Source organism: Telopea speciosissima, chromosome 1, assembly GCF_018873765.1.
Source record: "Telopea speciosissima isolate NSW1024214 ecotype Mountain lineage chromosome 1, Tspe_v1, whole genome shotgun sequence".
NCBI classification, from domain to species: domain Eukaryota; kingdom Viridiplantae; phylum Streptophyta; class Magnoliopsida; order Proteales; family Proteaceae; genus Telopea; species Telopea speciosissima.
The window spans coordinates 57,834,516-57,906,604 of NC_057916.1; the positions used below are offsets into that span (position 1 = coordinate 57,834,516).

The 72,089-nt window shown below is 43.4% G+C and overlaps 1 protein-coding gene across 1 annotated transcript; it reads right to left on the bottom strand.

Annotated features, from left to right (window-relative positions):
• Nucleotides 1-22,565: 22,565 nt before the first annotated feature.
• Nucleotides 22,566-28,678, bottom strand: LOC122651645. The gene is made up of 8 exons (XM_043845129.1): nucleotides 27,121-28,678; nucleotides 26,618-26,967; nucleotides 26,405-26,506; nucleotides 25,779-26,191; nucleotides 23,779-23,848; nucleotides 23,618-23,671; nucleotides 22,700-23,197; nucleotides 22,566-22,616 (listed from the first exon to the last, which is right to left on the bottom strand). The coding sequence occupies exons 1-8, from the start codon at nucleotides 28,676-28,678 to the stop codon at nucleotides 22,566-22,568; spliced, it is 3,096 nt and encodes a 1,031-aa protein (XP_043701064.1).
• Nucleotides 28,679-72,089: the final 43,411 nt, after the last annotated feature.

Consider the following 72,089-nt stretch of genomic DNA (forward strand, 5'->3'; position numbering starts at 1 on the left):
GGCCTTGGAGGCAGCCTTCAGCTTGGCCTTTCTGGCCACCTTCTTCTTCCTCTCCTCTGCGAGCTCGGCCTTCAACCGAGTCGAGTCAAGTTGGGGGACATTACCGACCACTGCAAGAAAAGAAGGAAAGTAAGGCTACAAAAAAGATATAATAAAAAATCATAAGTACTTGAGCTCGGCTCAGATTTCCTACCTGGGGTCAGCCTCCACAATTGGAGGAACTCCTCATCCAGGAGTTGAAGAACGTCAAAGGGGGCATGCCGAAGGATCTGATCATATGAGACCTGCTCGTACTCATTCAGAGGCAACACCCGGTTGACATAACTTAATTTTATCTCCTTCCACTAGGTTCGGAAGGGACAGTTGGGGAAGCAAAGAAGAACCGAGGCTTCCAATGTTTGTTGGAGGTCGGAACTCTGCTCAGGTATTTGTAAGAGTTCAATTCCGAGCACTTTTAAGTTCGGCGGGTGAAATAGTACCACCCATTGTCCTTGTACCTCTTCAAATACAAGAGCCGAGAGAAGAGATTCACCCTTGCAGCCCGACCCATTCTGTTGAAAAAATGTGGAAGCCATACATCAGCAACCACACGTTCGGAGTCAGCTGACCCGGGGACAGGTGGAACCGATCCAAAATTTGGTCTACCAGGCCAAGCACAGGAAATCTGAAGCCGTACTTGAAGGAGATCTAGTATAAAGCCACTTTATCGGGCCTGATAAAGCAGGCCATCTCCCGAGGATGCAGGGCTCGGAGTTTGATGTCCTCGAGAATGGCATATGCCTCCCTCAACAGTTGGAGCTCAGCCTCGATGATCGTGCTCTCGACCGCATCGACACATCCTTTGGCAGGCTCTAGGACGCCCAAAGAAGAGTCGACTGAAATGACCTCATTGTCAGAAGATCTTTCTTCATCTGATTCTTCATCTTCTACCGAGGACGATCCCTTGCACTCAGCACAATCCTCAGAGATGGGCTGAGCCTGATGGCCGAACTCTTGGGGCAAAGAAGCTTCGGCACCATCGTTCGGACGGGATGCCACCACTTCGGGCTCTTCTGAGCCAGAGCCCAGAAGGTTAACTAGCGGAGATGAGGTGGAGAGCTCCCGGCTCGGGCTCACGATATCACGTACCCCAGCGAGAACTTCGCCTTTTGAGCCACTACCGATTGACGTTGTGGAGGGAAAGAAGACTTACTGGTTAGGTAAAGCTGGAGCAACGAGATGAGCACTTAAGGAGTTGAACATGAGAAGGCTGAGCGCTTAGAAGAGCCAATAATTCTGAGTTAGCTGAGCACTCTGAAGGTTTGAACAGGAACAAATGGAAGAATAACCTTCGCTATTTATATCCTCCGACTCGTAGAGATCCAACGGTAGAGGAAAATCCTAGGAGATCTAACGATCCAGATTAAGAGATGGTTTGAATTCCCGAGCGCCATCATTACACCGAGTGATGTGTCACTGATAGTGTTAATGTCAGAGTCCGTGCGATACGTCAAATCCCTGCTGAGATTAGACTCAGATTCGGCCTCGGAACAAAGTGATCAAAACACCGAAGACCTTACTCACCAAGGCCGAGCTGAGCCTTGATGAGTGGGGCCTGTGATGAGCCATAAAATCACCCTCCATTCAGAAGTTGACATGTGGACTGGTCCTAGGCGAACCCGAGAACTGAGCCGAGCAAGACCATGTGATTTTGCATACCAAAAGGGGGATCATTGCCCCACTCACCGAAGCAGCAGAGCACCAGGCCTAATACTGAGGTCACTGAGCACCGCACTGGGCCTACCATGATCGGCCATACGGCCGAGGACCACCGAGGATGATGCCTAACTGAGGTCAAGTATGGTTCTCATGGTTGCCATTGAACTCCATAACAAGCTTTGCTTAGCTCTGCCGAGCCTTCATCACGCGCTTCCAGACCAGTATAAAACACAAAAAGATGATGGTCAATCTCCTGAGTGTGAAGCAAAGGCCCAATGAGTCAATTTGAGCATTTGTCTCTCGTTTTAATAAGGAATCCTTAGACATCAAGGATTTGGATGAGGCTACGGTACACACGACGATGAGCAATGACCTCACAGACATGGACCGCATCAAGGACTTGGCCCGGAAGCCAACCAGGAACATAGCTGAACTCTTAGAGTGGTGCAATGAGTTTGTAAACATGGCGGAGGTGATCCAAGCAAGAAAAGTGAACAAGGGAAAGGCCGAGAAGAAAAGGTTGGCAGGTGACGATCGCAAAGATGAAAAGGGGACCAAGACTGACCACTAAGCCAAGAAGACAGACTGAGCCCGGAGTCCCAAATACACTCCCTTGAATACCTCGTAGAAGGAGATTCTAATGCAAATCCAAGATGATGGGTACATTCGTAGAGCATGGTCGATGCAAGCTGGGTCATCTCAGAACCCCAACAAATCCTATGAATTTCACAAAGACATCAACCACGATTTTGAAGATTGCTACCAGCTGAAAAGGGAGATTGAAGAGCTGATCAAGGCGGGACACCTGAAGTGGTATGTCAAAGGTAGCTGAGGAGAGCATGGAAGTCGGCAACCAAAAGACCACAATCGAAAGAAGGCCGAGCCGAAGTCGAATAGCCGAAGAGCTGAACACGAAGAAGGTAAAGCCCGAATCGAAAAGAAAGATGATGGAGAAGGACCGAGCAATGACAAAGGGGCGCCCATATACACTATCCTCGGAGGACCCGGACAAGAATCCACTCAGAAAGCCAAGGCTAATGCAAGGTTCGTCGGGGTCGCAAAGATGTCGAGCAAAAGACCGAAGTCTGAGACAACAATCTACTTCACCGAACCCAACCTTGAAGGTATAAGCTTACCCCATGATGATGCTTTGGTAGTACAGGTGGAGATCGTAAAGAGACCCATTCACCAGGTGTTGATAGACACTGGGTATCACTCGATGCATACCAAAAGTTTGGCTTCGACGACGATGTGCTCAAACTTGAAGGGACCTCCATACACTGGTTCTCCGGAGCTTCGGCCACCATCAAAGGATCGATCGAGTTACTAGTCACGCTCGGACATGCACCATGTCAAGCGATCGTCAAAGTCAAGTTCATGGTGGTGCGATCGATGGTGGCCTTCAATGTCATACTCGGCAGCCCGTCGCTCACCACCCTCCAAGCAATCATCTTATCGGTACATTTGAAGATGAAATTCCCAACAGAAAATGGGATCGGAGAAATCCGAGGTGACCAAAAGAAGGCTTAGGAATGTTACGTCACTTTCATCAAGAAAAATAAAGGAAATGCCCGAGGAATGTCCATGTACCTCAAGCACCTCCCTGAGGACCAACGGGATGAGCTCACTGAGAGGCATGGGAAGCCGGTGGAAGACCTCATCCCATTCTCCCTTAGTGATGAAGACCCTACCCGGACGGTACAACTCGGGTAGCTACTGAATGAGGAATGAAGGAATGGGCTAAACAATTTCTTGAAAATGAATGCTGACGTCTTCGCTTGGTCAGCCGCTGACATGCTTGGTATACCGGGGCACATACCCAAACACCTACTCCACATGGATCCAAGCCAAAAGCCGATCCAACAGAAGAGAAGAAATTATGCCCTCGACCGACAAACTGCGATCAAAGAAGAGGTGGAGAAGCTTCGACAATCAGGGTTCATCCGGGAAGAAAAATTCCCAACTTGGCTAGCTAACGTCGTCATGGTTCCCAAGCCAAATGGAAAATGGAGAATGTACGTTGACTACACCAACCTCAACAAGGCGTGCCTGAAAGATGAGTACCCGCTACCTCGGATTGACTTGTTGATAGATGCCACCGCTAGGCACGAGATGCTGAGCTTCATGGATGCGTACTTCGGATATAATCAAATCCTAGTGCATGAAGAGGATGAGACCTACACGGCCTTCTGAACTGATCAAATTTTTTTTTGCTATAAGGTCATGCCGTTCGGGTTGAAGAATGCCAGAGCAACGTACCAGCAGATGGTGAACCACATGTTCCGTGAACAGATTGGTAGAAACATGGAGGTCTATGTGGATGACATATTGGTGAAAAGCTTGAAGGCCGAGCACCACTTAGCTAACCTCGAAGAAGCCTTCGGAGTACTAAGGAAGAATCAAATGAAGCTGGCGCTTTTGGCGTAACCTCAGGAAAATTCCTGGGCTTTATGGTCTCCATTAGGGGCATTGAAGCTAACCCGGAAAAAATCAATGCCATCTAGGAGATGAGCTCTTCGAAGATGATCAGAGAAGTACAAAGGCTGAATGGAAGAGAAGCGGCGTTGGCACGGTTTATGTCAAGATTGGGTGATAAATGCCTACAGTTCTTCAAGACTTTGAAGAACATTCGGAGCCCAAAAGACTTTGTATGGACGGAGGAATGCCAACAAGCTTTAGAAGAGTTGAAGAAATACTTGGAGAACCCGCCTCTACTCTCCCGATCCAAGCCTAAAGAAGAGCTCTAAATCTACCTATCCGCAATGTCAAACCTGCCCTTGACTGGATGGAATTTTGATTGAAGGATAGGAACCCCTAACATGGCATCCAAGCACGTTGTGGAGTATCACTCCAGTGATTGAAATTAATGAAGAACCCCTAAGGATGCCCTCCTACATACCTGGCAGAAGATGGATTGCAAATCCTTGCAATTGCACTGTCCACAGCATAATATACTGCTTGGACTCCAGGTATTCTCTCTCCTCTCCATGAATGTGGGTCCCACACCTGAAAATAGGTGCAAAAGGCCTTGAGTGGCATGTGGGTGAAAGGCTCTAACCCTGGGTCAAACCCCTATGCAAGCCTAAAGAGAAACAACTTTGTTGTAATCTCTGGGCGATGCAGACATCACCCAGAGACATCGCCCAGAGTGGAAAAATGCATTATTTTATTATACAACTATGTGGGGACCACCCATATTGGACATGGGCACCCTCCATAGGTAGAAGGGAGCCTGGGGGACCACCTCATACCCTTGGATCCCTGTGGACCCCATCTGAGTGCCCAGAATGGCTGAGAATCAGTTTAAAAACACATTCTCAAAAGGGGCTTAAGTAGGCAAACAGGCTTAAGTAGGAGGCTGGTCTATAAATAGGGGGCCTTAGGCTCATTTTAGAGCTCTAGACACTGTTGGAATCGTAGAGAGAAGGGGAAGAAAGAAAAGAGAAAAAAGAGAAGGAGAAGAGGAAGAAAAGAGAAGGAGAAGAAGGGGAAGAGCTCACCTTGCATCAAATCTGCTCCAACATCCATTCTCAGCTCAGTTCAGGTATAAAACTGAACCTATACCTGTTGTTGTGATGCTGCTACTGTTCTTCTCCATGAATTTCTGGTATTCTTGAGGCCTTTCTGGCCATTGGCAGCCCAGAACAGCTGGGGGCTTCCATGAACTACCTCAGATCCAACATGCAACCATGATGCATGGAGGATTTGAGCTTTTTGACTATGTTTTGATGGCTTTTACATACCTGAGACGGAAACCCCAGCATGTGCCAGACTGCACTGCACTGTTACACTAAGAATAGGTAGTCTGGGCTCAGATCTGTGTGCCCTGGCTGCATGCATCCTAGAAATGAGTTGCAACAGCCTTAGATTACTGTATTACATGTGAAACAACCCATACATGCAGCCAAATCCATGGTCTGCAGCTAAAGCTATATTGGGTTACTATTGGCTGTCTGGGCAGCTCTTAGCAGCCAAGTGGTGGGCCCAGGTAAAAAGTCCATGGGGTCCAGTGCAAAGTACACCCCAGGGGGTCCATGATGACCTAACATGCATGGGGGGATGATCAGGGCACTGCCCATGGTGCAGAACCTAGGAATTGGAGCCTGTTCATGTGTTAAGCAGGCTCTGGGCGATGCAGACATCACCCTGAGACATCGCCTAGAGAATAAAAAGTGATAGTTTTGTTCATCTGCTTTGGGGACCTCCACGTATGGACTATATGCAGTGTAAGGTGGTGGTAAATGACCAAAATACCCCTCCTCACATCTGTCCATAAGAATGGATACCGTGGGTACCCAAGTGGGCCCCGCAGGGCTTGGAAACCCTGTCTGTGTTGGTCCTGCAGCACTGCTGAATTGGGATCAGTGTTGTAAGGCTATTGACTTTGAACCATGTACTGCAGGTGTAAATGACCATCCTGCCCCTAGACCACATTCTCCAGATGATGTACCGGGACGTAGGTCTAAAGCCCAGTGCAAGGCCCAGAGAATTCCAAGTGATGACCAATTGTACACCGAGTCAACCCAGTGAGCCTAGATCAACCCTAGGACATCCAAAAATAGTTTAGAATATTCAATAGCATATTTCTGATTTATACTTAGGGTTTGATCCCGCGCTCAAGGCCTATTGCCAGACTACAGCCGAAACTGAAACTATAACTGATTTCATAGAACCAGACCCAGGTGAGTGAAATGTTATCGTGTATGTATGTGTAACATAATTGTTATTATGGCAGCAATAAATTCTATAATTACAATGCTGTGTTACTTAATCAATTACAATTTCATAATTATTACACATCGTGTGATTGTTGATCAACTTTGTTTGAATATATCATGATGATTGTGATTGATTGACTAGATGCCGTAGTCGGCTTTGAAATGAGGCCTGTGGGAGCCCGTAGAATGGGATACGGTTGACACCACCTGACTCATATGATGCCATATAGACATGGGGCAAGAGATTCATCACCCATGCTATGCACCCTTGCCAACAGGGGTTAAGGTGTTGGATGCCTGTGAGGACTACCGTAAAACCTCAGGCGTTGATGCCGGGAAGCCTTGACAATATGCTAGGATGCCTCGAGCTATAAGCTGGGAAGGCTCGAGCTACATGCTTGGGAAGAACCCCCTTGGTGATTTATGGCTATAAGCCAAACAAAGTTGATCCTCGTGCTACATGCCGGGAAGCACCGAAATGGTGAATTTGATATTAGGTTAGTTACCTCACAAGTTAATCATAGAGGACTGGTCGAGCTGACCAAGGATTAGTGTACTGGAGCTGACTGGTCCTCTCCGACAACTCAATGGGTGTATCGCGGGAAAGGGTAACCAAGCCCACACCAGGGATACATGTATTGGGGATTGTAGTAGCACTAACATGCCTTAGCTGTATTGATAGGTGGCCAATAAATAATCTGGATGCATATGCATGCATGATGATATGTTTTACTCACGGGCTCAGTGGGGTGCACACTCTGTTGTATATGTTTTTCTATAGATGATTCTACAGGTGGATGCCGCTGTGGCATGGAGGCTCATTACGAGGAGAAGAGCTTTTGTGGTTATAATGATATTGGTATGGACCCCGACGGAGGTCATGCCGATGATGCGAGTGTTCTCAGTGGTTATTTATCATGACCCGTGAGGGGTGTTCGTGATGCTTCTTGTCTTAGCGACTCCTTTTTGATTTTGTCAGGAGTTTATCCCCATTCTTGTTCTTCATAGTTTTATTCTTTTCTTTTTGGGGTTGAGTTATCTCGCCCTATATATATTTACCTTGTTACCGCTTATGTATATGCCAGCTTTTACTGTTCAGTTTGTGGGTTGTAATGGGGAATGGAACAACTATACTAATGTATATATATCACAATCATTTCCTGTATCGCTACGCTTTCTCTTTCTTCTTATAATTATAGATTATCTGCAGCACTCTGATCTTACTTGTGGTAATGATATGGATGTGTGTGTCCGTGAATGTATTAACTGCTTCTAGATCCGTGGGATTTGGTGGATTGCCGTAATGCAATTTGGGTCACCTACCTAATCCTCCCAGGGGTGGTTTGGGGTATGACAGAGCTTAGTATCAGAGTGTGAGGCTCTTTCGACATTCACGGGATGCAGAATAGGAATAATAAGCTAACAATAATAAAACATGTTTTAAAGTAAAAGCTATAGGGGAGGTAGATGTAATTAAAAGGTAAATTTCATAATTACATTAACATGAAGATAGCTGTGGCCGAGCCACTACAAGAAGTTTGACTGAAAGTACTATTTTCAAATTTACATAAGCTAACAAAAAAAAAAGGGGGTACATACACCATGAACAAAAAAAAAAAAAAACTACATAAATCAACAAAAAAAAAAAAAAAAAAAAAGACAAAAATACAAAAAGTTACAACTACACCATGTCAGGTCAGACTAAATAGAAGCTGGTTGGGATGCTACTTTGTCGGAGGTAAGTCACCCGGTGGAGGCTGAGAGTAGCGCGAATCAACGTAGTGGAATGTGTCCCAAAAGTCCAGGCGACGCTCTACAGATCCCACTCTGCTCTCAAGGGACGAGAAGCCCCGATCCATCCTCGTAGATATGTCAGTGGGCTGGGTGCTAAGGCCCTGAAACTGAGACATCATCTGAGACCACCTGTAGGACTCTGACACATGTGAGCTGGTAGCACCGATCGCCTCATATGGGGGCAAATCAGTGAACTGTGCTCCAACCCCCTCCAAGTCGTCCTCCTCCTCTAATCCAACTCTCTGCTCCTCTCCCTGCTCCATCTGATCACCCTCTTCTGGATCACTCCCTGGCTCCCCTGGTACCTTCATCTTCAGGATCGAGGTCTTGTTGATGGGTAGAGACCTATCCCTCTCCATATACTCACCGCCCAAGGGAACATCAAAGTGTTTGAAGACCAAAGTTAGGAATTTCCCATATGGAAGGTTCCCATCAGAAGGGTATTGGGCGTGATACAACATGGCCTGAATTAGTAAATATAGGAGGTTTATAACTGGACCTCCCTTGCCCGCACCGAATAGGCAATAAGTAATATAGGCCCTCAACATAGAAATACTGCCTTTATTCCCGCCCTTCGGGTAAATGTTATACGAAATGCATCTACTAATGACCCGGGCACTGGGCTTATAGGCAGCCTCAGATTTAGGAGTCCCCTCTGAATCGGTCAATGCCTTGAAGACCCTCCTCCTAGTCTCCAAGGAAAACATGTCTGAAATGTCAATCCTGGGCTTATAATAGCACCTCTCGCCTATGTTAGGCAACCCAAGGATCCCTGCTAAGGTGGCAGTGGTAAGTCTAATATCCACTCCCTTAACCCTGCTCTCTAACCCAAACTCCTGTGGCCCAGATGGCACTAGGTTATAGTAAAATTAACGAACCAAGTTAGGGTAACATGGCTCGGTAGGTGACAACATAGAAGCCCAACCTAGGATATTGAACCTAGTATACAAGTTGTACTGATGGAAGTCATCCACTTGTACCATCCTCCCATTCACAATCTTAAGGGACCTAAATTTGTCCCAATCACGTGAGTGCTCGTACCTAGAAAATAGGAACCGATCAAAATCCGGCTCCTTTGATGAAGAATCCTCTCTCGGTGAGGAAGGTGGCATTGAGGAAGATGGGGAATGCTCGCTCTCGGACCGTAGCCTCTTGTGTGCTATGGATTTCCTCGCCGTTCTATAACTAGTAGACATGGAGCTGCAAAAAGGAAAGAATAGAGATAGTTAGGGCAAGAGAAATTGGTAAAATCCAAGCTAAGACAAGAATGACATGGAAAATGACCTAAATGAGAGAAAAAGGTTAAAGAATCTTACCCAAGATCGCGTAGGATCGCGGGGGACCCATGAAAATGGGTGGAATTGGTGTGGAAGAGGTCACACTAGGCTCCAAAGCTCTGCCCTAGGTGTTTAGAAAGCTGTAGAGGAAGAATGAAATGAAAATGAGAGATCTCAAATTGTTATAACTGGGCCCCAATTTTGTGGGCGATAGCACAGGGCGATGCATCTAACGCCCAGAGAATGGAATTTTTGCTGTCTCTGCAGGAAAACATGTGAATTTGTGAGTTTTACCTAGAAATGACTTAATAAACATAAAAATATAAATTTTACAAATGTATGGATATAAAGAAAATAATAAAATAATAATAACAAAATTTAAATTAAATTTAATTAAAATTACATCTATGACTAGATAAGGTAATGCTTGCGGGCTACCATGGTAAAACAAGAAGCATAGAGAATTTAGGAAATTTCTTTCCTTGTTTAAGATGAACAATGATGAACAACTATGTCTATGCTTATAAATTAGTAGAGTATACTTTAATATTTAATATTATGTGCCTATTGCCATGTGTGTATGAACCAAGGTGGAGTGATGCTATGCAAACTGGACATAGGTATTTAGGAATGTTGTAATATGTATTTATGAGATTTTAGAGCACGTAGACCTCACCCTACCCACCACCTAGGTCGACCAAGAATAGGATCTGATAGGTTGTCCAATCAAGTTGAACCCCCTAGATGCTAAGATGGCTCGAGCCAACCCATTTATTTTCTCCTGGTCATAAGTTATTTCTATAGCCATGTACTTAATTCTTTTAATTAAGTATCTATAGTGACTTGATATTTAGAACCTCTTCATGACAAGACCTTACTACCTCATTCAAGCCTGGAGACCCCAGCAACATGCGATATATTAGGCAACTGAGGAGAAGATTGATCAGGATACAAGAGCTACTGCCCCGTGCTGAGAACCGATTGGTTTTCTTCTTGGGACTTGCAGCTAATAGTGGACCGGAGGACCGAGTTATTTACCTATCCTTGGCTGATGAAGTTAGGAGTGACATAGAACACCTGCACGTGTTGAAATTTATGATTGGGAAGAGACTGGAACTACTTGCCTGTTAGGCACAGGTATAAAATTTTGAGAATTATTGTTAAAATTTCAAAATCATGATAACTTGACACAAAACAAATAAAAGTAAGAACTGAATGAATAAGCCAATAAAAACACACCTTGTTGGTATGACTACATGAATTCACTGGAACTATGGAATAGGTATATACATGTATTAACTAGGAATAATTTGTTGGCCTCGATAAGGAGTGTTGGATTATTGAACATGATGCTCCTTTCAAAAAAGCAACCATGGTCAACACAAGCAGTTCTCGAGGTGGTCGTTGAGGAAAACACCCTCACGTTATACCGGAGGTTGAACTGCCGAATGGAACTGAGGCCCAAAATTCTGAAGCATCGGCTGCTTCGTCAGGGGCACCAGCGGCTGGTCAGGCCACTGCTGCGGCACCTTAGCCGGGTATAGCAGCCGGAGAGGTGAATGCTTTCATGACTACTATGATGCGGACCATGCAGCAACAACAAGAACTACTGGGCCAAATGTCTACTCAATTTACGGCTATGATGCATGAATGTGCAGTACCACCTCCACCACCCAACCGGCCCGTAATTTTCCCACCACCTGTGCCTCAACACTTAGTGGAAAACTCTACCGCCAAGGTAATGGAGAGATTCAAGAAACTCCAACCACCCGTGTTTTCCAAGTTGAATTCTAAGGCCATGCAGCCGGAATGGTGGATTAGCGCCTTAGAGAAGGCATTTGATGTGCTCGAGTGTTTGGATGCGCAAAAGCTAATATGTGCGGGTTATCAGCTATAGAATGAGGCTGAAGCCTGGAGGAAGGTTACCAAGCCAAATCTTGAAGCCGCTCATCCGAATCCCACGTGGGAACAATTTAAAGAAGTCTTCTTCAAGAACTACTTCCCGAAGAGTTTTAGGGACAAGAAAGAAGCTGAGTTCTTTGCACTGGTACAAGGAACCAAGTCAGTGCTGGACTATCAACAATGATTTAAAAATCTGTTCCATTTCGCTCCAGAGCACCTGAAAGGGGAAGTCAATAAGACGAAGAAGTTTGAGAAGGGACTTAAACCTAAGATCGGGTCAGTTCTATCAATAAGGGACATTCGGGATTATGCTCAGATGGTCGACAAGGCGAAGACCATGGAGGATAGATTGAAGGAGAAAGAAAAAGAAAAGTCTACGACGTCGGCCGGGTTGGCAAAAGGCCAAATAATTTCTAGACTTTTGGATGGCCAAACAAGGTTTTTTGAGGAACAAGTTCAAGCCCCAATCCGACTCCGTACCATAAGCCAAATGTGGGTCAGAATCCTTTTCGCCCTACTTTCAATTGACCTGCCCAACCGACTATAAGTCAAGCGACAACAGCAGCTTTGCCAGCCCGACCAGCCATAAGCCAATTGAGCCAAGCCTTAACACCAGTTGTTCCACCTTATAAGTGTTACGTGTGCAATAAAGAAGGGCACATGGCCAGTTAATGCAGGCAGCATGGATACAACAATAACTCGCCAAATCAGCCCTACGCTAGACCTTTTCAGCCATGGGATAATCGGACGTGAGGAAAGGTGTTCGCATTAACTAATGAAGAAGCTGAGGCGAACCCCGATGTAATGACAGGTAAGTCCACTGAACACTACTAAGTTGTAGGGAATAACCAGTGTATACATGTAACCTAAACTATGTACAAACCCTAGGTACCCTGAGTGTCTCAACCATCCCTACACAAGTGCTATTTGACTCGGGCGCATCCCACTCTTTTGTTTCTGCTACCTTTGCGAGTAGGATGGAAGATCAACTGAGAGACATTGGGCATGATTTAGTAGTCAGCACACCGACGGGTAGTGTCTTGAGCTTGAAGGAAGTCTATGACCCCTGTCAGGTAGAAATTTGTGGCAGAAATTTGACTGCATGGCTAATAAAGTTCGATATGAAGGACTTCGACGTGATATTAGGCATGGATTGGCTATCCGCCTATGGAGCAAATGTCATGTGTGCGGAAAAAAAGATAGTATTCAAGTTGGAGGATGGGTCAGTTTTCACCTATCAAAGTAAACCAAAGAGGAAACCCAGAAGGATAACCCTATCCGCCCTCCAGGCGCGAAAATTGTTGGATGAAGGATGTCAAGGCTTTCTGGCCACGGTGATAGACACTGAGGCAAAGATAAAGCCCTTGGAGGAACTTGACGTCGTCAGAGAATTTCCTGATATTTTCCCAGAAGATCTGACCCAGCTACCGCCTGATCGTGAGACAGAATTCACGATTGATCTAATTCTTGGTGCAGCACTGGTATCCAAGGCACCATACCGTATGGCACCTATCGAGTTAAAGGAATTACAGGTCCAGCTACAAGACATACTGAAGAAAGGTTTTATATGACCCAGCGTGTCTCCCTGGGGAGCACCCATGCTATTTGTTAAGAAAAAAGATGGTAGTATGCGGCTGTGTATCGACTACCGCGAGCTAAATAAGCTAACCATCAAGAATCGATACCCGTTGCCGTGCATTGACGATTTATTTGACCAACTACAAGGAGCAAGAGTCTTCTCCAAGATTGATCTTAGGTCCGTATATCATCAATTGAAGATCAAGAGCAGCGATATTCACAAGACGGCGTTTAAAACTCGATACGGACATTATGAATTCCTGGTCTTATCGTTCGGGTTAACCAACGCCCCGATAGTGTTAATGGACATGATGAATAGAGTATTCCATGATGTGTTGGAAAAGTTCATCATCGTATTTATTGATGACATTCTGGTGTACTCCAAGAGTGAAGAAGAGCATGCTCGACACCTTACCTTCGTGTTGCAACAACTGCGGGAACACCAGTTATATGCCAAGTTCAAAAAATGTGAATTTTGGCTTCACCAAATTGGATTCCTGGGGCACATCGTCACCAAGGACGGCATTAAAGTGGACCCAGACAAGGTGAAAGCGGTTCTCGAGTGGGAGACTCCGAAGAATGCCACTGAGATCCGAAGTTTCTTAGGTTTAGATGAATATTACCGCTGATTCATTGAAAATTTCTCGAGCATCTCGGTGCCTATGACAAAGCTAACAAAGAAGGGCATCAAGTTTGAATGGAATGAGGCATGTGAGAAAAGTTTTCAAGAGTTAAGGAGTCGGTTGGTGACGGCTCCAGTTTTGACCATCCCGGATGGCACTGGAGGAATGGTGGTATACACTGACGCATCCAGAATGGGATTGGGTGGCATCTTAATGGAGAAGGATAAAGTGGTCGCCTATGCCTCAAGACAACTGAAGGAACACGAAAAGAACTACCCCACTCATGACTTAGAATTGGCAGCTGTAGTCTTCGCGTTAAAGATATGGTGACATTACCTATACGGTGAAAAGAGTGAAAACTTCAGCGATCACAAGAGTCTGAAATATTTCTTCACCCAGAAGGAGCTAAATATGATACAGAGGCGGTGGTTAGAACTGGTGAAGGATTATGACTGTGAGATCTAATACCACCCTAGCAAGGCCAACGTTGTAGCGGATGCATTAAGTAGAAAATCTCAGATAGCATCCCTCGCTTCCTTGGACGTGAGCGAGCAGTTGATAGAAGAAGCTCGAAAGTTTGATCTAGAACTCGTGATCGAAGGAATGGCTATACAATTAGCAACTATGGATTTACAGCCCTTGATACGAGAAGAGATAATTGCGAAGCAACCATTAGACCCCGAATTGGCCAAGATAATCTGGGAAGTACAGCAAGGAGTCCATAAGGACCCAGATTTTTCATTGGCCCATGATGGGGCATTAAACTTTCGAGACAAGTTGTGCGTGCCTGATGATTATGATATCCAAGACCGAATCCTTAAAGAGGCACATAACTCACCCTATTCAATCCACCCTGGAAGCACGAAGATGTACAAGGATCTGAAGAAGTACAACTGGTGGATTGGGATGAAGGAGACCATAGCAATATACGTGTCCAAATGCCTCACCTGCCAACAAATTAAAGCAGAGAGACATCGACTGTATGGATTATTGCAGCCGCTCCCTATACTTGAATGGAAGTGGGAAAGAATTACTATGGATTTTGTGACAAATCTGCCCAACACCAGGAAGGGAATGAATGCAATTTGGATGATTGTAGACGGACTGACGAAGGCAGCTCACTTCATACAAATCAAGATAAGTTATTCAATGGAGAAGCTTGCCCAACTGTATATAGAAAATATAGTCCGCTTGCACGGCGTACCTATCAGTATTGTATCTGATAGAGATCCTCGATTTACCTCAAGGTTTTGGAGAAGTTTACAAAAGGCAGTGGGATCTCAACTAAATCTTAGTATGGCTTTCCATCCGCAGGTGGATGGACAATCCGAAAGAACTATTCAGACTCTGGAAGACATGCTCAGAGCCTGTATCTTGGAAATGAATGACAGTTGGGATGCCCTCATACCTTTGGTGAAATTTGCATACAACAATAGTTACCATTCCACCACTAGCATGGCACCGTTTGAAGCTCTCTATGGTCGAAAGTGTAGGACCCTGTTATATTGGTACGAGGTTGGAGAACGGAAATATCTTGGGCCAGAGATGATACAAGCAACCTATGACAAGGTGGATATCATTAAAGAGAAAATCAAAGCGGCTCAATCAAGGCAGAAGAGCTATGCTGATAATCGAAGAAAGGATATTGAATTTAATATCGGAGAAAAGGTTTTCCTCCGGGTATCTCCAACAAAGGGATTGCTACGTTTTAACAAGAAGGGCAAGTTGAGCCCAAGATTCATTGGTCCTTATGAGATTCTCAACAGAGTGGGGCCCGTAGCATACCGACTGGCATTACCACCATCTTTGCAAGGTGTCCATGATGTTTTCCATATGTTAATGCTAAGAAAATATATCAACAACCCGACACATGTACTATCAACTGAACCTAAACAGTTGGACGTGTATATGACCTATGAAGAACAGCCTACAGAGATATTGGATAGGAAGGAACATAATCTTCATAACCGTATGGTCGCCTTTGTAAAGGTTTGATGGGGAAACAATCCCATAGAAGAGGCTTCGTGGGAACGTGAAGAAGAGATGAAAGAAAAGTATCCCCAACTCTTCGAACTACAAGGTAAGCAAATTTTGAGGATGAAATTTTTGAAGGTGGGGAGAAATTTCAAACCTGCCCCTGACTGGCTGGAATTTTGATTAAAGGACAAGAACCCTCGACATGGCATCTAAGCACACTGTGGAGTATCACCCCAGTAATTGAAATTAATGAAGAACCCCCAAGGATGTCCTCCTACATACCTGTCAGAAGATGGATTGCAGATCCTTGCAATTGCACTGCCCACAGCATAATATACTGCTTGGACTCCAGGTATTCTCTCTCCTCTCCATGAATGTGGGTCCCACACCTGAAAATAGGTGTAAAAGGCCTTGAGTGGCGTGTGGGTGCAAGGCCCTAACCCTAGGTCAAACCCCTGTGCAAGCCCAAAGAGAAACAACTTTGTTGTAATCTTTGGGCGATGCAGACATCACCCAGAGACATCACCCAAAGTGGAAAAATGCATTATTTTATTATACAGATATGTGGGGACCACCCATATTGGACATGGGCACCCTCCATAGGTAGAAGGGAGTCTGGGGGACCACCTCATACCCTTGGATCCCTGTGGACCCCATCTGAGTGCCTAGAATGGCTGAGAATCAGTTTAAAAACACATTCTCAAAAGGGGCTTAAGCAGGCAAACAGGCCTCAGTAGGAGGCTGGTCTATAAGTAGGGGGCCTTAGGCTCATTTTAGAGCTCTAGACACTGTTGGAATCATGGAGAGAAGAGGAAGAAAGAAAAGAGAAAAAAGAGAAGGAGAAGAGGTAGAAAAAAGGAGAAGAAGGGGAAGAGCTCACCTTGCATCAAATCTTCTCCAGCATCCATTCTCAGCTCAATTCAGGTGTAAAACTGAACCTATACCTGCTGTTGTGATGCTGCTACTGTTCTTCTCCATGAATCTCTGGTATTCTTGAAGCCTTTCTGGCCATTGGCAATACAGAACAACTGGGGGCTGCCACGAACTACCTCAGATCCAACATGCAACCAGGATGCATGGAGGATCTGAGCTTTTTGATTATGTTTTGATGGCTGTTACATGCCTGAGACCGAAACCCATGCCTGTGCTAGACTGTGCTGCACTGTTACACCAAGAACAGGTAGTCTGGGCTCAGATCTATGTGCCCTGGCTACATGCAGCCTAGCCATGAGTTGCAACAGCCTTAGATTACTGTATTACATGTGAAACAACCCTTGCATGCATCCAAATCCATGGTCTGCAGCTGAAGCTATACTGGGTTACTATTTACTATGCTGTCTGGGCAGCTCCTGGCAGCCAAGTGGCGGGCCCAGTGCAAAGCACACCCCAAGGGGTTCATGATGACCTAACATGCATGGGGGGATTATCAGGGCACTGCCCATGGTGTAGAACCTAGGAATTAGAGCCTGTTCACGTGTTAAGAAGGCTCTGGGCAATGCATTGGATGATGCAGACATCACCTAGAGACATCGCCCAGAGAATAAAAAGTGACAGTTTTGCTGATCTGCTTTGGGGACCTCCACGTATGGACTATATGCAGTGTAAGGAGGTGGTAAATGACCAAAATACCCCTCCTCACATCTATCCATAAGAATGGATACCTTGGGTACCCAAGTGGGCCCCGCAGGGCTTGGAAACCCTGTTTGTGTTGGTCCTGCAGCATTGTTGAATTGGGATCAGTGTTGTAGGGCTGTTATGACTTTGAACCATGTACTATAGGTATAAATGACCATTCTACCCCTAGACCACATTCTCCGGATGATGCACTGGGACATAGGCCTGAAGCCCAGTGCAAGGCCTAGAGAATTCCAAGTGATGACCAACTGTACACCGAGTCAACCTAATGAGCCTAGATCAAGCCTAGGACATCTAAAAATAGTTTGGAATATTCAATAACATAGTTTTGATTTATGCTTAGGGTTTGATCCCACGCTCGAGGCCTACTGCCAGACTGCAACCGGAATTGAAACTATAACTGATTTCATAGAACTAGACCTAGGTGAGTGAAATGTTATCGTGTATGTACATGTAACATAATTGTTATTATGCCAACAATAAATTCTATAATTACAATGCTGTGTTACTCAATCAATTACAATTTCATAATTATTACACATCGTGTGACTGTTGATCAACTCTGTTTGAATATATCATGATGATTGTGATTGATAGACTAGATGCCATAGTCGGTTTGGAAATGAGGCCTGTGGTAGCCCGTAGAATGGATACGGTTGACACCGCCTGACTCATACGGTGCCATACAGACATGGGGCTAGAGATTCATCACCCGTGCTACACACCCTTGCCAATAGGAGTTAAGGTGTTGGATGCCTGTGAGGACTACCGTAAAACCTTGGGTATTTACGTCGGGAAGCCTTGGTAATATACTGGGATGCCTTGAGCTATAAGCTGGGAAGCCTCGAGCTACATGCTTGGGAAGCACCGATAGGTGATTTACGGCTATAAGCCAAACAAAGTTGATCCTCATGCTACATGCTGGGAAGCATCAAAATGGTGAATTTGATATTAAGTAGGTTACCTCACAGGTTAATCACAGAGGGTTGGTCGGGCTGACAAATAATTAGTGTGCTGGAGCTGACTGGTCCTCTCTGACAACTCAATGGGTGTATCACGGGAAAGGATAACCAAGCCTACACCAGGGATACATGTATTGGGGATTGTAGTAGCACTAACCTGCCTTAGCTGTGTTGATAGGTGGCTAATAAATAATCTGGACTTACATATCATGTAGGATCATGTGGAATGTGGTTGCATATACATGCATGATGATATGTTTTACTCACGGGCTCAGTGGGGCTCACACTCTGTTGTATATGTTTTTCTATAGATGATTCTATAGGTGGATGCCACTGTGGCATGGAGCCTCATTATGAGGAGGAGAGCCCTTGTGGTTATAATGATATTGGTATGGACCCCGACGGAGGTCGTGCCGGTGATGTAAGCATTCTCAGTGGTTATTGATGATGACCCGTGAGGGGTGCTCGTGATGCTTCCTGTCTAGGGGACTCCTTTTTGATTTTGTCAGGAGTTTATCCCCGTTCTTGTTCTTGATAGTTTTCTTCTTTTCTTTTTGGGGTTGAGTTATCTCACCTTGTAAATATATATATTTACCTTGTTACCGCTTATGTATATGTCAGCTTTTACTGTTCAGTTTGTGGGTTGTAATGGGGAATGGAACAACTCTACTTATGTATATATATCACAATCATTTCCCATATCGTTACGCTTCTCTTTCTTCTTATAATTGTAGATTATCTGCAGCACTCTGATCTTACTTGTGGTAATGATATGGATGTGTCTGTCCGTGAATGTATTAACTACTTCTAGATCCATGGGATTTAGCGGATTACCGTTATGCAATTCGGGTCACCTACCTAATCCTCCTAGGGGGTGGTTTGGGGTGTAACACGCAACCCCAGTGGCGGTCAGTGCGGTGCTAATAAGGGAGGAGGGCCGAGCATAAAAGCCCATATACTATATCAGCCACGTTCTCGTTGATGCCGAGACGAGGTACTCCAAGTTTGAGAAAGTAGCGTTCACCCTTGTAACAGCCGCTAGAAAGCTGAGGCCATATTTTCAAGCTCATGCAATTATGGTGTTAACTGATCAACCCCTCAAGAAGATATTACATAAGCCGAATGTATCGGGTTGGTTGATCGCATGGGCGGTGGAGCTTAGGGAGTACGATATAAGCTATCTCCTGAGGACAGCGATGAAGGGGCAAGCTTTGGCCGACTTCATCGTCGAATGAACCATACCTGACACCCAAGGTCAAGGCGATGAGCCAACGAATGAGGCCGAGGTTGAAGCCGAAGCCGAGCAGTCGTGGATCATGAATATAGATGGCGCGAGCAACTCCGCCGGTAGTGGAGTGGGACTAATCTCAGTTAGCCCCGAGGGGTTTCGCATTTAATACGCTTTAAGATTCAAATTCCCAGCCTCCAACAATGAGGCTAAGTATGAAGCCCTCCTAGCTGGACTCCGAGTCAGCAAGGCCATAGGCATCAATCGACTAAAGGCGTGAAGTGACTCACAGCTCATGGTCAACCAAGTAAATAGAGAATACGATACCAAAGATGAAAGAATGATGGCCTACTTGAGCCGAGCCCGAGCACTGTTCTCTGAGCTCGAGCATTTTGAGATGGCCCGAGTACCAAGAGAAGAGAATGCTGTGGCCAACTCCCTATCAAGACTGGCTGACGCCGACTTCGCCAATCTGAGCCGATCAGTGTACATAGAAATTCTAGAAAAACCCTCCTTGTAAGAAGAAAGCGTCGTACATATTGAGGAAGATGGGCCAACCTGGATGGACCCGATCATCAACTATCTAGAAAATAATCAACTCCCAGAGAACCGAGATGAGGCAACAAAGGTCAAGATCCGGGCCGCAAAGTACGCGGGATGGGGTCTTATACAAGAGAGCTATCTCGGCTCCCCTTTCTCCGATGTCTCAGGCCGAAAGGGGCTGAGTACTCCATGGTGGAAGTGTATGAAGGAATATGCGGGAGCCTTATGGGAGGCCGACCACTGGCAGATAAAATACTTCGACAAGGATTCTATTGGCCGAGAATGCAAGAAGAGGCCATGAAATATGTGAAGACATGCGAAAAGTGTCAACTATTCGCACCTATTCTGAGCCGACCCGCAATGAAGCTAACCCCGATGCTGAGCCCAATACCGTTCGCCATATGGGGGATGGATATTCTTGGAGATTTTGTCCTGGCTTCCGAAAACCAGAAATACTTGGTTGTAGCCATCGACCACTTCACTAAGTGGGTCGAGGCCGAGCCCTTGGCCACCATCACTAGGAAAGATATGGAGAAGTTTTTTTGAGACAAAATCATCTATCGATTTGGGCTACCCAAAGTGCTCATCATAGATAACGGTACATAATTCAATACCCCAAACTTCCAAGAATTTTGCAAGAACTTCTACATAGACTTCCGCCCGGTAGCAGTAGCTCACCCAAAAGCAAATGAACAAGTAAAAGGGTCCAACCAAACACTACTAGCGGGGATCAAGAGGAGATTGGACGAAGCAAAAGGAAAATGGGTGAAAGAGCAATCGAGCGTGCTTTGGGCGTATTGGACTACCGTAAGAACGCCAATCGGAGAAACCCCGTTTCAACTAGCATACGGAACCGAAGCGCTCACCCCCATAGAGGTCAAAGCCTTGTCATAGAAAGTGCTTAACTTCGATGAGAAAACTTATGAAGATGGACTAAGAGCAAATCTTGACTTCCTCGATGAAGTAAGAGAGAATGCTTTGCTTCGGAATACCGCCTACCAGCAAAAGACGACAAGATACTACAACTTGAGGGTGAAGGAAAGACACTTTTGCCAAGGAGACCTCATCCTCAGAAAAGCAAGCGCATCTCTGCCAAGGCAACAATGAAAGCTAGCACCAATTGGGAGGGACCGTACATAGTCTCCAAGCAAATTTGCCCAGGAACGTATTGCTTGCAGACTCCGGGGGGCAAGAAGATACCAAGACCATAGAACTCCGAGAACTTGAATAAATTTTTTCAATAAAAGTGACAAATATTTTTTGGCTCAGCTCAAACTTTGTCTTTTTTGTTACGCCCTCAGCCTCACCCTTGGTTTTCATGTTCAGTTCAGAAGTTTGTGGGAAGTTTGAATACTCAACATCAATAAAATGAGATTCTTCTTCACTCCCAAGTTTGTTTCTAGCCTACCACATACTAAGTCATAAGACCGATCCTCATAGATTGGCCGAAGCCGAAGACCGACCCTCATAAGTCGGCAACCAAGTCAAAAGACCAATCCTCATAGATTGGCAGACTCCGAAGACTGACCCTCATAGGTCGGCAACAAAGTCATATGACCAGCCCTCATAGGGGGGACCCTTAAGACTAGCCCTCATGGGTTAACTACATCCCAATGCATCGAGCGTGGCAACCAAGCCAAATACCCGGTCAAACGTTCCTATACTAAAGCCAAGCACGGTGACCGAGCTTGCCAACGGCTAAGGTTAAAAGAAAATTAACTATGGCATTAAGCTCAGTTGGGAGATCAGGCTCAGTACAATATTCCTATGCTAAGGCCAGGCACGACGACCTAGTCGACGTCTAAGTTTAAAAAGAAATAAATTTTCTAAGGCATGGAGCTCGGCTGAGCAAGCAGACAGGGTACTCGGTCTTGGCGCTCGGATGCAAGAATAGTATTGTCAAACCGTTAAAAAAGAAACGATCGAACGCATACACTTAGATAAAATTGGTCAGAAAAAGGATCATTTCATTAACTAAAGCCGAGAACTCGGCATAGTACAATTACAAAAAGCCAATGGCTCGGTACAGTCAAAAAAAAATTTGTTCCTAAGACCCCGAGTATGGGGTATGTACATCATCATCAAAAGAGAAAGCTTCAGAGGATAGGTGCGTCCTTTGGGTCCTCGGCAGGGGGTTCTTTTGGGTCCTCGACGGCGGCAATCAACTGTGCCATGGGGTCAACTTTGGTAGAGACCACCTGAAGAGCCTCGACCCCATCCTCCTCTCCCAGGTCCTCGACCATGGTGGCCACGTCATCATCGAACTGGGATAGGTTCAGATCAGGGTAGGCGGCCCTCAGCTCGGCCCTCATCGTAACCGGCCGCATAGGAAGGCTTCCACAAGCTGTGGTACACCTCTTCGAAGTCCTTCAACTGAAGGTACTCCCCCACGGCCTCGGTCCGAGCATTGGCCAGGTCGGCCTTGGCTTTCTTTGTCACCTGATCGAGCTCGACCTTCAAGGCCTGCACCTCCTTCTCGGAGTGAACTTGGAGGGAGTCCATCTCGGCACGGAGGGCCTCATGGCCAGCCTCAACCTTCTTTCTCTCCCCTCCTCTTCTCGGTGCACCTGGATGGCCTTCCTGACCTCCTTCCCCACCACCGTTACCTGGGCCTCGAGAGAGGCATTGTCCTAGACCACCGACTCGAGCCAAAGAGCAGCCTCAACAGCCTTAGAGAAACCCTATGACAAGGGACCAAAGCAGACGTCAGAATGTCAAGCACGGAAAAATAAAACAAATAATCGCATAAGGGAGAAGAACTCACCATAGCCATGTCTTGAAATAGCATGGAAAAGATCTCGGTGTCGCTCAGGTCCGAAAGCATAGCCTTGTCGATGGGAAGATAGCCGGCATCAAGCCACTCCCGAGCATGAGCGGACGAGGTCAGAGCTAAGTCTCCCTGAAAGAGATGCCACACAGGTCGGATCAGAAGGTTGCTAGAGGAGGCCCTCCCCAGGACCAAGCCGGCCATGCCCGAACCCGAGGACACCCCCGGGGGATTGGTGCCCTTAACGTTGAAGGACAGCTTGGGGCGTTTGTCTTTCTTCGGTGGGCTCAAATCTTCCTTTTCTTTCCTCTTCAGCTCCTTCTTCGATGGGCTCAGATCGCCCTTATTCTTCTCAGCTTCAAGGTCGACTATGGTGTCCATAGGGCTTGGCACGGCCAACGCCTTGCCCTTTCTGGCCTTGGAGGTAGCCTTTGCCTTGGCCTTCTTGGCCGCCTTCTTCTTCCTCTCCTCTGCGAGCTCGACCTTCAACCGAGCCTAGTCAAGTTGGGGGACATTGCTGACCACTGCAAGAAAAGAAGGAAAGTAAGGCTACAAAAAAGATATAATAAAAAATCATAAGTACTTGAGCTCGGCTCGGATTTCCTACCTGGGGTTAGCCTCCACAATTAGAGGAACTCCTCATCTAGGAGCTAAAGAACGTGAAAGGGGGCATGCCAAAGGATCTGATCGTACAAGACCTACTTGTACTCATTCATAGGCAACTCTCGGTTGACATAATATAATTTTATCTCCTTTCACTTGGTTTGGAAGGGACAGTTGGGGATGGAAGCATAGAAGAACCGAGGCTTTCAGTGTTTGTTGGAGGTCGGTACTCGACTAAGGTATTTGTAAAAGTTCAATTCCAAGCACTTTTGCATTCGGCAGTTGAAATAGTACTGCTTGTTATCCTTGTACCTCTTCAAATACCAAAGCTGAGAGAAGAGATTCACGCTCGCGGCCCGACCCATTCTGTTCAAAAAGATGTGGAAGCCATATATCAGCAACCACGCATTCGGAGTCAGCTGACTCGGGGACAGGTGGAAGTGATCCAAAATTTGGTCCACCAGGCCGAGCACAGGAAATCTGAAGCCATACTTGAAGGCGATCTCGTACAGAGCTACTTCACCGGGCTTGATAGGCCATCTCCTGAGGACATAGGGCTCAGAGTTTGATGTCCTCAGGAATGGTGTATGCCTCCCTCAACAGTTAGAGCTCGACCTCGGTGACCGTGCTCTCGACTATGTCGACACTTCCTTCATCAGAAGATCTTTCTTCATCTGATTCTTTGTCTTTTGCCAAGGACGATCCTGTGCGCTCATCACGGTCCTCGGAGATGGGCTGAGCCTGATGGCCAGACTCTTAGGGCAAAGGAGCTTCAGCACCGTCGTTCGAATGGGACGCCACCACTTCGGGCTCGCCTGAGCCCTAGCCCAGAAGATCAACTAGGGGAGATAAGGTGGAGATCTCCTGGCTCGAGCTCACGATATCACGCACCCCAGCGAGAACTTCGCCTTCCGAGCTACTACCAACTGACATTGTAGAGGGAAAGAAGACTTACTGGTTAGGCGAAGCTGGAGCAACGAGCTGAGCACTTGAGCTGAACATGAGAAGGCCGAGCGCTTAGAAGAGCTGAGAATTCTGAGTTAGCCAAGCACTCTGAAGGTTTGAATAGGAACAAATGGAAGAATAACCTTCACTATTTATAGTCTCCGACTTGTCGAGATCCAACGACCGAGGAAAATCCTAGGAAATCTAACGGTTTAGATCAAGAGAAGATTCGAATTCTCGAGAGCCATCATTATGCTGAGTGACATGTCACTGACAGCATTAATGTCGGAGTCCGTGCGACACATCAAATCCTTGTAGAGATCGGACTCAGATTCGGCCTCGGAACAAAGTGATCAAAACGCCGAAGACCTTACTCACCATGGCCGAGCTGAGTTGAGCCTTGATGAGTGGGGGGCCTATGATGAACCATAAAATCACCCTCCATTCAGAAGTTGACACGTGGACTGGTCCAGGCCAAACCCGCGAACTGAGCCGAGCAAGACCATGTGATACCGCGCACCGAAAGGGGGATCATCGCCCCACTCACCGAAGCGGTCGAGCACGAGGCCTAATACTAAGGTCATCAAGCACTGCGTTGGGCCTACTATGATCGGCCATATGGCCGAGGACCACCGAGGACGATGCCTGACCAAGCTCAAGTATAGTCTGTCAAGCCTATGGGCTTACCGAGTCGAATGTCACACAAAGGCTCAACGCACCAGCCATCCATGCAGTCCACAAAGCTGAGCATCAAGGGCACTGCCGTCCGAGGCCGAGGCCCCTCCAGAGGTGGTAACTACGACTCCCCACAATCATGGGGCCACATCATCGTATCCCGATAATCATAGGATACGAATCAGACCGCAATCCTGGAATCGCATCACGCTCCAATGAGGACTCTTACCTTATTAAGAGTCCTACTCCAAGAATAACTCGCATTTCCACTCCACATGGAAGAGCCCAACCCAAAAAAGGACTCTTGCCCAATAAGGACTCATCTCCGCCGCTTCAACCTCATCCTATAAATACCCAGGTATGGAGCTCAAATGCTCATCTCACTTTCACTAAGTTGAAACGTTGTTGCACTGGAGACCTGACTTAGGCATCGGAGAGTCCTTGGCCGGAGCCACACCGGCTCTCTTGTGCTCATTCGGTTTTTGCAGGCTCATCCTTGGGCAGACCGATTGACGGAGGTTTCCACATGCAACACTATGCATGCTAGGCCTTATGGAATAATACGAACATTTTTTTTTTTGCTAGAAGTTAGCAATGTGTATATTAACTAATAAATGGATACAAAATACAAAAACTAGAGGGATCCCCAATATTAATATCAGGGCACCACCAAAGCCTCTTAACTATGGCTTTCAATGAACAAAACCAATCCTAACATTAGGAACCTAGGGGTCCATCTGGTGGTCTTTATGAGAACCGAAACCTGCTCCTTTCAAGAATATCCATCTCTATCTCCAATCTTGCATAGTTTGGGGCTTCCTCCCACCGTTGGGAGACATTAGTAGAGGCATACCTTTTTACTAGAATATCTGCAACAGCATTTGCTTCTTTGTAACTATGTGTTATTGTCCACCTTATATCCTTTAGGTATCCAGCAACCTCCAGCCATGATTGTTTGAACAACCACAGTATTTTACTGCTTCTTATGGATGTAACCACCGCTTGTGCATCACTCTCAATCCACAGCCTCTGAATGCCTTTCTCCTTGGCCATTTTAACTCCAAGAAAGAAAGTCAAAATTTCAGCAATAAAATTTGTAGACACCCCTAGGAATTGAGCAAAGCTTCCTTTTGGTTCTCCTTCGTAGTTTCGTAGGATCCCTACTGCACTTGAATTCCCTGGATTCCCTATAGAGTAACCATCAATGTTTAACTTCATCCAATGTTCATCAGGCTTTCTCCACTGTACTTCCCTGATCCTTCTATCCTACGCATTTGGTAGAGAAGCACCTATATGACAAGCTAGAACCAGATCCTACATAGACTTTATTGAGATCTTCATTAGTGTAGAGGCATCTCTAAGATCTAAAATCACCCGCCGTAAGACTGTAGCTGATCTATTACAGCTCCCATCAAACTGCCTCTTATTTCTTTCATTCCATATATGATAAGAAACCAAGATGAAACCCGCAAGCCATACCTTGGGTATAGCGCTAGAACCAGCTTTCTCCTTCCACCAAACGATAAACTCATGCATGGATTCCTTTGCTAGCCATGTTCTTTGAAACAAACATAGGAACCCCTGCCACAGTTTCAAGGAAAAAGAGCACTCAAGGAAGATGTGTTTTTGAGACTCAATTGCTTTCAAACATAAATTGCAGCGTGAGGCTAAAGGGATGCCCTTCTGAACAACCGTTTCATCAGTTGGCAGCTTTTGCTGCATCAGCCGCCAACCAAGCATTGAATGTCGGGGTTGTAGGTAAGAAGCCCATACCACTTCATGCCAAGCAATCTGGTTTTCAGATCTTCTAAGACCTTCCCACGTTAATTTGACAGTGAAATCCCCTTGCTTTGTTAAGGTCCAGACTCTTGTGTCCTCCTCCAAGATTGTAGGAAACGGAATGGAAGAGGCTAGGTTTATGATCTGTTGGAGCACCGGGGAGTCTACCACTAGGAAATTCCACTTTGAATTTGAGATGAAACTAGCCAGTGGTGAGTGAAAGGCTTTTAACCAATTCTCCCACCCCTGTAGCTCAGGATGTTCTGCAATTATTTCACCATTAAGCCATCGATCATGTCAAAAATCTATAGCCGATCCCTCCCCCACCACCTAAGCTTCTTGATTAGAAACAAAGTCCCACATCTTCCTAATCCCAAGCCAAATCGAAGAAAAGTTGATCTGATGCTTTAATTTACCCTTAGAAGTAAATCTTGCTCGAAGGAAATTACTAATAAGGGACTGCTCAACCTTAATGGCCCAACAGAGCTTACAAAGCAGAGCCTTATTAACCTCCCTTAATTTCTTGATTCCCAGGCCACCTTCTTCATAAGGCTTGCATACCCACTCCCATCTCACTGTAATTCCTTTAGAAACATCTGAGTCTCCGCACCAAATAAAATTCCTCATCCATCTTTCCATTAAAGTAATTAAAGAAGTAGGCCACCAATAGACTGAGAAGGTATGGATTGGCATGCTAGACGGCACAGACTTGACTAGTTGGACTCTCCCTGCCATAGAAATAAGTTTTCCTTTCCATCCCGCCAATCTAGCTTTGAATTTATCCATCAACGTCGAGATAGCGTCCTTCTTGACCCTTCCTTTAAAAATTTCAATCCCTAGATATCTGGTAGGGAAACTGCTCTTCGGAAAACCAACAATGTCCTTAATCTTCCCCCTCCTAATAGCACTTACATTGCACAAGAACATTTTGCTCTTATGAATGTTTATACACTGCCCCGAGTACTCATGATATTCTTCCAAAAATTTCTTTAGGCTTCGAACAGAGCGGGTACCTGCTTTAACAAACAGGAAAACATCATCAGCAAATAGTAAGTGGGTGGGAACCACTACCCCTCGTGGACCTGGGAGTGGGGAAATTTTCCTTTCTTCCTTTAACTTTGTGAATCCCCTGCATAATGCTTCTTCCGCTATAATAAATAGCAGAGGTGCCAACGGATCTCCTTGCCTAAGTCCCCTCTCAACCCCAAAGAAACCCACCGGCCCTCCATTCAACAAAATTGAGAGCTTGGCCGAAGAAAGGAGCTGATGGATCATATTTACCCATGAGACACAAAACCCAAACTTTCTCATAACATCAAACATAAATTCCCACTCCATTGTGTCATAAGCTTTTTGGATGTCCAGTTTGAGACCCATCCCTCCTCCGTAAGACTTTACATGCATCATATTTTTTAGCTCAGACGCCGCACAAATATTGGAAAAAATCACCTTCCCCTTCTGGAACGCCCCTTGCTCGTCAGAAATCAGCTTAGGCAGGAACCCCGATAATCTGGTGGCTAAAATTTTTGGGATCAACTTATACAGAAAATTCCCCAGGCAGATAGGACGAAACTTGTCTAGGGTAACAGGTTCATCCACTTTAGGGATTAAGGTGATGAAATTATTATTTACTCCCTTCGTGATAATGCCCTCACGAAAAAAACTCATAATAGCCCTACACACATCTCTCTCGATGATCTTCCAACAATGTTTGAAAAAAGCCCTAGGGAAACCATTAGGCCCAGGGGCACTATCAGGATCCAAATAAAAAACTACAGCCTTTATCTCCTCCCTGCTAGGGATAGCAGTAAGGAAAATATTGTCTTCTTCTGAAATCACAGGGGGGATGGCCGATAAAACCCCAAGGCACGCAACAGAGGGACCTCGCTTATGAAACTCTTCATAAAAATCTGTAACAAAACTACTGATCTGGATGTTTTCAGTGAGAATAGTTCCATCAGGCTTCTTCAACATTCTAATGAGGCTCTTTGAGCGTCTAATTTTTGTAGCAAGGTGGAAGAATTTAGTATTGCGATCACCACAAGTTAGGTACCTGGCCCTGGATTTCTCCACCCAAAAATTCTCCTATAGAGTAATAGCTGAGACATACTCCTTCTTGGCCTGTTCTTCACACTGGACTAAGAACTCCGAGCAGCCCACAGACTCCATAACTTCTTGAGCATCTTCTAAAGCAACTCTTGTTCTCTCCACCTCCTCATTCATATTGGGGAACGCTGCCCTAGACCAAGCTCTAAGCACCCCTTTAACTCTTTTAAGCTTTTGAACCACCACATAGAAGGGAGAACCCAAAACATACTCAGCCCATGACCTTTCCACCACAAACATAAAATCATTGTGCTCCAGCCAAAACCGTTGCATTCTAAAGGGGTAATTCAAAGGCTTAGGCACCGCATCCTAGGTCACCACAATGGGAGAGTAATCCGAAACTGAATGAGGCAGAACACGCTGGAAAGACTCACTGAAAACATCTAACCATGCTGCATTACAGAAACTTCTATCCGAAAATGCTGCCGCAGTCCCACGCTTCCTATTATTGCTCCAAGTGAACTTATTACCTTTTGAAGGCAACTGAATAAGAGAAGAAGCATCTAAAAAAGCAGCAAACTCCATTGCAGAACCATTATTAAAAGCACCAAGCCCCCGCTTCTCTAAAGCCAGAAGGGTAGCATTAAAGTCACCAAGCACTAGCTAGGGCATTACCAAAATAGGTTGACTCGAAAGGTCTGTCCACAGCTCTCTCCTTCGCGCGCAGAAACTACTAGCATGAATCGACGAAAGGAAAAAATTAACCCCTCCCACCTGTAAGAACACTGTTATCTGTTGGTCAGAGGAGCTAATAACCACAAGTGCAGGGATGCAAGCCCTCCATGTAATCCACAAATTCGGATTCTTTCCTTCCCTTTCATTGTGCAAAAAATCATCCGAGAACCCTAAGTGCTTAAAGAAAACCTTCAAATGAATAAGAGAAGAGGTGTCTAAAAAAGCAACAAACTCCATTGCAGAATCATTATTAAAAGCACCAGGCCCCAGCTTCTCTGAAGCCAGAAGGGTAGCATTAAAGTCACCAAGCACTAGCCAGGGCATTCCCAAAATAGGTTGACTCGAAAGGTCCGTCCACAGCTCTCTCCTTCACGCGTAGAAACTACTAGCATGAATCGACAAAAGGAAAAAATTAACCCCTCCCACCTGTAAGAACACTGTTATCTGTTGGTCAGAGGAGCTAATAACCACAGGTGCAGGGATGCAAGACCTCCATGTAAGCCACAAATTCGGATTCTTTCCTTCCCTTTCATTGTGCAAAAAATCAACCGAGAACCCTAAGTGCTTAAAGAAAACCTTTGGAAACTTTTTTGGCTCAATCATTGGCTTAGCAATACATAACACATCTGGTGCATGAGTTTTAACTAGAATTCTTAAAGTAGCCTTTGTTCGACTATTAACAACCCCACGCAAATTCCAAAAAATTACCTTCATTTTAAAACCAAGGTTTTAGAGGCCTCCCTTACCGCTCTGCGTGGTTGATTCCGCGCCTTCTTTGACTGCTTCCCAGCCCTTCTGCCCGTTACTGGAGTAAAAGTCCCCGCTAACACAGCGTCCACCTGACGGACCTCATCAAAGGTCATGACCGAAGCCGAAGGATCATGACCCTACCCTTCTAAAGAACCCGCATCCCCCAGATCCTGCTGCCACTCGTTAGCCACCTCCTTTGATTGCTCCAATAACCCCATACTACCAGAGCACTCCAGAACTACTTCAATAGTGCCCTCCACATCTGTAAGAACAGGCTGTATTATATTAACAACCTCAACATGTGTCACCACATCCGATGCACCCACGGCTCCACCTTGAACCACTTACAACTGAGAAGCATCTTTTCGGTTACATGCCTCGCCTGAACCCAATTCTCCACTCATCGCTGCCTGGATTGGGGAAACCGTAAACTGTGAACCACACTATGAAGCTTGCACCCCCAAACACGCCTCGCCTGATCCTGTGTCTCCAGTTCTCTTGGCCTGGATTGGGGATGCCCCGGATTGGGAACCTCTCTCACCCCCTTCCTTTTCCTTCTCCATTCATGGTGAGGCTTTTCTTTATCGTCGACGTAGACCGCACCCAAAATCGCAGGCTCCTCCAAAGGCTCATGCACACGGATGGGGCATGATTCAGACTTATGGCCAAACTTCCTACATTCCCCGCAACGCGACAGCGGATCCTCGAACACGACCGGCTGCTTGAAGAGAAATAATTCAGAACTACCTCGCTGCTCCCTCTCCACAAAAATCTCAGTAACCCTAGGCTGGGTTTCATCCACATCCACACAAACCCTAGCGAAGTGCCCATAGAATGAGTCTTTTGTCTTCCTGTCTATAGCTATAGGTCGCCCCACCGCATTAGTAATAGAGAACAAAATCTCATCATGCCAATATTCCTGCGGTAATCCAGGAAGCCAGATCCAGATTAGCCGATGAGACATCTGCTGCTTATCTACATTGAAGTCAGGGCTCTAACGCTGGAACCTTAACAATTGCCCTTCAATGCGAAATGGACCATGTCTCCAGACCTTAGACATATCTGCTTCACGATCAAACTTGAACAGCACAAAACCTTTCCCAAGGGTTTTCAACTCCACAGTCCCTTCAATGGCCCAAGAATCTCGTATGAATCTACGCACATCATTCATCGAAAGATATCTAAAGTTTAACCTTCCAATCAATGAAAACCTTAGCCGGTCCATCTGCTCTTCGTATGCTGACTGACGGATTTTAATCCGAGTCATAGAACCATCCCTCACTGGCTGAGGGAGGTTCTCCACAACAGGCATCCGAGCACCCACAGCCGCTGCAAGGGAACCCCAGCCACGCCTTGCCTCTCCTCCCCAACAGAAATTCCTTCCTCGTCGCCTCCATTGATTCTAGGCACCTCCAACGCATCTGAAACCACAACCTCATGGTGGAGATTGCTACCTGCATGAAAAACCCTAGGTAAAGCCCTAGTCGCCGCCGCCCCATGTTCTCTCTCTCTAGAACTCATGTTTCCCCTAAACTGATTCAACCCAGACGGCATATAGTAGTGAATGCATTAGACAAAAGGATTCTAATTACACATGTTGTGATTTGTCTAGAATTTGATCAAATTTCTTGGTAAATCAATTTCTATTAACAAGATTTTCTGTAACTCCCATCTTCTTCATTTTTTTATTTTTTTTGGTTTTTTGTTCTTGGTTCTTGGTTTTTGGTATTAGGATTCTATTTTCTTAAGGTTACAGAATGAAGAGATAGATGGATAGGAAAGGGAGAGTGAAGCCGTGAGAGGAGAGAGATTCAGGAGAATCAAAAAAGAAAAAGGGGGGGGTGTGGAGAGATATATTTTGGAGAAGAAGAGGGTTTCAGGGGTTTGGTTTTGTTCTCAGAAAAAATGGGTTGGAGTCCGGAATAATATGAACATGATGAGATACAAATTATGCTTGATGATATTAGGCTGAAACTTTATTTTGGATATTATGTGAATGATGGTACGAATGGTATAGAATATGGATGTGTAATGGAATCCAAGTGCCGTGAGTGGGCCCCGGACTTCTGATTGCCATGCTAGTGTTGCGAGAAGAATGTTGTGAATATATAATGATTATGATTCGTGTATGATGAATTGGGTTGGATTGTGATCGGTCGGCTGGTATTTCGGTATCAAACCCACCATATTGTTATTATCTAGCATGTGTGTGTAAGCTAGAGGGGGCAAGAGGATAGCCGGGCCACCGTGTTTGGCACGATGGACTCGACCTCTAGGCTACACATGCACATACTTTCGCATCTCAAGAGTTGTTTGCTGGCTAGGATATAAACTCCCCAGTACTACAACCCTTATCGACAGGGGTTTAGGTGTCGGGCAAGCCCATGGGTCCCGACCGTGTTATCGGAGTAGTCCACCGTGAAGTTTAGGCGCCAACCATAGTTCAGGCTAGACACTAAGACGGGGTTTGTATCGGGGTTTACAGATAACTTAGTGAAGGGGTCCGGTCTCTCAGGCTTCCATTATAGCATGGGTTTGACATTATCGGAATGTCATCTGGATTATGGCACTATTTGCCGATGATGCTACCTGTGTTATAGTAGTACTTGACCCGACTTAGAATCTCGTTGTTAAGGGAAAATTAACAAATGCATTCATGCATCATATGTGATGAGTATACTTTAGCATGCATTATTATTGTATTTATTCCTGTATACTTGTGTGTGGTTTAATCGCTCACTAGGCTTGTGGAGGCTCATCCCTCAGGAACCCTTTTTTTTTATATGGATACATGAATGGCGGATCTAGTAGAGGTTGATCTGGCGTGTCATTTTGGAGATGGATACGAAGCCTGGGGTGTCCAACCTAAGGAGGAACATGGACCTGGCTATACCTGCGAGGTGTATGCAAATGGGGCACACTAATTTGGGCTAGAGGCCCAGCAGTCATGGACATTGTTTTTATTTTTATTTTAAGCATGCTCATAAGGAAAATGTAATTAAGGATGAATGGAAGTCTCTTTATACTTCATATACATTTATATGGTACTATGGAATTTGAAGACACCATGAATGTTTAGAAAAAAATGCCACTTATATATACATATGATATCACCTTAGACTTATATATATATATAAACTTATATATATGTTACATAGCTTCCGTACACACTCTGATTTGATTTGTTATGTGGAGTTGGTGACCCAGGTAGTGCAAAGTGTAGATCCTTGGGATTAGTGTGGAATACCAGGGATATTCTAGTCACACGTCCCTAAGTGTTGGGAGTGGGGTGTGACAACATGGTATCAGAGCGATTTTGCTCTGCCAGGTTCACTGACTGATCTGACCCACATTGATTTATTTGATAATAGGTATCGCCTAATAAAAGCCTTGACAAGACACAATAATAATAGAGACATGTAGGGTTGTGTGATAGATAGGAAGATGCTATTATTCATTGATAGTAAAACATTTACATTCAGATAATGAGGAAAAGAAAAGTACATCTCACCTCTCCCTTGCTCCTTGCTGCCCTACAACTAGAAACCAACCTAATGATTACGAAGAGAATAAAATGTAGAACTAAACTAGCAATCCTAGAGCTATTCTTGTTGCTGCTGTTACTCCTTTTCCTTGTTCTTTCTCATTTTCATGGTACGCTATACTAGCCATTGAGCTCTCTCTGTAGCTAGATGCCCTTTGATGACATCCAACCACTGCTCAATCTCTGCTAACAATGACCCCATGACCAGTCACAACGTGAAGATATCATCGTTTAAGCTATATTTCATCTCATCGAAACACTAAAGCATAAATGTCACATCCCAAACCACCCCTAGGAGGATTGGGTAGGTGACCCGAATTGCATAACAGCAATCCGCCAAATCTCATGGATCTAGAAGCAGTGCTTACAATCATGGAACCACAACCATCTCTTTACCATAGGCAAGATTAAAGTGCAGCAGATAAACTACAGTTCAATAATAAAAGGAAGCATAGCGATACGGGGAAACAGTGATAATATATACATATAAAAGTTTTACATTTTCCATCTACCCACACACAAAGAAAATAAGGAAGCAAAGCTGATAAGTACAGTACTACATACAAAGACATGTACAGGGCGAGCATACTCAACCCCAAAAAGGAAAAAAAAAAAAGAAAAAGAAAAACTACAAAAACCAAGTCAGAATGGGGATAACTTCAAATAACCCAAAAGGAGTCCCCAACTTAAAAAGCTGTCACAAACACACTTCAATGGTCTTCATCAACAACCACCAAAAATGTGCTTAGGATCAGTATGACCTCCGTCGAGGTCCACACCAATATCATCGTAACAACCAAAAGTCTCCTCCTTGAAATGACCCGCCATGCCACAGCGGCATCCACCTGCAAAATCATCTAAGAAAAACATTACATAACAGAGTGTGAGCCCCACTGAGCTCTTGAGCAAATAACATCAATCATGCATGCACATACAATCACAATTTACAATTCATATGGTCCTACATGATATGCAAGTCCAGTTTAATTATTAGTCACCTAGCAATACAACTAAGTCGGGTCTGTGCTACTAAAATCCCCAATACATGTATCCCTGGTGCGAGCTTCTAACCCCTTTCCGTGATACACCCATTGAGTTGTCGGAGAGGACCAATCAGCTCCCACATTCGTTCACCAAGGTCAGCCCGACCAGCCCTTTGTGATTAACCCATGGGACAATCCATTTCTTTCTTTTCTTTTCTTTTCTGGCTTAAAGCCCATGTGCACCATTCCGGTGTTATATTCATTTCTTTTTCTCTTTTCTCTTTTTCTGATGGTTGCCCCCACATGCATCCAACACCTTAACCCTTGTTGGTAAGGGTGTGTAGCACGGGTGATTAAACTCTAGCCCCATGTCTATATGGCATCGTATGAGTCAGGTGGTGTCAACCGCATCCCATACTACGGGCTACCACGGGCCTCATTTCCAAGCCAACTATGGTATCTAATCTAACATTCATAATCATCATAGAAGAATTCATAGTGTTGATCAACAGACAGTCATTATGCAATGATTTGAGTAATTGAACAGAAGTAAATAACACAGCAATTATATTCAATTCTTATTAGCCGGCATTAGATCATAATTACATTTACACATATGATAGAATTATTCACTCACCTGCACTTGGCTCTGGTATTCAGTCACAATCTCAGTTCCAGCAGTTGTTTGGTCGTTGACCTCGAGCACGGAATCAGGTCCTAGATGTAAATCAAAAGTTGTTATGTTAAGTTATCAGTCTGTCACTGAAAGTCCTAGGGTTACCCTAAACTTACTGGGTTAACCCGAAGTTTAGTTGGTTACACTTGGAATCACTGGGCCTTGCACTGGGCCTTAGGCTCTTATCTCGGTGCCTCAACCAGTGTTAGTGGCACAAAGGGTAAAATAGTCATTTCAATGGTTGTATCTGACCCTAGGCTAGGATATGTTTACAGTGCTATCCACAGCTTGTCTGTGCTGTAGGACCTAGCACAATAGGCCTTCCTTTACCTACGGGGCCCACTAGGGTTCCAAAACATTTCCATATAAGGATAGATGTGGGTAAGGGCTTTTTGGTAATTTTCCAGCCTTCCCACAGTGTCCAAGGGCCAATAGGTGAGAAACCCTAAGTCTGTCCATCAATACAGCAGGTTTTCAATCACTGGGCGATGGCTCTGGGCATTGGGTGCATCGCCCATAGGTTGCAATCGACAGCAGGGCTGAGATCCCAATGTGGGGCTTTTTAGGCTGGGCTTACACTTGATCCTCTACATGTTTGGGGGATCAGGTAGCCCCTGAGATGGTCTACCTATGGGTCCAAATGGATCATCCATCAAGTTCACCATCAGGTTGCCAGAGGCTGCCCAAGCAGTCTAGATGAATAGTACCACAGGGTTTTGGCCAGGCTCGGGAGCTAGTTTCAGCCATATGTAGCGCTGGAAGTGCATAAATTATAAGGGTTCATGGCTGCAATCACCTAGGGTTTGATCTCTGCAGCCCTAGCTTGTACCCAGGGTTCCAAATCATAGGGTAATAGAGCCAACTGGCAGTGCAGGTGGGCACAGCCAGGTTTCGGCCATAAGAATAGCATAACTAAATGCTCAAATTACATAAAAAGTCCAGATCTTCCATGCACAAGGTCTACATGGCAGATCTAGACCAATACTGGACAAACCCTAGCTAGTTTGGGCTGCCCAGGGAGCATAAACGCAGCAAAAGCAAGGAAGGGATAGGGAACAGCAGCATATAAGGGTGTTTTATCCCTAAAATACCCTAAGAGAGGGCTCGGATGCAGCAGGGATGGGGGTGGTAGCAGCCCTTCTTCTTCCTTCCTTGTTCCTTCTTCTCCTTCTTCTTCTTTCTGTAGAACCAAGCGCTTGCCAATCCCCCAAAAGATGCCTTGTGAAGGAAGGTGCAACTTTAATTCCTTATTGCACACCAACTAGCGCGCATCGCTCCCTCACCCGAGCCAGAATCTGGGTATGGTATTTTGGGTCACTCCCAAAAATCCCCCCCCAAATGCACGCCCAATAACAAAGCATCCATGGCACTAATGCACGCCCAATAATAGAGCACCCATGGCACTAGGGAGACTCGAACTCGCGACCACCTACTCTGATACCAATTGTAGAACCAAGCGCTTACCAATCCCCTAAAAGACACCTTGTGAGGGAAGGTGCAACTTTAATTCCTTATTGCACACCAGCCAACGCGCATCGCTCCCTCGCCCAAGCCAAGATCTGGGCAGGGCATTTTGAGTCACTCCCAACAATTTCTTTCTTCTTTCTCTCCTTTCTCTCCTACAGATTCTCCTAGAGCTGAAATCTCTAAATGAGTCCTAAGCCTCCCCTATTTATAGACCAAGACCAACTAAGGTCTGTTTGGTCACTAAGTCCCTTTTTAAAATTCAGTTTTTAAACTAATTCTGACTGATTCTAGGCTCACCGGTGGGGTCCACAGTGAACTGAGGTCATGAGGTGGTCCCTCAGACTCCCCTCTATCAGTGGAGGGTGCCTATGTTCATATTGGGTGGTCCCCACAAATAAAATCCATTAAAATATTCAAAATCAGTCATTGGGCGATGTCTCTGGGCCTTGCTGCATCGTCCAGTGCCATCGCCAGAGAATTCCAACAAGCTGAAATTCAATGGGGCTTGCACAGGGTTTGACCCAAAGTCAGGGTATTGTTCCCACATGCCTAATAGGAGATTTTACACACTTTTCACATAGGTGGGTCCCACTATTTGGGGAGGAGAGAGATTACCTGGGATCCAAGTCATACATCAAGCTGTGAGCTGCACAGTTGCAAGGGTCTGCTATCCATCTTCTGACAGGTATATAGGGAAACCTGTTCTAGGTATTCTCATTGATCTCATTAAGTGGTGTGATGCTCCACAGTGATCCTGGTTGCCTGGATAGGGGTTCCTGCCCTTAAATCAAGAATCCAACCAGTCAGGAGCAGGGTTTGACATTTCTCCCCACCTTACAAAAATTTCGTCCCTGAAATTTGCTTATCTTGTAATCCAAAAAGTTGAGGATACTTCTCTTTCATTTCTTCTTCACGTTCCCATGAAGCTTCTTCTACAGGGTTATTTCCCCATCGAACTTTCACGAAAGCGACGGTGCGGTTACGGAGGTTATGCTCCTTTCTGTCCAATATCTCCGTGGGGTATTCTTCATAGGTCATATCCACATCCAACTGTTCAGGTTTAGTTGATAGTACATGTGTGGGGTTGTTAATATACTTCCTCAACATCGACACATGAAAAACATTGTGGACGCCTGACAAGGATGGTGGTAGAGCCAGTCGGTATGCTACGGGTCCCACTTTGTTAAGAATTTCATATGGACTGATGAATCTTGGGCTCAATTTGCCTTTCCTGTTAAAACGTAGCAATCCCTTGGTTGGAGATACTCATAGGAATACTTTTTCTCTGACCTCAAACTTAATAGCTTTCCTTCGATTATCCGCATAACTTTTCTGTCTTGACTGGGCTGTCTTGATCTTTTCTCTTATAATATCCACCTTGTCGCAGGTCGCTTGTATCATCTCAGGTTCGAGATATTTTTGCTCGCCAACTTCATCCCAATAAAGCGGAGTTTGGCATTTCCTGCCATAGAGTGCTTCGAACGGTGCCATGCCAATGGTGGAGTGGTAGCTATTTTTGTATCCAAATTCCACCAGAGGAATGTGAGCATCCCAACTGTCATTCATTTCCAAAACACAGGCTCGGAGCATGTCCTTCAGAGTCTGAATGGTTCTTTCTTATTGTCCGTCCGTCTGCGGATGGAAAGCCGTGCTAAGATTTAGTTGAGATCCCAATGCCTTCTACAAACTTCTCCAAAACCTTGAGGTGAATCAAGGATCTCTGTCAGACACAATACTGACAGGGCACATCGTGTAAGCGAACTATGTTTTCAATGTATATCTGGGCAAGCTTTTCCATTGGATAACTTATTTTGATTGGTATGAAGTGAGCTGCCTTTGTTAGTCCGTCTACAATCACCCAAATTACGTTCATGCCCTTCCTGGTGTTGGGCAAGTTTGTCACGAAATCCATAGTGATTCTTTCCCACTTCCACTCAGGTATGGGAAGTAGCTACAACAATCCGTACAATCGGTGTCTCTCCGCTTTTATTTGTTGACAGGTGAGGCACTTGGACATGTATATTGCTATGGTTGCTTTCATCCCATCCACCAGTAATACTTCTTCAAATCTTTGTACATCTTTGTACTTCCGGGGTGGATTGTCTAAGGTGAGTTGTGCGCCTCTTTAAGAATTCGGTCTTGGATATCATAGTCATCTGGCACACACAATCTATCTCGAAACTACAATGCGCCATCGTGGGCCAAGGAAAAATCTAGGTCCTTATGGACACCTTGTTGAACTTCCCAAATTATTTTGGCCAGCTCGGGATCCAATGGTTGTTTCACAATTATTCCTCTCATATCGACGGCTGCAGGTTCATAGCTGCAAATTGCATAGCCGTTCCTTCGATCTCGAGCTCCAAATCAAACTTCCAAGCTTCCTTTATTAATTGCTCACTTACGACCAAAGATGCGAGGGACGCAATCTGAGATTTCCTACTTAATGCATCTGTAACAACGTTGGCCTTGCCAGGGTGGTACTAGATTTCATAGTCATAATCTTTTACCAATTCTAGCCACCGCCTTACCAGGGTGTCCTAGGAATCCGATTTGGTGAAGCCAAAATTCACACTTACTGAATTTGGCAAAAAGCTGGTGTTCTCGCAATCGCTGCAACACGAAACTAAGGTGTCACGTATGCTCTTCCTCACTTTTAGAGTACACCAGGATGTCGTCAATAAATACTATGACAAATTTATCTAGCACGTTATGGAATACTCTGTTCATCATATCTATGAATGCTGCCGGGGCGTTGGTTAATCTGAATGGCAAAACTAAAAATTCATAATGTCCATATCGAGTTCGGAATGCCGTTTTATGAATGTCACCACTTTTGATCTTTAGTTGATGGTATCCCGACCGAAGATCAATCTTGGAGAAAACTCTCGCTCCTTGTAGCTGATCAAATAGGTCGTCGATACATGGCAACAGATATCGATTCTTGATCGTCAGTTTATTCAACTCGCGGTAGTTGATACACAGCCGCATACTACCATCCTTCTTCTTAACAAACAGCACGGGTGCTCCCCAAGGTGATACATTGGGTCGTATAAATCCCTTCTTCAGCAAGTCTTGAAGTTGTGCTTGCAACTCTTTTAACTCGATAGGTGCCATACGATATGGTGCCTTGGATACAGGTGCTGCACCAGGAATCAAATCAATCGCGAACATATCGTGGTCCGGCGGCAGTTGAATCAGATCTTCTGAAAATACATCAGGAAACTCTCTGACGACATAGAGTTCCTCCAAGGGTTTTATCTTTGCCTCCGTGTCTATCACAGTGGCCAAAAAGCCTTGGCATCCTTCTTCTAGTAACTTTCGCGCCTGGAGTGCGGATAATGTTATCCTTCTGGCTTTCCTCTGTGGTTCACTTTGATAGGTGAAGTCTGACCCATCTTCTAAGTTAAACCTTATCTTCTTCTCTGCACACAAGACGTTTGCACCATAGGCCGACAACCAATCCATGCCCAGGATTACGTCAAAATCATTTATATCCATCTTTATCAGTCGTGCGGTTAGTTTCTTCCCATAAATTTCAATCTGACAAGGGTCGTAGACCTCTCCTTCAAACTCACAACACTCCATGTCGGTGTGCTGACTACTAGCTCGTGCCCGATGTCCCTTGGTTGATCTTTCATCTTACTCACAAAAGTTGAGGAGACGAAAGAGTGGGTCACGCCCGAGTCGAATAATACTCGTGCGGGTATGGTTGAGACATTCAGGGTACCTAGGGTTCTTAGGTAATTTAGATTATATGTAGTAAGCCAATTATTCCCTATAGTTAAGTAGTGTTCAGCAACTTACATATCAATACGTTGGGGTTTGCCTCAACTTCTTCATTTGTTAAAGCATACACCTTTCCTTACATCCGATTATCCCGTGGCTGAAATGGCCTAGCGTAGGGCTGGTTTGATGAGTTGTTGCCATACCCACGTGATCTACAATCTCTGGCCATATGTCCTTCCTCGTTGCATAGATAGCACTTAAAGGGTGGAGCTCCAGGTGTTGAAACTTTACTCGCTTGACTTGTTGCTGGTTGGGCTAGCGAGGCTGCTGTCGTCGTTGGACTCATAGTAGGTTGAGCAGGTCGAGTAGATGTAGGGCGAAAAGAATTCTGACCCACGTTCGGCCTATGATGCGAAGTCGAAGTAGGGCTTAAACTTGAACCTCTATAAACTTATTCGGCCATCCAAAGGTTTGAAAATTGTTTGGCCTTTTGTTCAAACCAGATGACGTCATAATCTTTTCTTTCTCCTTTTCCTTAAACCTATCCTCCATTATCTTCGCTTTCTCGACCATTTAAGCATAATCCCAAATATCCATGATTGACAATACTGACCCAATTTCAGTTTTGAGTCCCTTCTCAAATTTATTGGCCTCACTAACTTCCCCATTCAGGTGCTCTGGGGCAAAATGGAACAGATCTTCAAATCGCTGTTGATAGTCCAACACTGATTTAGTTCCTTGTACCAGTGCAATAAATTCTGCTTCTTTCCTGTCCTTAAAACTCTCAGGGAAATAGTTCTTGAAGAAAATCTCCTTGAACTGTGCCCACATAGGATTTGGGTGAGCAGCTTCCAAATTAGGCCTAGTTGCCTTCCACCAAGCTTCGGCTTCATTCTGCAACTGATAACCCTCACAAATAATCTTTTGTGCATCTGTGCACTCAAGTACTTCAAATACCTTTTCTAGGGCACTGATCCATCGTTCCGGCTGCATTGCCTCAGAGGTTATTTCTGAAAATGCAGGCGGTTGAAGTTTCTTGAATCTCTCCATAACCTTGGCGGTGGAATTTTCCGCTAAATGCTGAGGCACAGGTGGTGGAAACAGTACGGGTCAATTAGGTGGTGGTGGTGCTACTGCACGCTCGTGCATCATGGTTGCAAATTGTGTAGACATCTGACCAAGCAGTTCTTGTTTCTATTGCATGGTCCGCATCATCATGGTCATGAATGCAGTCACGTCACCGACTGCCACACTTGACTGAGGTGCTGCTGTTGTAGCATGTGTAGCCGCTGGTGCTCCTGATGAAGCAGCCAATGCCTCAGAGTTTTGAGCCTCAGTTCCGTTAGGCAGCTCAACCTCTGGTACAACCCTAGGTTTTTTACCTTTACGACCTCCACGAGAACTTCTAGTGTTGACCATTGTCGCTTCTCTGAAAAGAGGAGCGTGTTCAATATTCCAATTTCATCTATATGGATCAACAGTTGTTTTCTAGTTAAGCAGGTACAAATCCAGTCCACAGTTCCAATGAGTATCATGAGTCACACCAGTAAGGTGGATTGTTAGATTCACTATCCTGGTATATTAGGTGACGTGTCTTATTAAATGCTTTATGTTCTTCTTTCTTATGCATTTTATGTGTCAATATGCTATGGATGGCACTATTGAAAAATTTCAGATTTTTAAATAAAAGACTTTTATTTATTTACCTGATCTAGCAGGCAAACATCTCCAGCTTCTTCCCGGTCACAAACTCCATTGCCAGGAGAAATTCTATGTCAGCCCTTACCTCTCCAGCTAATCTCATAAAATATTCTCATTCCTCGGGTCCACTAATGGCAGCGATGACCAAGTAAAAGTCTAGTCGATCCTCAGCTCAAGGTAACACTAACCATATCCGTCTCAGTCTCTCTCGTAGATGTCTAATATAAAGCATGATGCTGGGGTCTCCAACCTTAGTCAAGATACTGGGTCCTGTCACATAGAATGGTTCTAGACATTAGGGCATACTTAATTAAAACAAATTAAGTACACAACTACTAAAACTGAAATAACTAAAGATCAATGAAACAAATTCGTAGGTTGGCTAGAGGTACCCTAGCGTCTAGGTGTTTGATTTACTACGAACCCTATTAGGTCCTATTCTCAGCTATCCTAGGCCTTGGTTAGGATGAGATCTACACTCCCTGTGCTTACTAATCCCTTATTACAACATACCTACATATCTAAGTTCTGTTTGCATAGCAGCACTCCAAGTAGTTCGTACATCACAATATTCAAACATGTGGTAATTAGATAGTACACACCAATCATTATACACATTTATCTATATTTATTAAATATGTATCATAAGCACAACAACAAAGTTTTTTTTTTTTTGTCAAGCCCTATGTGCTCTATTCAATCCCTCAAATAGAAATTTCACCCCTTTGGGTTTAAGAAGGTTGTGTCTGCGTAATACCTAATTAATTTATTATTTTATTATTATTATTATTTTTTTATATATATATTTTTTAACCATCTATGAAAGTTCATATTTTATGTTCATTAAGGATAATATGGCCAAAACTTGAGTCCTTGTACGTAAATAACCCAAAAACAGCAAATCTGCACACACTTGTCGATGTCTCTGGGCGATGCCAAATCGCCCAGAGAATCGAGCACAGGGTTTTTATATCCGAGAGGGGCCCATTTCTTTTCTATTCTCTTCTAAACTCTTCTAATCTCTTGGGAAAGGTTCTTGCAAGGTGAGGGGACCACTTTTATACCAAATCTTTGCGATTCTCCAGGGTTTTCGCGCATCTACACGTGTTTAGGTATGCTTTCTTGATACTTACCCTATTTTATCTCTTCCTTTTTGTTTCCTATTGTTTTGGCTAGGGTTTCTATTATTTTCCTTGCCCTAACTCAGTTCTTCTTGCAATTCCTTATAGGAAATGTCTACTAGTCGTCACACTACACGAAAATTGGTAGCCCAAAAGAGGCTACGGGTCGAATCCGAGGAATCTTCCTATTCTTCAATACCACCTTCATCCCCTAGAGAAGATTCATCTTCCGAGGAACCAGATTTCGACCACCATCTTTTCTCCAGGTATGAGTATGCTAAGGAGTGAAAGAATTTCATTTCCATAAAGATAGTGAATGGCCGGGTGGTGCGAGTAGAGGACTTCCACCAATACAACCTCTTTGCCAGATTCAATGCCCTAGGTTGGGCATCGATGTTATCTCCTACCAAGCCTTGTTATCCCAACTTGGTTCTGTACTTTTACTGTAACTAGGGCCTTCTAGTGCCCAGGAGTTTGGAGCAGAGAGTAAGGTGAAGGGAGTGGATATCAGGCTGTCCACTACCCTATTGGCAGAGATCCTGGGTTTACCTGACACAGGAGAGAGGGTTTACTATCAGCCTCGTATGGACATACTTGAGATGTTCTCTTTGGAGACTAGGAGAACAGTCTTCCAAGCTTTGATAGGTTCTCCAGACACGCCTAAGTCTAAGACTTCTTATAAGTCAAGTGCTAGGTGATTAGTAGGTGTGTGACTTACAACATCTACCCTAAAGGCGGTAACAAGGGCAGTATATCCATGATGAGGGCATACATTACTTACTGTCTTTTGGGAGCTGGTCAGGGGGGTCCAGTCATCAACCTCCCGTATCTGTTACTTCAGGTGATGCTTTATCATGCTTGGAACCTAGCCGATGGGAACCTTCCCTAGGGGAGATTTCTCACCTTGGTCTTTCGATATTTTGGGGTGCCATTGGAGGGCGAGTACATTGATAAGACCATATTCAGCCCCATAGATAAGACTTCCATTCTGAAGATGAAGGTGCCTAGGGAGGAACCACCAGAGGATGAGGGGCAAATGGGGATACAGCAGGGAGAGGAGCACGGAGTGGAGCATGGTGATGATGAGCGCGATGAGGAGGTGCAGGGGATGGAGCAAGGAGACACTCAGGAAGACACCCAAGGCATACATGTAGAGGAGCAGGGTATAGGTCCAGATGATCTCGAGGGCTTTGACACTCAGTTTACTGACTTACCTACATATGAGACGACGGGTGCTACTGGCTCTCAGGTTCCAGGACCTTCTGATTGGGCGCAGATATTGACACATCTCCAGAGTCTTGGCACTCAACTCTCTAGCTTGGAGACTAGGGTGGATCAGGGCTTCACTTCTTTGGAGACGAGAGTGGGGTCTATGGAGCAGCGTCTAGATTTCTGGTATAGGTTCTACAGAGTTGACCCTTACTAGACTCAGTCTTCGCCTAGTGACGTACCTCCTTCTGAGTAGTTCCAGCAGTTCTGGACCTTCTCTTGCTACGTGGTCATGATCATCTTAGTTATATTTTTTTTCTACGCTTATGTATTTTTCTTTCTTTGTTTTCAGTTTATGTACTTGTTGAATTGCAGTTATGCAATCAAACTTTTGTAATTATTGTTGAGTTAATGAAAATCTTGCATCTTTACTTATTTGCATCTACCTCCCTGTGATTTTTAATTCGTACATGTTTTATTGTTTAATGCTTATTAGTCCTAGTCTGCAATCCATAATCGTAAGAATAGCCTCACGCTCTGATACCAAGCTCTGTCATAACCCAAACCACCCCCTAGGAGGATTGGGTAGGTGACCCGAATTGCATAACAACAATCTGCCAAATCCCACGAATCTAGAAGCAGTGCTTACGATCATGGAACCACAACCATCTCTTTACCATAGGCAAGATCAGAGTGCAGCAGATAAACTACAGTTCAATAATAAAAGGAAGCATAGCGATATGGGGAAACAGTGATAATATATACATATAAAAATTTTCCATTTCCCATCTGCCCACACACAAAGAAAACAAGGAAGCAAAGCTGATAAGTACAGTACTACATACAAAGACATGTACAGGGTGAGCATACTCAACCCCAAAAAGAAAAAAAAAAAAAAAAAAAAAAAAAAACTACAACAACCAAGTCAGAACGGGGATAACTCCAAATAACCCAAAAGGAGTCCCCAAGTCAAAAAGCTATCACAAACACACTTCAATGGTCTTCATCAACAACCATCGAAAATGTGCGCAGGATCGGTATGACCTCCGTCGAGGTCCACACCAATATCATCGTAACAACCAAAAGTCTCCTCGAAATGACCCGCCATGCCACAACGGCATCCACTTGCAAAATCATCGAAGAAAAACATTGCATAATAGAGTGTGAGCCCCATTGAGCTCGTGAGAAAATAACATCAATCATGCATGCACATGCAATCACAATTCACAATTCATATGGTCATACATGATATGCAAGTCCAGTTTAATTATTAGCCACCTAGCAATACAACTAAGTCGGGTCTGTGCTACTCCAATCCCCAATACATGTATCCCTGGTGTGGTCTTCTAACCCCTTCCCGCGATACACCCATTGAGTTGTCGAAGAGGACCAGTCAGCTCCCGCATTCGTTCACCAAGGTCAGCCCGACCAGCCCTCTGTGATTAACCTGTGGGATAATCCATTTCTTTCTTTTCTTTTCTTTTCTTTTTTGGCTTAAAGCCCATGTGCACCATTCCGGTGTTCTATACATTCATGCACCATTCCGGTGTTCTATTCATTTCTTTTTTTCTTTTCTCTTTTTCTGATGGTCGACCCCACAGGCATCCAACACCTTAACCCCTATTGGTGAGGGTGCATAGCACGGGTGATGAAACTCTAGCCCCATGTCTATATAGCATCGTATGAGTCATGTGGTGTCAACCGCATCCCATACTACGGGCTACCACAGGCCTCATTTCCAAGCCGACTATGACATCTAATCTAACATTCACAATCATCATAGAAGAATTCATAGTGTTGATCAACAGACAATCATTATGTAGTGATTTGAGTAATTGAACAGAAGTAAATAACACAGCCATTATATTCAATTCTTATTAGCCGGCATCAAATCATAATTACATTTACACATATGATAGAATTATTCACTCACATGCACTTGGCTCTAGGTATTCAGTCACAATCTCAGTTCCAGCAGTTGTCTGGTCGTTGACCTCGAGCACGGAATCAGGTCCCAGATGTAAATCAAAAGTTGTTATGTTAAGTTATCAGTCTATCACTGGAAGTCCTAGGGTTACCCTAAACTTACTGGGTTGACCCGGGGTTTAGTTGGTTACACTTGGAATCACTGGGCCTTGCACTGGGCCTTAGGCTCTTGTCTCGGTGCCTCAACCAGTGTTAGTGGCATAAAGGGTAAAATAGTCATTTCAATGGTTGTACCTGACCCTAGCCTAGGATATCTTTATAGTGCTGTCCACAGCTTGTCTATGTTGTAGGACCTAGCACAGCAGGGCTTCCTTTACCTACGGGGGCTACTAGGGTTCCAAAACTTTTCCATATAAGGAAAGATGTGGGGGAAGGGCTTTTTGGTAATTTTTCAGCCTTCCCGCACTGTCCAAGGGCCAATAGGTGAGAAACCCTAAGTCTTTCCATCAATACAATAGGTTTTCAATCACTGGGCGATGGCTCTGGGCGTTGGGTGCATCGTCCAGAGGCTGCAATCGACAGCAGAGCTGAGATCCCAATGTGGGGCTTTTTAGGCTGGGCTTACACTTGATCATCTGCATGTTTGGGGGATCAGGTAGCCTTGAAATGGTCTACCTATGGGTCCAAATGGATCATCCATCAAGTTCACCACCAGGCTGCCAGAGGCTGCCCAAGCAGTCCAAATGAATAGTGCCATAGGGTTTTGGCCAGGCTTGGGAGCTGGTTTCAGCCACATGCAGGGCTGGAAATGCATGAATAATAAGGGTTCATGGCTGCAATCACCTAGGGTTTGGTCTCTGCAGCCCTAGCTTGTACCCAGGGTTCCAAATCACAGGGTAATAGAGCCAACTGGCAGTGTTGGTGGGCACAGCCAGGTTTCAGCCACAAGAACAGCATAACTAAATGCTCAAATTACATAAAAATTCCAGATCTTCCATGCATAAGGTCTACATGGTAGATCTGGACCAATACTGGGCAAACCCTAGCTAGTTTGGGCTGCCCAGGGAGCATAAACACAGTGAAAGCAAGGAAGGGATAGGGAACAGCAGCATATAAGGGTGTTTTATACCTGAAATACCCTAAGAGAGGGCTCGGATGCAGCAGGGATGGGGTTGGCAGCAGCCCTTCTTCTTCCTTCTTTTCCTTGTTCTTCTTTCTTTCTCTCCTTTCTCTCCTACGGATTCTCCTAGAGCTGAAATCTCTAAATGAGTCCTAAGCCTCCCCTATTTATAGACCAAGACCAACTAAGGTCTATTTGGTCACTAAGTCCCTTTATAAAAATCAATTTTTGAATTGATTCCAACTGATTCTGGGCTCATCGGTGGGGTCCACAGTGAACTGAGGTCATGAGGTGGTCCCTCAGACTTCCCTCTATTAGTGGAGGGTGCCCATGTTCATATTGGGTGGTCCCCATAAATAAAATCCATTAAAATATTCAAAATCAGTCACTGGGCGATGTCTCTGGGCCTTGCTGCATTGCCCAGTGCCATTGCCCAGAGAATTCCAGCAAGCTGAAATTCAATGGGGCTTGCACAAGGTTTGACCCCAAGTCAGGGTATTGTCTCCACATGTCTAATAGGAGATTTTACACACTTTTCACATAGGTGGGTCCCACTATTTGGGGAGGAGAGAGATTAGCTGGGATCCAAGTCATACATCAAGCTGTGAGCTGCACAATTGCAAGGGTCTACTATCCATCTTCTGACAGGTATATAAGGAAACCTGTTCAAGGTATTCTCATTGATCTCATTAAGTGGTGTGATGCTCCACAGTGATCCTGGTTGCCTGGATAGGGGTTCCTGCCCTTAAATCAAGAATCTAATCAGTCAGGAGCAGGGTTTGACAATAAAACTCCAACTTGGGGACCCGACTGAAGATCCTCTCGAGGTGGTGAAGCAGGTGAGGTTATAGTAGCAGTAGCAGTAGTAGTAGCAACTGTTGGTGGGACAACAATTATACCATCACCCCCACCATCTCTCCCATTCCCGTGGTCATCACCTTCATCTGAACCTTCATCCCCTTCACGATTACCATCATGGCCACCATCATCTTTAGGTTGTACCCTCGCCTCTTACTTAGCCCCTCTGGCTACTTGTACTCCATTAGAAGGTAGCTCTAGACTACCCTCTTGTCCGGTCATTTTTATTTTCTCAGTATTTCCATATCGTAGAAGGTGTCACATGTTCCTCTCCACCCATCACCCTATGGCACTTAGAAGTGAAGCAGCAACTTGGTGATCAGTTTTGCGTAGGGCAGAGTTCCCTCCTCAAGGCGATCCACCCGACACACCATAGTCTCGATTATAATATTGGGAGACATAAGAGACACCTAGTGTAAAGACAGTAGGCGCACTAACTTTGCATGTTCAACACCTATAAAATAATTGAACAATAGGAATTATGTATTTAAGAACTAATTAAAGCAAAGTACCAATACGTGGAAATTGGATGGTTTAGCAGTCTACTTGATCCTTGTGGCACACGAAAGGACTAGAATTTGTCCATAACAACCCGCCTTTCCGTTATGACCTTGGCATTCTTAAAGTTGTCCCACAAATCCTCACATCCCTCAGATCGGAACCAGCGAGCATCATAGACCCGAGGGGGAGGTCGATCTCTTATACCTTTCCTTGGGATCATTGTTAACCCACAAACATGAAAAAGATCAAGCAAGGCGTGGGTTAAGAAACCATACATAAAGCAACCATCATTGTGTCGTGTGTGAAGTGTTTTGTAAGGATATTAAGCATTCAAGAAAGAAAATATAGCAAAATAGGGGAATCGAAGGAAAGTCAAGTTTTGGTCGAATGAGAAGTACCAAATTTGATTTGAACTTGTGGGTTTGTGGTCGAACAACCTACCTCACATCTAGACTACTTACCATATCCTATTTACATGCTAAAGGTGGGATCTTTTGAGTTTTGATATGTGTGTATGTATTTAACTATTGTGACTCACTTAAACATGATCCTACCTCACTCATGCAGATTTTTTAACGTTTTAATGATAAGATGCATTATGGAGTTTAATTATGAGTTTGACTTGGTTCCTCCTCCTAGGAATCAAGCATGTTTCGCACTGCCAAGCAAGCCCCTAGGAACCTAACCTCCCCAAGTCGGGAAGTGATTAGTACATCCGATTCCAGTGTTCCTGTCGCACCACTTGCACTTACAACACAGGACGTTACCGCTATCATGGAGATGTAAGACTTCCAAGAACAACAATGGTTGTTCCTGGACAATGCAATTGCTTTAATGCAGCAACAACAGCTATAGTTCATGGCTGATGTGAATGCTCGGTTCCAATTTGCACACCAGGCACAAGCTGTGCCGGAGGATCCTTTAGTATCTACTACACCATCTGCGATCGATACCCAAAAGTGGGGAATTCGATGCTATAACTACAAAGAAAGGGGGCATAAGTCCATAGATTGCATGTATCATAGACGTGGGCCCAGCTGCGTACTGTATCTTCAGGCTATTGTTTCCATGTAGCCACAGTCGGACAGCAGACCTCGCAGAGGAGTATTCCCCACGACTACTGAGGATGGAGGATCATCTTCGGGCATAGTGACAAGTACCTTACCTGTCTCGCTAATGCTTATACATGCTTTGTCTCCCTACATAACTTACATGGCATTAATTTAGTCCTTGTGTATCGGGTATCTTGTGTATTCACTTATCACCCTGCATACATTGCTAAACCTTGGATTATCAATCAATTTAGTCGTCCGCCGCCATTGGTAAGAATTGTTTCCTTCCCTGCGTTATCTCGAGGTCGGAGAAAGACTCTCCGAAGGACTTATCGTGTAGTTTTATTTTTGTGAGGAAATTCCTCCTTATATCGATTGACCTTGGTTAATGCCTTGAGCTTTCCTTGAGAGCCACCCGAAGATTTTGAGTTTTGGTCTCGAGTACTCTTGGGTGAGCTCCATGCGTCTCTCTGGGATGCCATCCTTAAAACTCATTAGTAACCTTACCTGTAGTGCTGAGATTGGTCCTGAGTACCCTTGGGTGTGCCTGTCCTTGGCCTTGTTCGACCCTGAGTACCACTTGGAAGTATCAAATGGAGATTTCGGTATTTGCCCTGAGCGTTCCTTGGGAGAGCGGATTCTTAGATCTTGCCTGAGCCTGAGTACCACTCAAGAGTCAGATAGAGATTTTGATATCGGCCCTGAGCGTTCCTCGGGAGAGCGGATTCTTAGGTCTTGCTTGACCTTGAGCATCACTTGGGAGAATCGATCGAGGAGCCTATGGCCCCATGCGTCTCTCGGGAGTGCCATTCTTAGAACTCACAATAACCGTGCCAGAAGCACTAAGAGTAGTCCCGAGTACCCTTGGGAGAGCCTATTAAATTTGATGGTTTTATGATTGGTGAGAATGTTTAATGGTTACAAGATGACGACAGGGATTTGCTATCGCATAGTGGATGAAACACCGTTGTACTACAACTGTGTTGAATGACCCTGTATAGGATTCGAGAGCTGGCCCTTAAGGGTGTCAATTGGTTCGGTTTCAATCATTTGGTTCGGTTCCATGCCTTGATGGTGTGACCCAAAATCGAACCAAAAACCAAGTCAGTTCTGGGACTGCCTACCGAATCCATATCTGCTCGGTGTGGTTCTGTTACGGTTCTAATTCAGTTTTCAAATACGGTTTCAATTCGGGTCAAATTCGGTTTCCCAATTTGAAAGGTCATTCGGTTAGAAAAATGGAAAGTGGAATATGAAAGTTGAATACCAACTGATGTAGGACAACAAGGGTGGAATGCTTGATATCGTCCAAGCAAACAAAATAATAACAGAATCTAAGATAAAAAGATAATTCTCAAGAACTCAAAACTCGTTACTGAACTTCTCAAATCTAAGATGATCCTACACCTCTCCTTTGGACCATATTTAAATAAAATAAAAAAAGAAAAAGAGTCATAATAGAAAATCCAACCTATCTTATCACGTAAATCACTCCCTACCATTACGTCCATTACAACCATATCCATTCACCCTTACTATCAATAAAATATCGGATAAACTCCTACTAAATAGAATGAAGACAGCAATCCTAACTACTATGGAAAGTAAAACTGGAAATTCTCCTTCATTTAAGAAATTGATTTCTTTCTTTGGTACACTCAGCATCATTTACCAAAAAAAACAAAGAAAATATAGGGTTTTTAATTTTGCTGCTTTTGCCATTTTGGATACTTACCATTTACCAAAAAAAAAATTAAAAGACATAGGGTTTTGGATTAAGTGTGCTATTCGATTCGGTTTCGGTTCAAACCAATGGGTCTTGACATAAAACCAAAACCGAACCAAACCAAATTAAATAACCATATACCAGATCCGAAACCAAACCGAATAAATTCGGCCCCACTCGATTTCGGGTATGGTTTTTGGTTTCGGTTTAGTTTTGACACCCTTACTTGCCTTACAGGTAATTGTGTAAATTCATATACAGGGGTATACTTGTGTAATTATTGGGAGGGTATTTCATTATTGTAATCATTTGATATTCTGCTATGTGGCGTACTCTAGTTTATTTGGGAAATTTATGGAATGGTATCAGTTGATGGGAGTCAATAAATTGTATTCATTTGTATATTGATGGAAATTATTATGGCCTTACGGTCAGCACCCATGAGGGCTGCACCTTTCCCTTATCCTAGGACTAGGGCGTTACACCAACCTTACAACGGTGGCCATGGTTCCTCCAATGCCGCCTATCTTCATCGGCCATCACCTTCTCCATTTCCTACCAATGGCTGCACTCCCTATCAGATATGCCAGTGAACAAATCGCATAGGTATGAACTGTTACAACAAGTTCAGTCCTTCCTACTAGGATTGCGCACCTCCACAACTAGGCGCACTTCTAGCAACACCATCAACTTCCCTTGATGCTGCTTGGTATCCTAACTCAGGTGCAACCCATCACCTCACTGCTAATATGGGCAATTTAACTGTTGCCAAACCCAAACATGGTAATGACCAAGTTCACTACAGTAACGGAGCAGGTTTGGAAATTCAAAATATTGGAACTTTACACTCAAAAGATGAAGGTTGAGAAGCAACTAGAGGAGTTTAGCAAGTACAAGGGTTGCTCTAAGTTGAAAGGTCACAAAAATAACCTATGATTATTGCAAAGAGGAAGGTTATATATAGAGAAACGTAAAGAGGATAAAAATAAGGAGGAGAAGGGAAATGCAGATAAATCAATATATGCTACTATTGTGGAAGGGTCTTGGAGTGATGATGGAGATGTTTATCTCACTACTTCATCAGGTATGGATACCTCAGATTAGATTTTAGATTTTGATTGCTCATTTCATATGTATTTAGTGAGAGATCAACTTGTTACATATCATTCATGTGATAATGGTATTACCAAAATGGAATATAATGCGGAAAGCAAGATTGTTGGGATGGGTACTATGCAAATTAGCATATGTTTGAAGGGCTTATGCAAACTTTAATTGTGGTTATACATATGAGGGATTTAATAAAGAATCTAATTTTACGGGGCACAATGGATTCAAGAGGTTTTAAATGCGCATCTGAAGGTGGAGTTCTCAGGGTTTCAAGAGGGGTCATAGTTGTGATGCAATATGGGCCTTTTGAGTTCAATGCCATACAGAGGATGGGGTTGTACTACGACTATGACAATTTCGGGGAGCAATTCAGGTATGGGGAGGGTGGAGGACCTAGAGAGATTGATGATGAGGATGATGTTGATGACATCAAGTTCATGGGATCCAGTCTATTTGCTACAGGGACTTCTGGTGCTCGAGAGGGAGGTGGGAGTGACATCCTGTTGGCCATCAAGCGGATGAACCTGAGGATGATGGAGGGCTTCGAAGATGTCAAGAAGCAGTTCTCCACTTATGGTCGGCGTCTCGAGGGCATAGAGAAAGGATCGAGCAACATCAACACCTTCCTCGGCCGTGGTGGTGGCAATGGCAAGGAGGATTAGCCCACTTCTCTCTCTCAAAATTTTGAAGTTGTTTTGATCAAACTTTTCTCTACTTATCTTTGAATCAGATGTTGCTAGAACTTTTTCTTTTTAGCTTTTCTTTGTTTTCTTGTTTTTCTCTTTTTTTTTTTTTTTTTTTTTTTTTTATCCGTTAGTTTGGGAACTTTTGGTAGTGGAATTGTTTCTTTTGGTTGGGAAGGACAGAATCATGTATTTTGGGTTAGGAAGGACACAACTGCCTTCAAGGAAGAATTTGGAACAATTTAGTAATTGGACTTGGTTATATATATATATATTTATACTTGTCTATATATTTACTTATTTCTCTCATTTGGATTATTGTTGATAATTGTGGGTTTGTTATATTTGATTTATCATGGATTATTGTGAATTCTCATATGTGATTGCCCCTCTATTAATTACTTAGGACCCAACAAAACATTAACACGGTTATCACTTAACAGCCTGTGTTTCAAGTCCTAAGTTTCATGTTTACCTATTATCTTCTAGGTTCTCATTTCACCACAATCAGTCCTCTCCTATGTCTGCATACAATTATTTATGCTCTTGAGATTTTTAATTTAGAACCTAATTGTGGAGAGTAAATCAAGAGGCTACGCCAGACAGTGGTCGGTGCAGAGCATCATTGCTCTGATACCACTCTGTCACGCCTCCATCCCAATGAAAGATATTTTACATTAAAGGGGGTGACTGGGACAACCAGTGTCATCCCAATACCTACCAGGATCACAGATACAGTGTCTTGAGCCACAGTCCACTCTATTATCAAGTCATGATAATAGCAAGAAACGTACCTAATGGAATAAATCGTTCTAATTACAGAGTTAGTGGAAGCAAAAATTTAATTAAATCATGTGAATATAGAACATCAGTTCTCTAATAATAACACATATAATACAATTTCAATTTCTCGTAACCATTCATTTCTCTCCTTATAATTAAACATAAAGTTTATACATGAATGTGGATGAATACAGAAATAAATAAATAAATCACGCCACTAGGGCACCATTCTTGGGTGTACATCGACATCCAAGTCACAGCCATCGCCTCCACATGATTCGCATCCAACGGTGTTCATCAAGAGATTACCTGCATATCAACTAAAAGGGGGTTGCTCAACAGGGTTAGCTCCATAAGCTAGTGAGAGAGCAAAGGGGAATGCACATACACACAAATATGCAATTTAAAGCAATTATGATGCATGCTAATGTTAGATTCATTTTTCACCTAGCACACAAATTCTTAGTCAAGTGTATGCTACTGTGATAACTCGGGAGACACTGAGGGTCACTTAACTTATCTCCCCAGTGAAACCTCAGCTATCACACTAGAGCCTACGCCGCTAGAAGCCATCAGACCACCCAGTGGCAGACCCCGATAGCCATCACTACCCCTGACCTGGCCTCTCCCACCTCCACAGGCAACAGGTACTCAGACTATCCAACACATAAACCCCTGTTGGCAAGGGTCGTAACATAAGGGAACAAGAATCCTAGCCACAGATATACTATATGCAAGTCCCATCGTCTCGAGAGGTATTCTGGGTGCATGAACGTCCCATTCCATCTAGTACCCGGGTACCAGCATGGCATGATGCATACAGATCAGGATGACAATTAACAAGTTTCATAATTAAAATTTGGGGTTCCGGTACCGGCACACCCGGCACCGTAACCCGATACAATAGTGAGAACGATATCACATCACAATCATAGCAATTTACATTTGAAATAAATAATGCAATGCACAATGCTTATATTTTATATAATAGAATGATCATGATTGCTTAATATATATATATATATATATATATATATATATATATATTCAAGCCCAATAAAATCACCCAAAACCCACTCACCAAACTCGGGTGTCACCTGGCGTGGTTGATATGAATCTCACCAGTGCACCAGCTATCCATCAAGTTGGGTAGCCTAAAATATACAAAAGCAATCATCAAAAGATGTATAGAGGGGTCCCATGTTATGCCCCCAAAGTTAGACTTAAGTTTCAACCAAGATAACACGGACGGACTCATGGACAGAACCAACAGGGTGAGTCCGTCCCTGACTCCGTTTAGGGCAACAAGTCAAAACATAAGGGATGGATCCATGGACGGAACTTTTACTTGGATCCATTCCTGCATCCGTTCGATTTCTGAGACACACCGAGAGCGAGCAGAACCACGGACGGATGCGTCATCTTAATTAGTCCATGCATCCGTTCGATCTCTAAGACATTCCCAAAAGGGAACAGAACCACTGGCAGAGGCAACAGAGTCATTCTGTTCCTTCATCCGTTCAGGTCCAGTCATTGGGATTACACTGGACGGACTGACGGAGGGAACCACAAGGGTGAATCCATTCATGCGTCCATCGTTTCTCAGAGTCATTCCTCTAGCTTAGAACCTGTAGTTCACCTTGCACTCAGGGTCATGGAGGGGGTGTCTTAGGTCTCCCTAGGTTCACTAGAACCTAGGCTAACCCCATGGATCCAAGATCTCATAAGGATTTAGCTCCATTGAGGCCAAGGGTAGGGTTTGGTGGTTTAAAACCAAGGATTCAGCAGCAATGACTGCAAAGCAGCACATAAAAGTCTTTAATAGGGTTTGGCCATCACCATTAGAGCTCCCTTTAGGGGTCAAGCCTCACCTTGAATCCCAAATGGAACCCTCAGCTAGCTTAAGCTCAAGGAATCTACTTCAGCCAAGAATGAGAATGGAAAAGAGGGGTATACCAAGAGTTAGAGCTTACCTTGGTGGGTGGAGCTCCAATTCTAGCCCTAGCCAGCCTTAAAGATCCACCTCCTCTTCCTCCTTCTCTTTCTTTCCTTTTCTTCTTTTCTTCCAGCCTTGTCCGGACAGCAAGAGGAAGAGAAGTAGGGCAGCCTGCCTTCTTGGCATGCCTTCCATCTTCTTCCCCTCCCCTCTCATTCCTCTTCCTACTTCCACTTTTTCTTCTTCCTTGTCTCTTCTCCTCCACGGTTTGCTTGGAGGGGAAGAGATAGGAGAATATGAAGGTATGTTTTATCTTTTAAAAATGGAAAAGGGGCTTTAGGTCTTGCTTGTTTAGGTGCCCTAAACACAAAATAGTTTCTTAGGTTTAAATGGGCTTTAAGGCCTGTTTAGCCAAGGTCATAACCCATTAAGTCTATTTAGTTAGGACATGTTTGGGTCTACCCTAAGTCCTATAAGAGATATTAGTCCTTAAGGTTTGTTTGGTTTAAGCTAGGATAGAAAACTCATTATTTATTTTTAAGCCTTGTAGGCCCACTTTCATAGCCCAATTAACCATAAGAAGGTAAGGGTGAGGGTTCATCTGGTCCGAGGATCTAATTATGATGTCTGGGACACAGGGATGTGGGTCCCACAGAAAAATAAATCAAAAGGGCAAGTAACAGCACGGGCGGATCCACGAGCAGAACCAGTCGAGTTTGTCCATTTGTGACTCCGTTGCTACTCTCAGGACCCAAGTCTCAAGGAAAGTTGCAGAGCTTTGACTCGTATTTCCAAGACTTTGAGGGGACACTTATAATAGTAATTTAAGTTCAAGGTAACTAGTGTTAACCATTGCCACTGTGGCATTACCCATTGGTAAAAGTCTAATTTAACCCGAGGTATTAGGATATATTTTGGGTGCGGGTGTAACATCCAATCCCAACTCCATGTGGGAACCCATGGTACGCATGTAAAGAATCTCCTACAGGAAACTCTAAGCGATATTGAATTTTGTTGCAGTATTCAGTTACCCCATAATGAAGTTACCATTAGACAGCCTCCTCAATGGGGCCCCAACACCTGATTTGCAATCCATAAGCAAGCTTGACAGAGAGGTTCAATTGGTCAACTGAGTAGCGGATGAAGGAGGGGAATAGTATATAAACAAAACTTTTTCGATCCGATACGAAGAATCGATCCTCACACAGTATAGGGTATTCAAAACAATATCTCAACACAGGTTTAGGGTTACCTCTTTAGTACCACAAGTGCAGCACCTCCAATGATTCACAACACTTGAACACTGAACCCACAAAGGTAGGAATCAATCTCCACTCAACACTTTGATGGAGAAGAACGCAATGGAACTCTTCCTTTAACAATGGCAATCACCAACTCTTGAAGAATTAGAGAAAAGAAGAAAAAAGAGAGAGTTGCAATTTTTGGGAGAGACTATTTCTCTCAAATATATGAGCTAATAATTGAATTACCTCTCTCTCTCTCTCTCTCTCTCTCTCTCTCTCTCTCTCTCTCTCCTCTTTAAGGTTATATTTATAGCCAAACCCTGATTCCTTTCTTTACTGTGATTACTAGTGTCAAGTGGTGCAATCCTATTGGGTCGTACACCAAGGTAGCCTGCATTCAGTCATACCCAATCGACTAATTACATTAGTTGCACACAAATGTACCTTAGTTTTGATAATAACCACTAAACCCGTAATTGATAGAAAACATTACGTGTAGGTCCCTCCACTTTACAACATCTCACAATGGACCTCAGAGCATGAGATTAAATTATTGTCAATACTCTTGTCCATTGAACAACTAGTCTAAAGCACCCAAATTACTGATTGGCCAACAAAGCAATGCAATAAAACATTTATAAAATATAGTTATTAAATAATAATAATATTATATATTCTTTTATAAACACTTTACAAACCACCGAGCTCGAAATTTCTATCCACTTAAGTTCAGGATTCTCTCTTGAGTTCTCCCTACACGGGAAGTGAATTCCTTATTAAGCATTACTTCCATCTACAGGTAGACATAGTGGACCCAACATAGTGATGTATAGTCAGTCATATGTAGGCATCAACCTTTTGGACACTAAAGTACATCGTGCCGGTCTGCAACGATAAAGACTTCTCAAGTTTGGGGACCACACAACTATCTTGAGAACCCATTTGCCATAAACATCTGACAGTAGACCATGCCGGTTTCTCGAATGATCAAGTCCGATACATAACTAAAGTGTATCTGCATATATGTCTGAAATCTTCATTCCCAAAAACACACAATGCGGCAACCATATAAACGGAGAACCTAATTCCATCCCTAGTCACGAACACTTTGTGGTCATACTTCTGGACACACAATCGTCCATATAAAAATAAATACAAATTAATTAATTAAAATAAACCATTTATTTGGATTTGATGGATACCATATCCAACAGTGTTGGGGGGGGTAAATTCTATGGTGAACATGAGTAGTAGCAGGGTCTGGCCTAGTCTCTTCTTTCCAACTATAGATGTTAAGAAGCTTAATGTAAGATTGTTTTTCCAGCAAGAGGCCCATTTACTTGCAAAAACACTACAAGATAATCCCAACCATGAAATTTTAAGCTTATTAATTGAGTTACTATGACATGCAAAGTCTCATTTCATCGTTAACATTTGGAAAGGACAGTTCTTGATGTGGTTTCATGTTCAAGGCCTCTTACCTAACATGTCGTCTTTGTGCTCTCCATTTCATCCACATTCCGTATGGTGCTATGTCATCTTGGTGCCTATCCACGAAAAAAAAGGGAGGTTTAGAAGTGAAGAAATTAGGAAAATAAGTATGGAATGATTTTGTGTATAATTCAATGGGAAAATGATATTAACCAATTAAAGAACTTCGAATTGAACTCGGGGGCTTGAAATCATTGGAATCTATTCACACTTGTTCCTTTTTTCTTATTTATCCTTTAAAATTTTCTTCTTTTCTATCCATATCTTCGAATTTGTATTGGAAGTTTAAAGAAGGTCAAGCCATGAGAGCTTTTATACTAGCAACCCAATATTGACATGATTATAAATGCTTCGTTCCTTTCCGAGTGAAAGATATGTACAAGGAAAAGGTTTCAATTAAAATCGTACATGTATGTATGGATTTTACTTAAATATTTTCCTTTTATATGATTTTTACCTGACAACAAATAGAATTTAAAGTCTAAACAATACATTCAACAGCTCAAACAGAGTCGAATCAATACATCCATATCCAAATGAAAAATTATCTTCTCCAGTTCCCTGTCCGCCCAGTTTCCTAGTGCCTCTAATTAATAAGGTGTAGGTGGACCCCACTCAGGTAGAGTGTTTAGGCAGGAGTAGGGTGATCATTGTGCCCCCTCTTGTTAGAGGTGCACTGGGAACTGGAGGGAATACAGATCCATACGCAAACACTAGAGTACTTTTATATTTTAACTTCTTTTTAAAAGACAAGTTAAAATATGGGAAAATTCAGAATGCCAAAGAAAAAGAATTATATAAAACAAATAAAATTTGGACCAATCAGATTTGTCACGTGGTAGATATGCCTTGATAAGCATATTAAGGCCGGCTATTCCAAAAAAATTTATTCAGCCAAGCTAACTATGCCAAGTGGAAAAAAATATGTTCGAAAATTCAAGACTATGGGAGAGTGCACACTATTTATAGGAGTACCGTAGGTGTGCATGAACATAAATGGTGCATGAAATATATACAAAATGGTACTTAATTGAATAAGGCCTAAAATTTGACATATGGTTAATCTTGATCATGTACTATCAATTCAATGGTCACTCTGGCGACATCATCATTCCATATGACACTATGAAAATGGGCTGCTTTGATATGCTCATCAAAGTGGGCTGATGATATGAGTTTTTCCATTTTGAAAAGTATCTCATATTTATGCATTAAACTATTAGTAACAACTAATGTTTTCTAATAGCATATTTTGAGAATATTGACCCAGTACATGACAATGGCGTTTGGATGGTGATGGCAAAAGATTCAATTGGCAAATCTCTCTTCCCAAAAAGTTTAAACCCAGTAACTTCTCTGGTCCATTAACCCCGTTTGTTTGCCGGATAAAAAAGAGTGGGAAACTTGTGAGGGTGGGACCCATATGTTGTGGGTTGGGTTGACAAGGAAAGAAAAGAAAAGAAAAGAAAAGAAAAGAAAATAATGGAATATACATTTTGTAGTAGGGTGGGATTTAGTGGGAGAAAAAAGAAATGGACATAGGATGGTATTCCATGGGAAAGAAAGAAAATAGGAAAAGGAGAGAGATAGACTCAAAAGTAACTTTTCCATGAATAGTACCAAAGTCCTACCAATTTTGGTAGGACTTTGAAAATGAATGGGGTGGGAAAAAGAGAGGTGTCACCTCACCAGTCAAGAAAAAATGCATTTAATGAGCTGGTCTGGAAGTTTCTCATCCCATGTATCCAAACACACACATCCTTGGTATTTTGTGGGGGAAATAGAATACTTTTCCCACCCTTTTTTGCCTATCCCACTTTTATCCGGCAAACAAACGGGCCCTAATGTAAAAAATTTTCCTTCACCTATAGAGTGGGGTTCACCAACCCATTTAGGGTCATTGTTACTCTCCACCCCACCCACGCCCCACCCCCAACCACTCATAATGATGCCCATCCTATTATGGGGACAAGTGAACAACCACCAGTCAAGGTAGGGTGTCGACAAACTCGGTCCTTGATTTTTTGTGTTGTTTTGTTTTTGGACAAAGTTTTCTTCCACTCATAAAGGACGGTTCACCCACCAGCCTCGGTTTCACAAATCCCTCCTAAGGTTTTAGTATGTTCCTAAATACCCTCCTGATATCCATTGCCACCCTTTCCCACCCCTTGGTGAATGGGATCCCATTCACATGGGTGGAGGGAAACTCGATCCTTTGTTTTTTTTCTACCTATCTATCATGCCCCATCCGACTTTGACTACAACTACAAGAGAGAAGAGAGGGCACAGGAGATAAAGGAATGTCCTAAAAGCACAAGGTGAAGACATGAAAATCAAACTTATGACCTCCTTGAAGCCTGCATGCTATTAGCAAGCACCAACCACTGACCAAGCCAGTTATTTCTCCTTAAATAATATTCATTTTAGACCCAATCATATCTATATTTGTCGATGTGACAAAGCAAGTTACTAAGAAAAGAAGAAGAGAGAGATTATTCTCTAAGCAAACTCATAATCAGGAGACCAACCAAAACCAGAATGAAAGCATATTCGTTTTGGAAGAAAACAAATAGAAATAAACTTGGACAACTAATAGAGAATGTTGACCCCAATAAAAAATTAAAAAAAAAAAGAACTATGAAAGCATTTTTTTTTCTATATTGTGTTTGACCCATTTTCAGTGGGTTCCGTCAAACTCTTTACCTAAGTTATGAGGTACTACTGATTACGACAAAATCCACAAAGCAATGCAAATATTCCAAACAGAATCCAATTATTCATCCCTATGAAAAAGCCCAGAAGCAATTTCCGAGGAAGTATGCGTATAGGGAAACACCTTGGTTGGTCAATTCTTAGAAAGACGTCCTCCATTTTCTATTGTGAAGGAGTCCCTGACTCATCAATGAAGGTGCTCTAGGGAATCTGGATTCATTATCTTCAGGTTTTCCTCCGAAAAATATAGGCTTAAGGTGCTGGAGGGGAGGCCTGTGATTCCTTTATCAAAAACCTGCTGTGTTGAGGCCTTGGTCTCCCTATGCCCAAGCTCAAAAAGCTATCTCCTTGAAGTCTCTCCTGGTTTGGGTGAATCTCCAAATCTCCCCTTCCATCTATGGACTGAGAATGCCTTTGAGCATTATTTGTAGCACCATGGGTATTCCCTTGTTGATGCAGGGCCCAGCCTCCCTCCTCTCATACGTCAAGTGGAGATGACTTAAAAATGTGGGAAAATTTATTTGCACTACTAGGAGATCTTGGAGTCGTCCAACCTTCCATATCTATTTTTGCAAAGCTAATCTGTTTTTTTTTGGTACTAGCAAAGCTAATCTTAAGGATACTGAATTTTGGAGAGTATTCTGTAGTTGAAAGTTGGCAGAGATTATCCCTTGCTATAATTCCGGAAATTGCTGACTTAAAGGAATCACCAAGTTTGGGACACAAGGGGACACAAGGGCCCTGCATGATAGCATTTCTATTTCCCTATTTATCTATTTTTTTGTTTATGGGAACAAAAAAATAGTAGAAATCTATTTGTTAATACCGGTTCATTTTGTTGTTCCTGAGAATGAACCGGGACAAAAAAGTTGCTGAGAAATTTAAAAAAAAAAAAAACAAAGAAGCTCCTTTTAGGAACTTCTCTATTCCAGAAATAAGACGGAGAAATAGGGCTCCACGAGACTTCAGCGCTGTCTTCTCCAGTGGCATCTTCTACATCGCAATAAACTCTCTCTCCATCGCTTCCCTAACCCTAAGGTTTTCATTTTAAGTTCCATTCTCACTCACGGCTAAAGCATGTATGGCAGAAATTTCTTCTCTTCACACAAGTTCACCCATGAACTCAATGTCAAAACCCTTTCCGCTTCCAAACTCGACCCAGATTTTTCCAGACTCCAAATCTTTGCATCCCTGGGTTCGATTTATGCGCAGCTGCTGGCGTCACTCGCTCATTGCCTGAGCTTGGACGTTGCTTTCAACTTTCTACTTACAGAAAAAATGATGAGGTGGACTGCTTGAACTCTTCCTCCTACTTTTTTTTTGGGTACTTCAACCAATGATGCCGATTTCTAGATCACCTATGCAATAACATCTGTTGATGGATGGTTCTTAATTGGCTTCACAGGCTGGTTCCAGAATGTAATTCTGGTGTTTTCCATGGGTTTTGTTGTTTTCTCTCTTATTTGCTTCTCCTCTCCTTTTCATCTCTTCTGTGTCGTCTTCTTTCTCTATTTTCTTCCTTAGATTAGGTTTGTCCTCTTATTAATTTTTTTTTTTTTTTTGTTGAACGCTTTTCTATTTTATTTATGGCCCAAAAATAGAAATTACTACATGACATCAAACACATTTTTTTGTCAAGGAATTTGGCCCAGAAACAGAAATACCAAAACTTATTTCTGGAACAAAATCGGAGCCCAGAAACATAAGTGCTATCATGCAGGCTGGATTTTTAGGGAGGGTTGATCAACGAGATCTCTCCTTGTTTTATTTCCTTCCTATATTTTAGGAAGTTGTTTGTTGATTCAAAAGAAGTGGCCAAGCTTGGACAGCCTAGTTCACGGTTTTTAAAGTCCACATCCTCTCCTATTTTTATGGAAAGAAGCCAACAAAAGATTTACCTAATCCTTGGACATATTTTAAAGACCCTAGGGTCAGTTCTTGACTAAAACCCGGAAAAAATAGATCAATTTCATCCTATCGCTTTGTGTCCTATGGTGTATAAGGTGATTACCAAAATTATAGCCACAAGATTGAAATTGATCTTAAATGATGTGATATCTCATTTTCAATCATCTTTCATTTCAAACAATGTTTTCATTGCACATGAACTCTTCCATTATATCAAGAAGAAAAAGAAATGGAAGAAGCATTTTGTTGTTATGAAGTTTGACATGAAAAAGGCCTATGATAGGCTGGAGTGGGGATTAATAGAATCTATGTTATTTAAGCTTGGCATTAGTTTGCATGGATGAAGATGGTGATGGCGAGCCTCACTACAGTGTCTCATGGTATTCTTATTAATGGAGCACCATGGGGTAATATAATACCTTCAAGGGGTGTGAGATAGGGCTGCCCTTTATCTCTGGCTTTGTTTATTCTTTGTTCACATGCTCTAAGCTATACTCTCATGCAACATGAAGCCGACTGTGATATCCACGGTGTTAAAGTTAGAAATCGTGCTTTACCTATCTCACATTTGTTATTTGCTGATGACAGACACATATTTTCAAAGGTTACATTGGAGGAACTTTGCACACTTAGAGATTGTTTATTTACGTATTGCCAGGCTTCAGGACAAGCTACTATTCTGCAGAAGTCATGTTTGACTTTCTCACCTAATACACATACTAAATGGAAGAGGTGGTTTTCAAGGATTTTGTGAATTCTTTATGGTTTTGAACCTAAAGAGTACCTTGGTTTGCTAGTTGATTTTGGTGTCTCCAAAACCTTACTTTTCTAAGACATTGTAACAAAGGTGGACAATAAACTACAAGGCTGGAAATCCAAACTTCTCTCCCATGCAGTTAAAGAAGTTTTGTTGAAATCGATTGTTTTTTCAATATCTAATAATGCTTCTATGCATTTTAAATTACTAACTTCTTTCAATAACCATGTGAGACAAGTTGCATCTAATTTCTTTTGGGGAGAAAAGAATGGCAAGCCAAAGATGCATTGGATCTCTTGGGATCATTTATGCTAGTCAAAGGAGAAGGGTGGGCTTAGTTTTCGTAATCCCTCTTTTCATCACAATGCATTGTTGTCCAACATTGCTTAGCATTTTTGGAAAAATGAAGCCAGTTTATTGACCTGATTTTTGAAGTCTATATATTTTCCTAATACTTCTCTACTTTATGATAAGGAAGGTAACAAACCGAGTTGGGGTTGGTAAAGTATTTTGGGAGGAATACGAGTACCAAAAAAGGGATTATGCTGGCATATTGGAGATGGGGTATCTATTGATATTTGGAATGACGGTTGGATCTCTATATTTAAGGGTTACAAGATCACTACACTCTGGCTTGAGAATTCCAATGTTCATATGGTAGCCGAATTAATTGACCACGAAAACAGGTCATGGATTACCTACTTATTGTATTCCTTATTTTCCTTATCTGATGTGGAAAATATATTGAAGATCCAACTTCCTTTTTTCCCTCAAACAGACAAACTTGAATGGATGGTCTCTAAGAATGGACTCTTTTCTGTTAAGAGTGCCTACCATCTAGTTGCATTTCATTTCTCCGACGAGAGGAATTTGACAGCAACGTCATCAAGGACTCATTCTTGGTCGAGTGCTCCTAAAGATGTGTGGAAGAAAATTTGGTGCACTAAAACTCTACTTAAAATCCAGCGATTCTTATGGAGGTCGTGTGTCGTAGGTGTTGCTACAACAGATGCCCTTTGACACCGGAATATTCAAGTGGATCGTGGTTGTGCACGTTGTGGTTGTACTGAAACAATCACACATATACTGCTTGGTTGTTCCTTTGCACAGGCAACATGGTTTGGGAGTGCTTTGAGTCACATTCTTCCACCTGGGGGATCCATCACTATACTAGTGGATCAAGTAATGGGACTCTATTGGATCTCAAGACAAGGCTACTTGTCGAGCATTTGTTTCTCATTGCTCCTTTATCTGTTGGATGCTATGGAAAGCTCGAAATGATAATATATTTGGACGTCGGGACTACAAACCAACAAAGGTAATACAATATTAACTTAAAGCTTTCCAAGAATTTCAAAGTGCTCAATCTTTTCATGATTCACAAATGCTATCTCAATCCATATCATCATCAACTACTTCAGGTTGGACTACCCCAACTTGTTCACAGATAATTGAACTTGTTCCAAGGCCCAGCTATCATATGCCCACCTATGTGTGGAAGTCTCAACAGAGATGAACCCCATTGTCATAGCAGAGGAAGGAGGGGTGCCTTCCTCTTTGGAGGTTGTTTACAATTGGAAAACTTTGAGATGTTGGTAGTGCCACATCTTTGATCGTGGTGATGCCCAATGTGCGATGGACAATAAGACGCAACATTGTTCCTCCCAGTGGACCAATGGTGTAGGTATGTCTTGTATTTTATGGTTCCACATAATTGAGTCAGGTTTTGGGTATATTACTTGTATAGGATAAAATTATAATTGTGTAGGGACAAAGTTTTTAGGGTTTCCTATATATTATCTCTGTGGTGAAAACCTTGACACAAGCAAGGGAAGAACACAGTTGTGAGGTAGAGAGTGGTATAGAGAGTTTTTTTTATAGAATAGTGAAAAATCTATAGTTTCTTTTAGATAGATATAGGCATCAGTGCCAAACCATGTTTGCTTTCTCGTGTTCTGTGTGATTGTTTTCTTGATTTCTTCCTCGTGGCTGCACATTCGTCCCCAATAACTCAAAATATATAAGTCAGACAGCTATTCCCCCGTGGTTACCTTTTCTGAATTGTTGGAAGGTCTGCTCAGGTAATAAGTCTGATCTAGCCAGTAGTACAGAAGCTTCTGCCAAGGCCCAATTGGCAATGAGGGCAGGAGAGGTGGAGTATAGAGGTGATGATTGTGTATAGTTGATGCCACGGTAGAGGACTCTTCCAATCCCAGCTCTCAGACGAAATTTTGCTGCTACCCAGGTAGCAGGAACAGCAGGAATGTTCCTGCTACCCCTGGTAGCAGCAGATTTTATTTCCCCAATTCTCCAAGTGGGGATCCATGTTACACATGTGAAGAATCTCTTACAGGAAAGCTCAAGCGATGCTGAACTTTGTTGCAATACCTGGTTACCCCATAATGAAGTTACCGTTAGAGGTCTCCTCAATGGGCCCCAACACCTGATTTGGAGTCAATAAGCAAGCTTGAGAGGGAGGTTCAATCAGTCAATAGAGTAGTGGACTAGGGGCAGTCCTCCTCAACCTGTCTGTTACCTATGGTGAACATGAGTAGGAGCAAGGTTTTTGCCAAGTCTCTTCTTTCCAACAGTCTCACTCTAAAGCTAGTGGCCCTTCGTGGCAATGAGGGAGGGGAGGAAAAACTAGATTGAAAAGTCTCTTCTTTCCAACAGTCTCATCCTCAACCAGGCTTTGTATTTTGTTGGAAATGAAGGTTAAAGAAAAGATAGTTGATGAGATACTAAAGTCCATTGCTCCTAGGTGGTCTTTTGTTCACAACAGGGACTCTACTTGCCACACTCGGATATGGTGACTTAAGTCAATGTTGTGAGAAATCATAGGGAGAAGCTTGGGGGAGATAGTATAGTGCAATGTGTAGTTGGTGACTTCAATAAATCTACCTCTGCTGCAAGACTGAAGAATGTGAAAAAGATATTGAGAGATAGGAATAGAAATGAGTTTGAGGATGTTTATGATAATGTCAAGAAAGCTGAGGACAACTATAACTCTATCCAGAGTGCGATTTTCTTAGATCCTCTGAAAGAGCATTTGCCAATAGAAGAAAGGTGGGCTAGAGAGGCCTTCCATTGCTAGACACATTCGAGCTGAACTGTTACTCTCAAGGGGGAGAAATCCCCTAAGAATCTATTCTTGGTGGGATCTTATAGTGTGTCTGGGTCTTCCCAACGAATTAGTATTGTGGAGCTCCTTTGGGGCCTGTCCCAGGAAGTAAGAGGGGGAGATTGATGCGAACTTGTTGGAACAAGTTGATCATCTTAGTAATTTAGCCTTCCAGTTCCCCGGCAACGGCGCCAAAATTTGATCGTATCGTTAACCCATCAAAAATAAAACCCTAAATTAATCTAGCAAGTAGCAAGTAAGGGGTCGATCTACGGGGAATTGGAAGGGTAAATTACTAAGATGATTAGATGAAAGTGATGAAAATTAAAGTACAACAAATATGATTTTGAATTACGAACAAAGGAAACGAATCTAAGCTAACAACGATATGCAAATACGGGAGAGAATGAACTATCTTTAGGGTTCGAATCCCCAATGGGTTGTTATTCAATTCGGTTGCATGCTTCGGTTTATTATAACCACAGGCCTAACAATACGACAGAATGTAGGGTTCCTCCTAGGTATGGACTATCTTGACGAGTACTATCGTTCTTTGCTACAGGGCTTGGTACCCTTAGTTCGTTCAGCTATAATCCATCATTAGTACAACCACATAAGAAAAGACTACTATTGCTTGAATGAAAAATAATGAACCACAGAAACAGAATTTTCTAACTAAATATATTTATTAAAATTATCCAAATAGGGATGGGGTCTCAACATCAAGCAATCAAGAATGGAAACTAGAATTTTAAATAACAAACACCATTAGTTCATTTACACCTAAAGATAAAGGGAACTTAGCCGATCATGGTGTTAAGAGACAAAGTGTTGATTAAAATCTTCATAGCTTGGACACGCAACTGAGGATGAACTTGGAGAGCAATGGAGATGGAGATCGAACCATGGTCAGCCAATTTGAATGTCTTCAACACTCCTCCTAAGCACAAACGATCACTAAGAAAGATAGAGAGAGAGGGAGAGCACAATTAGAGAGGAATTGTATTCTATCCGTGGATATTCGAGAGTCCCATTTCACATTTTTTATAAATAAATATATGATATAATTCGGTGGAGGAAGAGAGATAGTGTTTGAGAGGGAGAAGGAGTGAGAGAAGTTAGGAAAGAGGGAGAGAAAGTAAGAGAGCATGTGAAAGGAATTAGAAGGGAGTTGGGATTTTAGGAGTTTAAAATAGATCGGGAGAGAAACACGGTGGGGAGTTAGAGGAGAGATATGTGGGCAGCATGTGAGAGAAGAGGGGTTTTAGTGGAGAGGAATTAGGAGATGGGAGGGCTGTAGGAAAGAGAACCGTGTGAGATGGAGAGGAGAAAGAGAGATGGAGGGACGATGGGATGGTTAGATAATGATTAGCTAATTATGAAGAGAGTTAAATCCTTCCAACTTTTTAAATTACAATTAAGTCCCACTTCTATAATGTATTTATAAGCTGCTCCCTTCTTCTTGGTCCATGCTAGACCCAACTCCTTTGAGGCAAATAAACACCGCTCCACCCTTAGTAAAATGACCAATATACCCCTAAGACCAAATCCGGTGGAGATAAGTGGGAACTACCCCCTGAACTCAAAAATACAAGAGGTCTTCACTGGGCCAGGCTTGTGTAGCATTGAACTCCTCCAACTTGGTTTTCTCAATTTAGGCTCTGAAAGTACACTTGTCGTCCAATATTTTTAACATGACAAAAATACCCCTGTACCCTGAAAATACAAAAAAGTACCTGAATAGCTCCATTTTAAGCAGATAAAATGCAGAATTAAATGGGATAATTTCACACATAAATGTGCTCATCAAATACCCCCACACTTAGATTTTACTAGTCCTCGAGTAAAAAGAAAATAGAGAAAACAAAAAAAACACCTAACTCACTTTCGTAGGAATCACGATTGCACTTAGCATGTGCAACAAGCCTTTAAACCCCTAGGTTACCCCTAGTGGACGAATTTTGTCTCGTGAGTGTTTGCAGGAAATATACACACAAAATTCATGATTGCAAGTTTAAATTTTGATAATAGGTAAAAAGCACACACCAAACCCGAAACTAAGATGCTCTATTTAACAGATACCCCCACACTTAAACTCTTAATACCCAATATTGATTCTAGCAACAGGTACACATCCTAATTAGGGGATCTCCCCATATCTTCCAAACACCACCTTATTTAAGGTAAGACCACTCATGACGTCAAGGGCACCAAGGACTTTAGGCTTCGGAGCATTTTTTACCATACAATTACACCAAGGCAATGACATTTCTTTCTTTCTTTCTTTTTTCTTTTCTTTTTTTCCACAATGAACTCCATTTGTTACTCCACTACTGTTCCTCAAATGCCATGCAGGGTCACTACACAAGACACCCGAGCTACTTGGTAGCTTTGCTTCTTACATATATCCACAAGGATAGTGATGCTAGAGTTCTTTTTCAGAAGTTTTACCCCAAGGGGTGTCAACCAAGTCACCTCGTTTCTTGAGGCAGAGTGCCCTATCTAGCTCCAAGGAATTCAACTCTTACTTTTATTTATTCCTTTTTCTTTTTCTCTCTTTTTTTTTTTTTTATTTTCATGTCATACCAAAACTAAACTTGGTCTCAGCTCCTAACCAAAAGCTCAAAGAAACACAAGACAGCCAGGTGATCTGTCCCTTCAGACAAGATGGGGCTCTTATTGTCTAAGACAGAACCCACCTTAGGACACATACTAGCTATTGTCCTCTCAACAGGGTTTTCATTACTTCAGATTAGGGTTCCTAAGTCTCGTTTCGCATCAAAGTAATAGAGAGACATGTAAAACTTACCAAAAGCCAAAAAAATAAAAATCTGCCAATGGGTCTCACACCTCCCCCCAACACTTAAAGTATGCAGTGTCTTCAATGCATGCAGAAGAATAAAAACAGGGATAAGGGAAGGAGTACCAGAAATCAACAATATAAGGCAGAACAGTGCATCCAACAATCAGTAGTAGCTACCTAAAAAAAACAAAAACAAACAAACACAAAAAAAAAAAAAACAAAAGTACTAAAGAAAAATAGTGGGTTGCCTCCCATAGAGCGCTAAGTTTAGAGTCTTTAGCTAGACTCAGACTGACTCACGGAGGGTCAAGGATTAAATCATACCAAGGAGCTGGTTTAGAAGAAGGTTGGGAGATGTAACCAAAGGGGGAAGCGGCTCAAACCTAACTGTCCAAGGTGGCCGTTCTAAAGAGGGTGAGGAATCTAGCAATGTATGCACCTCTTCAGTGTATGCCTCAGACTCATCTCCAAGCATCACATAGTGCTGCAAAGGGTCATCAATAAGAACGTGAGAAGTTTGATCAGCCACAACTTCGTCTAATAAATCCAATGCAAAGCACTCTTCTTCCCTAAAGGAACCTAGGGATGCATTGAAGATGTTGAGCCTGAGCTTCTTATTCCCAAAAGAGATGTCCATGACACCCGATTTACAATTTATGCAAGCATTCATAGTAGCTAAGAAGAGGCACCCTAAAATGATAGGGGGAAGCTTGGTTGTGGTGGTTGTATCCATATCCAGGATAAGGAAGTCCACAGGAAAGTACAAATCTTCCACCTTCACTAAAACATCTTCTAACAACCCACGAGGTGTTTTGATTGAACGATCAGCCAACTAAAGGATAACCTCAGTGGATTTCAAATCTCCTAAACCAAATCGATCACAGATGGAACTAGGCAAAATATTCACACTAGCCCCTCAATCAAGCAGTGCCCTACTTATGGAAAGATCTCCAATGATCAAGTAGCGCACCTGGGTCCTTAAGCTTAGGGGGTAGGTGGCAGAAATTATCGAACTAACCTATTCAGTCAAATGGACGGTCCTAGGGATTTGAGTTCTCAACTTACACTTTTGGGTGCAGAGGTCTTTCAAGAACTTAGCGTAAGCAGGAACTTGCTTGATAGCATCCAAGAGGGGAAGATTGATGCGAACTTGTTGGAACAAGTCGATCATCTCTTGCATCTTTTCACCCTATTTACCCTGAAGGGTGTAAGATGGTGTCCGAAGGGCTTGGGGAAAAGGGACCTTTGGAATGTAAGAATCAGGTGATGGTCCCTCCACAATAGGAATGTGCAATCCCTTTCTTGGGAACTGATGGTGGGTTTCACAAGTGTTGTTTCAGTAACGGAATCATGTGTGTCTACATCACCACCGGATTTCTCTCAGGTTGACTCAGCCTCTCCCTGACCTTGAGAACTAGTGGGTAGCGTCCCATTAGTAGCTAAGGGTGCATCAGGTTTGTCTACCCTTTTGCCACTCCTTAGGACTGTGATCAATTGGACTTGCTCTTTCCCTCGACCCATTTGACTATTTAGGTTACCATTTGGCTACCTTGGCAATTGGCCAGCCTCCCTCCTACTTATAGCATCGGCTAGCTGACCCAGTTGGTTCTCTAGCTTATTAATGGACTGAGTATGTGAGTGAAGCAGTTGTGTGTTCTGCTTGAGTCCACTTAATGCTTTTAACACCTTTTCCTCA

What these genes read in the sequence shown, in the direction of transcription:
- LOC122651645 (XM_043845129.1), bottom strand. Translation starts at nt 28,678, where the DNA reads ATGTTGAAGAAGCCTGATGGAACTATTCTCACTGAAAACATCCAGATC. An exon ending in GCAGATATTCTAGTAAAAAG is followed by an intron (nt 23,849 to 25,778) that starts GTATGCCTCTAC and finishes CTATGTCCTCAG; the next exon opens with GAGATGGCCTATCAAGCCCG. An exon ending in CAGCTTTGGTATTTGAAGAG is followed by an intron (nt 23,198 to 23,617) that starts GTACAAGGATAA and finishes CAACTTGACTAG; the next exon opens with GCTCGGTTGAAGGTCGAGCT.